This window comes from Leiobunum rupestre, chromosome 3, assembly GCF_980474605.1.
Source record: "Leiobunum rupestre chromosome 3, qqLeiRupe1.1.hap1, whole genome shotgun sequence".
Taxonomy (NCBI): domain Eukaryota; kingdom Metazoa; phylum Arthropoda; class Arachnida; order Opiliones; family Sclerosomatidae; genus Leiobunum; species Leiobunum rupestre.
The window spans coordinates 25,274,800-25,346,888 of NC_143386.1; the positions used below are offsets into that span (position 1 = coordinate 25,274,800).

At 36.9% G+C, this 72,089-nt stretch overlaps 3 protein-coding genes and 1 long non-coding RNA gene across 4 annotated transcripts; 2 read left to right on the forward strand and 2 right to left on the reverse strand.

The window, feature by feature from the left end:
• Positions 1-26,861: 26,861 nt before the first annotated feature.
• LOC149949871 (uncharacterized) lies at positions 26,862-28,314 on the reverse strand. Its single transcript, XR_016479975.1, has 3 exons — positions 28,239-28,314; positions 27,591-28,169; positions 26,862-27,405 (listed from the first exon to the last, which is right to left on the reverse strand). It is a non-coding gene; the product is annotated as an uncharacterized LOC149949871 (long non-coding RNA).
• Positions 28,315-30,446: 2,132 nt separating this feature from the next.
• LOC149949872 (uncharacterized) lies at positions 30,447-31,716 on the forward strand. Its single transcript, XM_090169327.1, has 2 exons — positions 30,447-30,784; positions 30,854-31,716. The coding sequence occupies exons 1-2, from the start codon at positions 30,766-30,768 to the stop codon at positions 31,558-31,560; spliced, it is 726 nt and encodes a 241-aa protein (XP_090025453.1). The 5' UTR covers positions 30,447-30,765; the 3' UTR covers positions 31,561-31,716.
• A 363-nt stretch (positions 31,717-32,079) lies between these two features.
• Positions 32,080-33,346, reverse strand: LOC149949873 (uncharacterized). The gene is made up of 2 exons (XM_090169328.1): positions 33,010-33,346; positions 32,080-32,940 (listed from the first exon to the last, which is right to left on the reverse strand). The coding sequence occupies exons 1-2, from the start codon at positions 33,026-33,028 to the stop codon at positions 32,234-32,236; spliced, it is 726 nt and encodes a 241-aa protein (XP_090025454.1). The 5' UTR covers positions 33,029-33,346; the 3' UTR covers positions 32,080-32,233.
• Positions 33,347-39,425: 6,079 nt separating this feature from the next.
• Positions 39,426-40,699, forward strand: LOC149949874 (uncharacterized). The gene is made up of 2 exons (XM_090169329.1): positions 39,426-39,767; positions 39,837-40,699. The coding sequence occupies exons 1-2, from the start codon at positions 39,749-39,751 to the stop codon at positions 40,541-40,543; spliced, it is 726 nt and encodes a 241-aa protein (XP_090025455.1). The 5' UTR covers positions 39,426-39,748; the 3' UTR covers positions 40,544-40,699.
• The last annotated feature ends 31,390 nt before the right edge of the window (positions 40,700-72,089 follow it).

Consider the following 72,089-nt stretch of genomic DNA (forward strand, 5'->3'; position numbering starts at 1 on the left):
TAACCGATGGGCCGTGAATCCTTTTAACAAATAAACTATACTAAGTTTTGTCCACTTTTGACCAGTGATACTGGCTAGAGAAATATGGAAATGGACAATTTCACTCATTTGATCAAGCTTAACAACATGTTTCAATTTGAAAAAAATCTGTCGAAAGCCAAATCCCATAGAAGAAGTGCGATGTCCTTTATATTTGTAACTTCAATTATAAGTAATTAACATTTATGTCAATTCTTTAAAAAAAACTTTAAGAGTTATTAAATCCTTATGACACTTAATACTTGATAGTTAATGACATCAGCTATGGTCACTATTGTTTCACCATTAAAAATCTAATGACTACTAAATTGAAGCAATTGTAAGTATTCGCAAATATCATTTCGCGTATTTTACGTTAACAAGAATCATTCCGTGTCTTCAACAGTAAAAGTAGCATTTCGATTCCTAATTAACACTCGTATTTCTAGCGCGCTTTTCAAAACATGAAGCATTATCCCGGCATCCCACGTGAAAAATACTTGGAATTGGCATTCGCCTCGTACAAGTTGCTTATTTATAAAATTTCTGACCATGTTTAATAGTGTCGATTAATCTTGATTCTTTTAAATAATGGAAATTGGCATTAATAAAATCATTGTAGGATTTAACATACTTCTGCTAGTTCAATTATGAACCTTTGGCATTTTCTATTTTTGTTTGTCGCTTTACCCTTAAAGGGAATATAACCTCTCGTATTTCTGTCGCCCTCCGAGGGTTCCAATATTGTCCGCTGCCTCCCATGGCTTTTCACACCTGCGGCGCTGATAATCGCTGATTGTGAAGGGAATAAAGGAAATTGATGGGGTCTTCCATAAAGAACGTGTTGGAGGTTCTATTCCCTTTAAAAACCAATTAATAATAAATAGAAACAATTGGGTTCAAGGCAAAATACCGAGCTTCACATTACTGGCTATTTCGTTGTTTTGGCGCCCGGTTTTTGTTGGCCTAAAACTTTGAAACTAAGCATTTTAGGACCCTTGTTTGCATTCAACAAAATAGTCTGGCGGCTATAAATGCGTTGTTGAAATTTTAAGTTCAGAAATTCCGCATTCAGCAAAATAGTCAAAAAGTTCAGGTAATAGGATTTATAGAAGGTTTCCTTCTAAATTCAGCAGTTCAGACAGTTCAGAAATTTAGCAAAATAGTCAATCCCCCTATTCAGCTTTGCGTTGCTGGGCAACGCGTTTTGAAATGTTTGGTACTGATAAGCTCCAACTAGGGCGAAACCGGTGTACCGCTAGAAATTCTGGCTATTTTAATTCCTGTATTATTTGTTTTTGTCTCGAATATCATGTTTTAATTTTAGTCTCGAAGACCTATTCGTCCCAGCAAAAGTGACATAAGACCCAAAAGTGTGTCAGGACGGTGTAATGTTTAATGAGAGCTTGTCGCGAAGTAAAAAGAGGGAGTGGGAGAGAGGGTTGAAAATACGTCATCAAATTTTAAATTTCCTCCACTTCAATGCCGCCGAGTGAGGCGTTTTAGAACGTATGTCTACGGGAGGATAAATCGAAGAGATAAAATCGCGCCAGACCATAGACTAAATATAAAGTTGCTAGTACTATTCCAACTAGTAGGTTAAGTAGTCTATTGTGAGACTAGCTCTCAGTAAATCTTGTAACGGGCGAAAAGGTAGAGTTGACACACTTTTGGGTCTTGTCTCAGTATTTCGTAAGTTTTATCATAACTTTTAATTTGTTAGGGTTAAGCTTTTTGGACTCCTTTGCCCATAATATTTTGTCAGACACAGGCAGACAGTCCTAGGGATTGAACTTCTTCTCACGTTCATTCTTACTTGGCTCTTCTATTGATCATCTTAAATAAATAGTCATCAGCTCATCAATCTAACTTCTCGAAAAATGTTTACAATACTGCCTCTCTATAAAATAATATTCAGCCGATGTACCATGATTTACAAAATAGAAGTACTTTGATCATGAATCCCGAGTTGTATTCAAACGTCAACGTTTTCTCGATATTATGGTGGACGAAATCTGATTCCAAAATTATATCAAATATTGGGTAGATCCATATGGATTCTTATTGAAAATAACAATACAAAATGTGCTTTATTTGTTGCAATACGTATTTGATAGAAATTGTTTAATACAAACTGAATTATATTCAAACTGGATACATTGTCTTGATTCCATGGACCGATTTATTATTTCAAATATATCTTTGAAAAGGATTGACAGCCTTTTTTGATGGCGCAAATGAAGCGACTATTTCAAACAAATCACTCTGCTTTTAAATGAAAGTAAAAAACAAAGCTGCAGCACGAAAATGAACAGTAGTCTACGTTCAATCAAGTATCAGGCGGAAAGTTATTGGCTAAATATAGAAGTGAGAATTGTAAACTTTCAATGTTCGAATAGTTATCAAATAAAATTAAACGTTCTACTCTCAAAAGGGAAAACCCAAAGAATTGCAAATAGATCCCGTCCGCGTAAAAGGAGTGGACATGCAAATGCCGCCTCGAGCGAGCATCTTGCAATACGTCATTCAGAACTTTCAAAACGTCACGTAAGTAAATTAACCACTTTGACAAAGCACTTCAAACTGTATTCATATCAATTGGAAATAACAACCTCTACAATTGAATTTTAGAAAAAGCGCTTTTTCAACGACTAGCATAGTAGCAATTAAATTAATCGATATATCTATTAACCGTTCTTTAATGTGACTGATGGTTATCAGAGGCGTGCGCACGACCAAAAATGTATCTAAGGTACGAACAAATCGATAAAATTAAAGCGCCTAAAAAAGAAAGGGGGGCACAGAAATCACTGAATAAAAATACAGGGGTCATTAAATAATATGTTTGCTCGACCTGACTTAAAAGGCTGCACAGGCCTAAGATGCTTAAAAGGAATATTCAATATTGCCTAGACTGACCGAATATTATAGCTTCCGCCGTGGTTGACATGGTTTTAAATGAATTCGATATGCACATGGCTTAAATCCAATAGAATTGCTAACGATCTTCTATGGTAGATCAAAGAAGTTATGGTTTTTCCCACTAATGTACTACTGATTTTTTCATTTCTACCAGCTTCTGGAAAATTGGAACTGATGCCTTTTTTGATAGCTTAGTGGAAGATGATTGATTCAAGAAAATTAAATAAATAAATAATAATCAGCTAAGCTAATAGCGAAGGTACCACCATAGGCCTAAGTCAACTGGCGAGTGGCGACTTGTAAGGCCAATTACCGGTGGGTGGGTTACAATGAGTAGGACAAAATAAGTCTCATTACAAAACTGTGTAATTTGGATCAGTGTTTGGGGTTTTAAATTAAATTACTAACCACTGTTTTCGAAACACTTTCTAGTCCCAAAAAGAAAAACTTTTAAGTTTATTTGAATAGCAGGTTAACAAATATTTGGAGGAATAGCTCATCTGTTATACCTTCTTCCGTTGGTTTTGTTTTCAGAGTTTTAAGATGGAAAAACCGCAACCCACTCAATTTATTTAAAGGCGTAAGTTGACTAATTCCTCTTTTTAATAGAAAAGAGATAATAGTTAAATTAGCTAAATATTGTCGGTGCAAATACACGAATGCAGGATATGGATATCTTCGCCGGCCTTAGTTCAAGCGATTTCTTGAAAACAGTGAACGCTTCGGTTCGAGTGACGCTTCCTTTTTCATCAAACGGATACCGGATATACTCCTGCTTGGACGGACAGGGTGAAATTTTGACGGTGCTCTTACCAGACAAGGCCCTGGGAGTGCGCATTTGCCTTACTCTGCTGCTCTTCTTCGTACTTCTCTCCCTTTTCACCGCTGTAATTCTCAGCGGAAGACCAGCCAATGGAAAATACGAAACACGCAGCAGTTTGAGTCATTTTGTCAACAGCTTGTTTTTCTACTTCTCGCATATTCTACTTAACCGTAAGTTAAGTCACAATGTTGTCCGGTCCATGTTGTCCATGTTACTGAACAATATCGTATCGAGAGCAGACTTTCTGTTAATTTCTTGATCATAATTTGGAGGCTTAAAATGTTCCATTTAAACCAAGGAATACCTCTGGTTTAAGTGAAACTTCTAATTGTATTAATTCCTGCGTAATAACCAAAATAAATAATCATTGTTAAGATGTTATCTCACCTAAAGTGGGACGTTTCTTAATTTCTACACTTCCATCAATATTGTTTGTAGTCTTGATGTTGAAAATAATAACAACTTACTTTAAACTTTAACGAGTTTATTTAAACATTGTAACAACAAGAGAGCAGGAACAACAACTAGCGGACCTTGCTACAGACGCTGGATTTTATCACAGATAATAAAGAATGACGTACCTCAGATTGACTTCCGACACGTTACCACCAAAAAATCGCCCTCTATCGTTTGCTGTAGGAAGCTATCTATAGTTGGTTACCATAAAAACTATGAAGCTGATTTCTTCCGGCAGGAAGTGGGTAAATGCTTTTGACTACGCGCCAGGCAGTGATTTTAAGTCTAGGCTACGAGGTCTATATTATCTTTGATTTTCTACAAATGATAATGCACTATGGCGACACCAGTTGGCGTTGTTAGAACTAATTCATATCAACAGGTCCGGATACAAGCGCTATCAGTACACCATCCAACGATAAAATGTGTTTCTAACGAAAAAATATTCTACATATACGATTAAAACACTCTCTATCTCTGGAAAATATTAACACTATGAAACAAAAAACATCTAAATTCAGAACCAAAATTGTCTCCATTCGGATATAAAAATAGCTTCCACTGAAAAAATGGTATTCATTCTGGAATATCTGGGGAACAAATATATGTATTCAGAGACAAAATTGCTAACATTCAAGTTTTCATCCAGTTATAAACTTAAGTCTATTTAATGAAACCGATATATTTAGAAAGAAACACAATTACCTCCATTCAGTGATAAAAAGTATTTCTAGGGAAAAAATTAGCTTTCATCCAGAAATAAAATTTACTTTATTTTGGGTGGTATTAAGTCTATTGAACAAAAAATTATCTCTATTTAGAAAAGACAAACTTATTTTCCAGTAATGAAAGTGTTTTCAGAGTTAAAATTATATTCATTGAAAAGTTTGTCTCAAGATAGAAACTTGAGATACATTTGTCTTCAGAGAAAATAATTAGTTTCGTAGATGGACCAAATTGTCTCTATACCTAAACGAAATTGTCTCTAAAGATGAATTTGTAGTGTAAGATCTTTAACTAGTTCGAAATTTACTAACTAATTAGATGAATAAGGGGAATTGAAATATTTTTTATTTATCGTGGGGTTTTTTGTTCTTCTTTACAAACGAATTTTATTGATGAAGCTGGGAACGAATTGGACTGTCGCTCGTCATCGAGGCTAATATTGGCGGGTTGGATTTTTGGAACAGTGCTGATTTTGAACAAGCACTTTCAGGCCAACATGAAGGGCGAGTTGGCTTTGGCCAAAGTGGTTTACATTGACAGCATGGCGGACGTACTCACCATGACCAATTTGCAAATATACAAGGACTTTAGAGGATACTTTGACTACTTGGTAAGATCAAACTTTTTTCAATTGACATTCGCGTTCAATGAAATAAATCGTGAAATCTGCCTAAAAGCTTAACTGGAAATGCAAAGTTCAAAATTCAACCTATAACAAAAACCAATAGAAAGTCTTAAACTGTTCGCATAATATAGATTCCATTGTGGATAACAAATAAACTCATGTTACCCCCTGTTGACGATATCCCAGATTCCACGGAGAAACATTTTAACTTTTCATATTTGAGCGGTGTCCCAATGATAACCCATAAAAAATATTCCTCAAAAAACGTTTTCAATGTGACCCAGAAATGGGATAAAATATATAACTCAATTTTCTATCACCACTTTAATGGACGGTTTGAGTCTATTTGATCGATTCCCAAATGATCGAACGGGTCCCATTTGATCGAATTTCCATTTGATCGAATGACATTTGATCGAACGAAATTTGATCGAAAGCTACTGTAGGGTAAAACTACTAGTTTTTGGGAGTAAATCGAAAAGGCAACATCTAGTCAGAATGAGATACAGTAGACTCTATGAATAATAATTACATACAACGGTGCATACGCGCCTACGGCGCGCGTACATCAACCTAACCTAACCTAACCTAACCTAACCTGACCCTATTTATATAAATCAAAAACAAAGGGCCGTTATCGTCGATGTCATAAAAAATTCCATCATATAGTGTATAAAGTAAAAATCTCTTCATCTTTGTGGCTTAATACAGTTAAAGCAATGAATTATTCCATCATTATTCCTTCTGCACTTAAGCAATGAATTATTCCATCATTATTCCTTCTGCACTTAAGCAATGAATTATTCCATCATTATTCCTTCTGCACTTAAGCAATGAGTTATTCCATCATTATTCCTTCTGCACTTAAGCAATGAGTTATTCCATCATTATTCCTTCTGCACTTCATATTGACATTCGGTAAAATAAAAACATACCAACTGGTACTATAAATACTTTTGAATTCGATCAAATAGTATTCGATCATTTGAAGGTTCGTTCTTATGAAACAAATGACAAATGAGATTCGATCAAATTTAATTTCGATCAATTGCAACGTATAATGATCGACTGTCGATCACATATTTTTCGATCAAATGGACCAACACCAAATGGACAGTGTTTTACTTATTTTCATTATATTCACAGCGCATATATTTTTCATTACAAAAGATTAAGAACCTCTTCATCTCAATTATTCTCATTGATGTGGTATCCAAGTGTATTTGTATGTTGAAAGTGTTTATTCGTTTTCTGTCAGTGCTTTTACCGATGGGTTTATATTTATTGTGTTACGTATGATTAATCTTTACAGATTGGAAATGTCAAAAGCTTAATTAAAAGTGATATAATTAATAGTACCGGTTTTATTAACTAAACCCCTTCTGTTAATCTGACCCTATGGATATTTGAAATCCCTAAAATCCCCTTCAAATCAATAATAAAGTTAAAGCTATTAAATATACCGGGTATTTACATTCAATATCAAAGTTAAGTATTTATCCAGCTATAAGGCTTAGTTAAAGATACCCTTCCTTTTCACACCTCCCCCGAATCCTGCTATTGGCGGCAGCGAAAGAAAGAGAAACGTCGAGAAAAACCATTTTGATGGTCGATTTCACCACGAAACTCTACCCCAGCGCACCTAGAAACCTGGTCACCGAAGGAAGAATTCCCCAAAATCACCCTTTTGATGGAAACTATACTGTCTCTGCAGCTTTTCTCATACGAGCCAAAACTCATACGATTAATGAATTTTCCGATGGTGATCCACGCACCCGAGATAAAAGAGAAACTGCGAAGCGCAAGAGTCTTTGTCACTTGAACGGATTGAAATCACCTCCAGCCAATCAAAAACTTGGTTGCATTTTCGCGGCATCCCAAAGCCCAAGCTTCAGGCACCCTCCATTTGAGCCCTTCCCAAATAGAAGGAGAACAAAACCAAGAGAGCGAGGAGAAATGTAACAATTCTGGCTGAACAAAGCCGACATGAAAGGAAAGAACCTTCTCCGGGAATTTTAAAGTCGGACACAAATGCCAATCCCTATAAGATGAAATATTGCACATCGAAACGTTTTCCGATCTAGTGAAAGCCGAGTTATGGAACTTTTCGTGTAAGACTGCCCGAGAGAGATAATGTGAATTAAAGTGAAGAGATTCCCCCTTGAATCAACCAAATCGTCAGCGTTTAGATAACACTTTATATGGCACCGTCCTGTAGGAAGTCGTTTGAGATACCCAGATCTTTAAGACACCGAAGTGACGGAATTCCCCGAAGAAAACAATCCCTCGAAGTCATTCGGAACGAAGAAATTTTCCTTAAAATCCTTATTCTCCTGGGTTGAAGAATTTCTCTGATAGCCTTTTAAAGATTGAGTCTCTATCCCTAGAAATCATGTAAAGAGAAAGAAAAACCCTAACTCTCTCTTTTTTAGGTTGAAGTGTCGCGTAAATATCCTTACCCCTACCTAGTAAATAAAAGTGTATGTTTAACCTCCTCAAATGATAGCCAATCCTTATTGGTTTAAGTGTTAATATTATTGATAATTATTTTGTGGATGTCAATAAAGAGTTGTTTGGAATCCTAATCATTGAAGTTTTTAATAGCAACACTGAGCAGAGCGCAGATAACGAAATTAATCCAGTGACTTCAGTTAAAAGTAATGAACGATTTATTTACAACTTGGTTAAAAGATATATACATTACAATTAATGAATAGATGGTAGTACAACATAAAACTGACTAGTAAGAACGGACTATACTCGAAATCACTGTTACCTGGGGCAGTAAATTGGTCGGCATTTAACAATAATACTCATACGCGGAACTTCATTAACTGATCAGTAGATGGCGTTAATCGTCCACCGTGGTTTTAGCGGTGCTACTTATAAATAATCGCACCGACGCAACAACGAGCTTATGGACTTTGCACTCAAGCTCGTACAGGAAAATCAACGTGTTAATTTACATAGAAAAGTCCAATGTTTTCTGTCCAATCGCTAGTCTTTGGTTATGTATTATTTTAAAACAGTGTTGCCAGGTCCTTTTTAGCGAAGAAACCGTTGTTACGACCAATGACAATGGTCGAGATAGTGAGGTCATCGTGTTACTTTAAATTTGAATTTTAGGTAAAAAAATGTATTTATTTAAATAGTAAATATTTTACAAGCTCTTTTACGTTTGCAGTTTATTTTGGTGTCAATCAATATTTCAAACTTTCCTCTCAGCAAAAATTTCTAAAGAGTAATCGCTATCTTTGGGGGATTATATTTCCGGAGGACGTAGAAAAATCCCTGCCTTTAGTAGTGTACCCAGGTAACAGTGATTTCGAGTATAGTATTATTGAGTGGCGGTAACAGCTATACGCATGTTAGTTTTATATAGGGGAAGTCTTATCTCTTAAAAGATAACGGAAAGATAAGACTTGTTACAAAAAATATCTTCATTGTTTTTTATTTCTTCAACACTCGCCCTCAATGAAGATATCGCAGGAGTGGTAAAGACTCAGGTTCTGGCGGTGTTGTTTGAAGGTTTGATCAGGTAGTGGCTTGGTTGTAGTATCGGACCATCTTCGTTGAAGCTTCAACGGTTCCCAATGACCTTTCTTCCCGTGAGGTAAGTTGACCTTTACGAGACTAGATCGTGCCTCTACTGTCGTCTTCGGAAGTACATCGCAGATAAGGAAGACCTTGTCGACTGGATTGCATATGCAGCAAGTGTCTTTTCTTGACCTTAGTGTCGATCGATCTCGAAGGACAGGACCTGTGACTTCGGTCGGCGTTCCGATGAGTGTGTGTGCGCACGTCTCGGGATGCATCGACGGATCTGGATGTCTCGTCTCTCGGGATGTCAACGGCTCTGGATGGCTCGTCTTGGAATACCTCATCCGATCTGACTTTCCCATCTTGGCTGCTGGACACCGTAATCTGCTCCCCCTGTCTGGTGACATCATCATGAGCAGGGATAGGAGTTTCAAAGGAACATCGCTCAGGATCAGATTTTACATCTCGGGACCGAGGAACTTTGTATCGCTTGTTCTTTGAAACGGCGGCAAGATGGACAGGGTTTGAAGGTTGGACCACCTGCATATCCACACGGTATAAAGACTCACTTTTCCTGGAAGACGTAGTCGACGCTTGCCGTTATACTTCTCGTACAGTCCGCAGGCCGTTGCTAGAAACTCCAACTTAGGGTTCCGCTTCATGGCGCTCCTGAGGGAGATAACATTGTAGGCGAAGTCTCTGATGTACCACACATTGTGGATAACTATGTGTTCAACTGCCTTGAAGATTTTGACGCGGACTTTAACATCCCCTTCCCCATTTGCAGTCATTCGAGCTTTATTTCCAACTTGTAACGTGGCCGGACTGTCGAAAGTGCGAAAACTGGTGAAATTCGAGGCTTCGTTCGTCAAGTGCTGACTTGCGCCGGAGTCAAAATACCAGAGCCCCTTTGCAGATGAATCAACCACGAAGCCGTTCGCAGCGAGGAGATCTGTCGGGATTTCATCGTCGGGGCCTTTGCTTCTAGGCGTTCTTTTAGCGTTTCTGCAGTCTTGGGTCAGATGCCCATATCGTTTGCAGTAGGAACACCTAGGGTGTTGCTTTCGGGAACTCTGTGTTGACGAGGATTGAATGCTACTGTTGCCTTCTCGTCTAGCTACCAGCCCGGTTGATTCCGTGAAAGCATCTCCGTCTCGGAACGCACGGCCGATCAGTAGTCGTTGCAGTTCATCGACAGTTTGCTTTTCTTGGGGAAGCGTGTCCCACAGCATACTGAACTCTCGATATTCATCATTCGGCAAGGACTTGAAGATACAAGCAACCTGGATGCAGTCATCAAAAGAGATATTTTTCTCTCTTTTAGCGGTAGTCAGTACGTCAGCCCATAAGGAACGTAATTGGGCGAGATGGGTTGCCATGTCCACGTCAGAGGACTTTGTGGCTGGCATTAACTGAGCGAAAAGCTTCCTGAGCCGGTTCGATGACTTCTGTTCAAAAATCTCGAGGAGCTTATCCCACATCTCTTTGGGCGTCTCGCAGTCGGCAATCATGTTCTGGACTTTGACGGAAAGTGCTGACCAAATGATGGTGCGGGCGGTACTGAACGCTACTTGATACTTCTTGAAAGCAGCTGGGAATGCCGTTTCTGATGTCGTGGTTCTCATAGGTTCTGTCCAGTCTCCCGTGATAATCTCATGAATGTCCCGAATGACCAGTACATCGTTGATCTGCCTCTTCCAGCTCCGCCAATTCTCAGGACCAGACAGTTTGTCTATGTCATGGCGAAGGAGTCCATCCATTTTTCAGGATACAGTGGGTCAGAATCAGATTGTTGAGTATATCCGGAACTAGAATACTGGAACCAGTTAAGAAAAGACCATCAGTGGATCATCGGCATCAGAGTGGCGCAGTGGAAGCGTGCCCGGCCAATAACCTGTTGAAGTTTATACCGAAATGAATCCAGTGACTTCAGTTAAAAGTAATGAACGGTTTATTTACAACTTGGTTAAAATATATATACATCACAAATTAATGAATAGATGGTAGTACAACATCAAACTGACTAGTAAGAACGGACTAGTATTGTTGAGTGGCGGTAACAGCTATACGCATATTAGTTTTATATAGGGGAAGTCTTATCTCTTAAAAGATAACGGAAAGATAAGACTTGTTACAAAAAATATCTTCATTGCTTTTATTTTAATTATTTTGTGGATGTCAATAAAGAGTTGTTTGGAATCCTAATCACTGTCAATCAACGCTCGTCCGTTCTCCTTTATTGCGGAGATCCCCGAGCAGTAATACTCGACAACACTTCCACTCAAAGACGCAATAGAATTGCCGCAAAAGAGTGCCCTTTCCTAAACACTAAGCTCTTTTGGAGGTTTCTGAGTTAATATTTGAGGCTTTTTAACGATACGGGATAAGCAAATAACGTACTTTAGTTATTTTCCATTAAACCCGGATAAATATTTGAGAAAATTATAGATTGAAATTTTGTAACAACTTTTAAGTTAAGGTTTTCCTTAATTAAAGCAAAAAAAACCCGAATATTTTGTTACCGAAGCTGAGTGCAGGTCAAAAGATAAAAGAAAAATTCTAGATTAATAATATAATTATTGTTCCTTAAACCACTTACAGAATGAACCCAATCCGGAGATTGCAAGGTTCATGAAAAAGGCGCAAACGGCTAAATTTTCCAATAAAATGAGTTGGATTAGCAAAACGACTGTTTGCATCACGTACGAGGAGGAATTTTCTCGCCTGCTCAAAATCAGCAATTCCTGCAAAAACATCCACGAGGGTAGAGAGGAATACTTCCGGAGGACGTGGCACTTGTTTCTTTCAACCAACCTACAACCGAAGATTTTAGAGCGAGCTGGTTTTCTGTGAGTATAGTTCAAGCACCTTTCATATGAAATAGGAACTCAATTTGAAATACGGCGATCGAATAGTGCCAGAGAAAAATACTTAATTTGAAGCTCCTCGTCGAATGACCTTCCCCAAAAATATCATTGGAAGGCCATCCGGAGAAACTAATCTTTAAAGTGCATAAACTACAGTTTGTAATTTAAAGATACCAAATCGGTAGTTTAAATAGCTTAAAAATATCCAACATCCATAGTTGAAATTGCTTAAAAATTTAAAAACTTGATAGTTAAAATAGCTTAAAGAATTTCTAAAACTTATAGATGTAACACAGAATAGAATCTGAAAGGTAAAAATTAAATAATTTTAACAATCTAAAATTTATAGTAGCTTAAAGAAAAATTAAATAATTTTGACAGGATGTTTTTATAAGTATTTCATAAACTCTATGACGTGTTCTGTGGGTCCAAATGAGTAGCAAATGCCTAATGAACATGGGTCTTAATGTGCTTCGTTTCAGAGATATGGGCCTCCAATTAACTACCCCAAAAATCGGTACGCAGCCTTAAAACTGTCGAATGATATTTAACCATGAAAAAAATTGTTTGTATAAAATCATCAATAGTTTTTTTCAGTGAAGCGAGAAAATGAAAAACAAGTGACTTAAGTTAATTAATGAGCTTTTAGCAATAGGATATATTTCACAAAGAATACAAGCTATTTCCAATTAATACTGATACAAATAAAGTTAAAATGAAATTTTTGTCAGATATTCGTCAAAAATGTTTCTAATTATTAAAATAAAAGACAATGACATTTCTTAGTTCACACTTCAACAATAATGGTTCAAAATGACCCCTACTGGCTCTACAACAGTATCAATAACTTGAAATAGCTTGTATTTATTTTCGGACTTATCTTACTTCTAAAAGCTTATTAATGAACTTTTGTCGCTTTACTCGCTTGACCGATAAAAAACAACTGATGGTTTCAAACAAATAATTTGATTCAAGGAAGAATATCTTTCATCAGTTTTAAGGCTGTTGAGGTAGATATTTTGGGAGCCCATATCTCTGAAACGATGTGCTTAACCGTTTTTTACTCATTAGGACCAATAGAACATGCCCTAGATTTTTGGACATACTTATAGGAAACAAGATGTATATCTAATAGAAATAGTTCTTTAAATGAATGGAATTTATTTGATTTTTCCGGTTATATTTTTCGAGATCAAAAATAATTTAAGGCTACTCACTAAGCATTAGTTATTATCCCTCTAAGCGAAATCCTAAATTTAGAAACATTATATTTAATGAAATCAATCTGAAAGTTTCCTTATTTATTTTTTCCTAAAGAAAAAAGAACAATGTTATAATTGTTAGCACTTGCTTTGTACATAATTTAAAACGTAAATAAGTGTAAAATTATACGTAGTGCATTCTGAAGCGAAGATAGCAAGACACTTAGAATTAAACCCTTCTCACTTTCGAACAAATAATTTTAGTTTTTTTTTAAGAAAGTTATTTATTTTTAAAAATCTTAACCGGAAATTTTAGAAAAATAAATAAATATGGAATAATGTATATTTTGTTCTATTGTTTCAGCGTATCTCGGTACGTTGAGACCAGCCAGGTTCGTCCATATTTAATTTACAGAAGATTCCTTCTTCGGCGTGAGCCTTTGGACCCCAGGATTACACCGGAAAAAACCAATTTGTCTTTTTTATGTCCGATTTTCAAAGTATGGTTGTATGGAATTACAATTGCACCTATCGTCATTTTTAGCGAAATTGCATTCTAAAAATTACTGTGCAACAAAAAAAGGACCAAAACAAGACGGTTTAAACCGAACAGTCAATACTCGTTGAACTCTATTTTTTACGACAGGAAATAAATTGAAGGGACTAATTATTTCATTAATGTTATCGAAATTCATTCGTTTGTCTTTCACGTTTCATTTATCGCCGAAGTACCGATATGTTTATAAATAAAAACCTTAGTTTGCCAAAAACTTAAAAGGCCTGATAAATTTTGCGACTACGATTTATTTATGATTGGAGGAAAGCAGCTGTATTCTTGAGGCGAAAAGTGCCCCCGAAGAGTGGCTGCGATTGGTTAAGTATTGTACCCATGATTATCACTTTAACGTGGGCCTAGGATCGAAGCGTTCTCCCAAAATATTTTTTTGAGGTGCACGTGCTTATTAAGGCTGAGAAGTGATTTGATTTTGTAGAGCATAATTTTGTCAATTTAATTAATTATTTATCATGGAAAAAATCGGATTTTTTAGTATTAAATCAAGATTATACTTATTCCAAAGCTTTCATAGTGATCCAGAAATCCAAAGGTAAATAATCTATACATTTTTTTATCCAAAGGCTAAATCCTACATTTCTGCGGTTTTAGAATAGCATGTTCATTATTTATTATTTTGTGATGTGAAGGTTCAAACAGGTACAAAATGAACAGCTGTAAATCCTAGTCAAGTTTTACAAACATCGCACTTTCACGAAAATATCCATGGTTTTATTATTGAAAAATACCGTAAAAAAATGGCAACCGTTGTCACAGAGTGTGTTAGTGAAGAATTCAAAGTAAGTTTTAAAATATTTAAGGCACATTGATTTGTTATTAACCAACTGTTTGATATTTATAGAGTAGCGCAAATGAAATCATAGTTTCCTGAAAAAGTGGTATTCATGTAAGAAATTTAGTTTTCTTAATACGTCCACGTACATTAATCACATTCACAGATTAATGAGCAACGACGATTTTACTATAGCAATGGAGGTAGTGTTTAAAGATTTAAATGTAAGTTACAAACTAAATGTAGCAATAATAGGATTAATACTAAGTAATATAATAAATAATAATAATAAATAGCTTTATTAAGATATCCAACTCAGTTTTTTTAACTGCTTTCCTGTTGGGTCCTCATGAACAACAATACATTTAAAATATATACAGAGATAATTTTAAATAAACAAGAACAAAAAATAATTAAACTATTGGAGTGTCGTGTCCAGAGTAAATTTAGTATAGAAGTACGAAACTGATATAAAGTAGCTGATTTTGTAGCAGCAATATTTTGTCTTTTAAACAGTGAACGAAGCAAAGTGATACCAATTGATCCAATGTTACAATAGAAGATTTTACAATGAAGCTTTAGTTAATAAAGTAGAATTAGAAAGCTCACTAGTAGAAAAGAAGGCTAAATTAGTCCGGCCTTGCCCACTTATGTCAATTAAAGAAGCCCTTCAAAAGGAGGAAAATGTAGTACACCATATAGGAGGCTACATAGTTAATACTCGAATAGGGAAAAGAGGCTCGTACATTAATTAAAAGTTTAATTAAAAAATTTTCTGATGTTATTGAAGATTATGCGAAATGGACGGAGGAGTTAAGCAATGGTCGTTTAATAAAATTTAAACAAAAGGCCTTTGAATATTTGATGAAGATGAATGATATCTCAAAAGTTCATTTTTCAGACTGTAAATATTAAGATGAAAGATAGATTAATTAAAGCTCTCAATGATTTGAAAAATGACAATTAAAAAAAGACTTAGATAGAGCTGTGGGGAGATGAGTAGTTTTTGAAGCAGCAAAGAAAAAGGCATGTTAATTTTTTTCGAGAAGGGATAAGTAGGTAAAATTAAAACAAACGTACAAATTCCAAAAAGGGCTTCTTTGCAGTCTATTGGCTTGAGAAAAGAGATGAAAAGTCCAAAGCCATGCACTAAATGGAAGGACGTGCCGAAAGAAAGCAAATTAAAGTTCCTAGAGTTAAAACAATACTGAAAGGGTTGTTATGAGAAGTGTTTAAGTTCCGGGAGTTTTATTTAAGCTTTCTAAAATTTGTGATAAATTAAATGGTTGATCTACTGGTTGGTTCAAATTTTAAAATAATTAAATGTGAAATCTTTACAGAGAAAGATACTTTTCTCGTTACTAACATTTGGAAAACCTTTTCTCATGCATTTTATATTTGGGATATTTTGTTGATAAGACGGTTCATTGGGATTACCATTGCATCCCGATGCCGCTCTTTGTTTATCCTTGGTTAAATCTTTCGGTAAAAACCAAATCGGCTCCCTGTTTTAGTACGCTTTGCGTTAATTCAATAGCTCTTTATATAAAATACGAGAGGTCACGTGATTACGTTAGATTCATTGTGCAGTTAAAGTTGGAGAGCGCGCGCTTTTTTTGGTTTTTGTTGAGCTGGCGCGAATACGCTCGGGCCTCGGGACCCTCTACACGGAAATATTAGGAAGCGCGCGCTCCAAAAAATCACACTTTTTACACATGTATGCGTATATAGGCAGAGCTTTTATTGAATTAACTAACCAGAAAAAAGTGTAGTTATCGATTTAGCCTTTAATATATAAAATTTTAGGTAAAATTATATTACCTGTAAAGGTTATATCATCTTTAGTGGTCACGGCTTAAAAACATTTTCGATTTATAAAAGCCTTTGGGCACAATTAGATTATCCACCTCCGCTTGCCATTCTTCAAAGTATCCCAAAAATGTTTTTTTAAGCCAGTAGATAAAATATTAAATAAAAATTTAGCCTACATGTATTGGTGATTGTTTGTTCTAGGTGAAATATTTACTTTAAAAGGGTCTTGGAAGCTGTTTCCGTGATGTTTTCCATCAGTTAGATTCACGGCATCGAAGAAGTTGTTAACTATTTCAATATACATAATCGTCTCAGATGCACTATCTCCTAAGCATTTTCATAGCACTTGCCTTTGTCTTACTTTAAACCTGTGCTGCGTAGTTTACTTTCATTCTTGAAAACGAGATCAAGTATATATGGTCATATTTAATCTTTGACGCTTTTTAATCCAGATTCCAGTTCACAGTCTTATTTGAAGACGTCTTCAACATGCGACCACAGTAAATGTTTACCATTTTTCATGAGCAACCGAGTATTTTTGCAATTTACACTGGATTTTAATCAATTCCAAATAGTTTTAACCAGATGAGGCAAAGAGATTCTTGGTTTTATACCCAAATTTTGGTAAGATTTTCTCGTCGCTACAACACATTTTTATAAGTTTCTGGTTAACTCCAGCCTTGTCACAAACGACAGTAAGTAATTTGAAGCCCCGAGTTGGAAATTTTCTACCACCTCCCACAAAATTCTATAAAGTTCATTAGCTTTCATTTTGTCGCACTGAAAATAAGCGTATGGATACTTAAAACTAGTAGTTAGACACCTGATCATGATTTGTATCAGATGAGTCGCCAGTTCGGGATTTTCTTCCGCGTTATCTTCAACTTTCTTCATTAAGTTATTAATCTTATTCTGGCTATTATTAAAATTAGTAAGACCAACCATTTCTAAGGTGCTAACATGGTAGTTTAAACCTTTCAGCTAGTAAATCCTTAGAATAGTTACATAGTGTTCTTCGGGTTGGCAATATGAAAACTTGTCGTAGAGCTTCATAAGTTGTTGAAGATTTGCTTTTCAAACATAAACACCAGTCGATGATGGCTGGTTGCCATTTTTGTGGTCGGCTGGCTTTTGAAATTATTAGTTTCAATTGCGGTTGTAGAAAAAATATTTGATATTTGCTTAGTGATTCAAAGTGATTTTACCTTTTTAACTTTTTTCTAATATCTTCACTTTCTTCCGATGTTAACTCAATACCATTTATTTGTATTTGGTTATCTAGCCTTTGTTTAAAGTCTTATCTGCTCGAAGAAGGGCCTTTCTTTTCTGTTTTGTGGCTGATAGTCTTCGTCTAATTTCTTGAGATTGGTGATTTTAGGATTAACAACTTTTATTTATTTCCCTTCTTATTCGTTTAAAGGGAATATAACCTCAAGTCTTTTTTAAGGTTTTTTATGTTAACAATTTAGGCGGGGAATCACTAAACAGCGGCAAAAATATCTGAAGCCATAGGAGGGAGCGGGAAATGGTCGAAGTGTTGGTGTTCCACACCAAAAAACCTGAGGTTATATTCCCTTTAAGAAGGCTTTGTCGAACTTAAAAGCATTTTGAACACCAATCGAGAGATTTCTTATTCAGGTATTGATAACTATTAGGGCGTAAGCTATTTGATTCTGGGAAATAAGACGCAGATTTATGTTTCTCGTGAAAATAGGGTTCAATGTTTCTTCCAGAAACACCACCACACGCGATTCTTTCTTTCTTCTAAACTTGTTAATAAACCATCAAATGTTTTGACGCAAGTGCTTTGGTTAAAGGGAATATAACCTGCAAAGCAATCTCTATGGAAGACCCCTTCAATTTTCCAAATTTCCCTGTACAGTGGCGCCAAATACCTGAGGTTATATTCCCTTTACTAAAAACCACATGAGTTAAACCAATTTCCTTCTTAAACACGAAGAGACTTAGAGCCATTGTATTATCAATTTCCACTCTAGCTGATAGTGTGAGTTTGTTGCGCTTTGATAAAATAACTTTATCCACTTCTACAAAAATTGACCGTTCAAAAGCGTTATTTCTTTCTAGGTGGGTTTAATTTTTTTTCTTTAGTTCTTCAAGAGTTATAATAATAAAAATAATAATAATAATAATAATAATAATAATAATAATAATCAGCTAGACTAATAACCAAGGCACCACCTTAGGTCTAAGTCATCAAGCGACTTTTTTTAAAGCGATTAATTCAGGTGGCCGGGTTACGATACGTAGGAGGATAGTGGCAAGCCCTTCAAGCCACGCGAGCCAACAGCATAGTCCATATCGGGAGATAAAGAGGATTCCTGTACTTCATTAGTTAACATTTTCTCCACTGTTATTGTGGTTGGGGATACTGGCTGGTTTGGTTTGAAATTCGTTACACCTGATGGGGTTTGGCGTTCCATCTCAACAAATTAGCCGTTGTTTCAGTTTCGAAAACTTGCATATTCAGGCTTGTACGCTCTATTATTTTCTCCTAGAAGATTAAACAATTAAATAATTATTCTTGATTGAATAAGTTAAAATTAGAAAGATTACCTCACATTGTTTTTCACCATTTGATCTGTTTTTCTTGAGTAGATATTGTTTTCGGTTTTATTTAATTTTAATTCATTTAAGGGCTCGCGAGCATTTACAATAAAAGTTGACGAAGTAGATGGATAGGCATTTTCCAATGATGTACCGTGACCGTCAGCCAAATGCAGATTACACACACGACGATGTGCTTTAAAAATAAATATCTACAGTTATGTCTTTACGATTAATTGATATTAACCATTTACTACAGTTTTCAAAATAACGAGATTCCTACCAGGTTTTGTTACTGGATAACAACACTATATTTGTGATATCTAGAATCACTGTTACCGTTTATAAACAACAATACTTCATAATTAAAAAAAACCGTCTCGTTCTTAATTAAAATAAAATATTAACTCATCCGTTAGCAGACGGTTCAAATTTTAAACTACGTTACACTTGGTTTTTTCGAAGGATGATAAAACTAGCGAATAAGTAGTTTAGTCCATTATGAAAAGGGATAATAATGCTAAACCCTAAACAAATTTGAAAAAAATTAAAAACTTACAAATAGCTCGTACCGATAGGTCTTCGACCAAGCAAAAAGACGCGAAACTCGGGCCAAATAGATCTTCGAGTGTTAAACTATATTAAATAAAATAGCCAGAAATTTCAACGGTAGACCGGTTTCGTCCTATTTGGGACTCGTCAGTACCGTGCACGAAATCTGGCTTGAGACTATAAACACCGAAAAGAAAAACTAAGCCTAAATATTAAAAATTTCAAAACGCGTTGCATAGCAACGGAAAGCCGAATAGTGGGAGTTTTTTTGGTTTTAAATATACTAGCTATATTACCGTAAATGCTTAAGTTACAAGTTTACAAGTTTTAGAGATTAAAGCTATATTTACAAGTGTTTTATATATAGCTATAAAGAAAAATAAATAAATAAATAGAGAAATGAAAAATATAATAATAATAATAATAATCAGCTAGGCTAATACCCAAGGCACCACCTTAGGCCTAAGTCATCAAGCGACTTTTGAAGCCATTAATTCAGGTGGCCGGGTTACAATGCGTAGGAGGGTGGTGGCAAGCCCTGCATGCCACGAGATCGAGCCAACAGCTCCCTACACTAACTATTACCGTTAACCTCGACAAGTTTTTATGGAAGGGGAACTTAAAACCACTGGGGTTCACGATTAATGCCCCATAGGGCGTTAAAGGCATCCAAAGTTTCACCTGTTACAGCGGTGTACTCGATCTACGTAATCGCCAAAAGCGTTAGTTGAGAGAGAGATTTTGGAGAGCTCGCCGTACATTTCAGCCAAAGCGGCTTTGAATAACGCGAAAGCGAAATTATAGATGTTATGGTGGTCGCCACTCGCTAACGTCCAAACGTTTGTCAACGAGTGCTGATGGCCGGTTGAAAGAAAAACGCTCTCCAAAACCCTCTCACCAACGCTCCTGGTGAAGGGGCAGTCGAAGTAACAATGGCTAACCGTGCCCTTCGCTGGACAGAAAGGGCAAAAATGAGAATCCAAACTTTCCACAATATGGAAGAGTCGGGCCGGAGAGGGAAGCGCGAGATGCAGAGCTCTCTATTGAAAATAGAGCTGATCGACGAAAGTTTTTTTCCAAGCCAGGAAACACGTTAAACTAGAGTGGGGTCACACGCTGGAACAGCGGGCGGCCTACCAAGAAAGGAGCAGCTGACGCGACATAGATAGATTTCGCGGGTAGAAGGGTTATCGGTAAGCAAAAAACGGCTGATCTTGGGACCGGTACGATATTCCGTTGAGATTGATAAAATGTCATCATTGCGAAACTCCGCGCTGTCCTTAATGCCGGTAGCGTCGAAAGTTTTGGGGAAATTACGAATCAAAGTTTTAATTATTTTGCCACGCTGCTGAACGAAAAGGCGAGATGGCGAGCGAATTGGAGAGAGAGAGTGTTGGGGAAGCCAACGTCCTCTGGTATCGAGAAAGGCGGATAATCGTTTAAGGCCAACGTTCGCGAGGCATCACACCGTCGAGAGTTTTGAGAAAAGGTGAATTTACGAATGGAACATTTAAGAATTTGGAACGGGAAGAGAGGGTGGGTTGAATACGAAGCGGCATTCGAAACCCAGACGAAAGGGTTCGATGACTAAGGCCTAAAGTGGTGCTTTGGGTATTAGCCTAGCTGATTATTATTTATTTTGGTCCAGTATCTGTGACCAAAATTGTATAAAATTTAGCGTAGTATTTTTGTTAAAAAAAAAGTATATTGGTTCAGGTTGACTGTCGTATTATTAACTTTTCCATATTTAAAATCCAAACTACATTACTTAATTTTCAGTCATTTAATCGAAAAATGTGGCATTTATTTGTCAATATCTATAAATATAAGTCTTAAAGTTTGTCCTTTTATTTATTTATTTTATGTCATGTTCCTTAAAACTCGAGAACGGTTAGCTCAGTCTTGGGCCCGGTGCTATTTGTTATTTTCATCAACGATCTGCCCAAGGCTGTGAAACATTCATCTCTTCAGCTGTTTGCAGACGACAACAAAGTAGGAAGCCGCATTCGTACTCAAGTGGATTGCCGCACACTTCAGAAGGATCTCTCTGCCGTGGAGGCCTGGGCCAGCAACAATTCCATGAGCTTCAACGCTACTAAGTCTACGGTCTTGCACCTCTGTAAAACTAATCCACGCTTTACCTACCACTCGTCCGGTCAGCCTTTGGTCCGTGATTTGGGTATTCAAGTCTCGAGTCTTATAGGCCCCACCGTCCACGTTCGTGCGGCAGTGGCAAGGGCGTCCCGTCTTCTCTACCTACTAAGGCGCTCTTTTTCTCGTCTCGATGAGAAATCTGTCAAGATTCTATACAACACGTATGTGCGCCCGGACCTAGAATACTGTTCCAGTATATGGAGTCCGAATTTGATTAAGGACATGGAGTGTCTGGAACGTGTGCAACGTAAAGCTACCAAGATGGTTCCTCACCTTCGCCAGTGCTCGTACGAAGAACGCTTGAAAAGGCTCGGAATGCAATCGCTAGCAACCAGACGTTTGCGGATTGATTTAGTTAAGACTTTTAAACTCTTGCGTGGGCTATATGATCTGCCCACAGATAAATTCTTTAAAGTGGTTTGGAGTGGTAGAAATGCTACAAAAATTCTTGGAACTCTCTCCCGTCTGCTGTGAAATCGCGTTCTTCAGTCGGTGCTTTTAAAAATAGATTGGACAAATGTATGGGATGGACCTAATCCATTCCTATTTTTCGTTTTTTTTTGTCTCTCTTTTGATGGTTTTTGTAAACGATGCTGACCTAATAAACGCTTGCGCTTTTTATGTAACTCAGTTTAATTTCTAACTAAACGCGCCCGTCCCGACCTTTAAACTTTTTTAACAAGCTAGTGTGAAATTCGTAAGAAGGGGAGTTAGTGGAAAGAAAGGGACTTCGTAGAAGCAAGGATCATAGACAATAAACAGAAGGACCAGAAGGCGTAGCTTTCGTAGTGCATTTCTCTACGCCACGCTTTTGCGTGGGGGGAGGGGGAGGGGCGCACTCCAAACTTCTGCAGCTCACTTCCGTTTTCGCCGAGAACGGCCTCTGAAGCTCATCGTCTGCTCGTTTATCGCACCATGGTCTCTCCGAGGCCTAAAAATGTTATTATGATTTTGATGAAATGAAGTCGAAGAAAATACGAATTTAACTGTTTCTATAAGTAAGAATAACCAATATTTGTGAATATTAATAATTCTTTGAATGATACGCAGGGCCGGATTAAGGGGGGGCAGAGGGGGCAATTGCCCCCGGGCGCCATCCAAATAAGGGCGCTGAAGAAATCTTGTTATACCCATAGCGAATTCGGAAAACACTAAAACATCTAAAAACTAAATTTACCCGTTTGAAATTTGAATAATGGCATTGTTACACACTTTATTTTCGCGCGATAAAGTCTTTTTTTTAATTTAGTTTTTGTGACTGAGAGGGAAGAACGTAGTCCCGTTTTGATTATAAGATTAATCTCGCGTTGAGGCGATAATGTTCCGACACCCAGCACCATCCACGGCAATCGTGTCTCTCATCGGGTTATACTTCCTTACTGTTAGCATATGTAACATAATTACTCATAAGTATGCCACTATACCTTTATTCCATTCAAAATCTTCACTAACGGTTTGTTTCACCACGAACCAGTAAAAAGATGGACTACGTTCGATTTTAACCTTTTTATTCATCCTAGTAATTTTGGGAGTCACATTATTGACCTTTAAATTGAGAAAGATTTTTTTGCGTCGGAATTTTAGTCAGCCCAATGTAGCTTTATTGAAATTTATAAACTCGGCACTCGCTCGGTTTGTGCGGATAAAGTTAAATAATGAGTAGTTTAGAAAAATAAAAGGTTGGGAAAAATGACAAGTAAGTGATCGCTTTCCGAAAATGGAACAAGTCGTCGAAGTGGGATATTCTACCAGCGTTATTAAAACCCATATCAAGCTTAGAAGAGTTAGGCCTAGGCTCAAAAGAATCTGCTAAGACTCCAACCTTGTAAATGCGCCAGAAAAGCTCAACCTGAATTTCAACTATTTTTTCCAATAAACCTGCTTCTTTTATTTGACAATGCAAATTTATTTTAGAACGTGAGTCTCCGAGAACTTCATTAATTTGCAAATTAATTACATTAACAGAACTTGACAGTATATTGTAGTTCATTTTAGCTCCTAAGCCTTGGTTGTTCAAACCAGTTTGCTTACTAAAATAATGGCCAGACGTAGAGCTAATTGGGCCACGGCATTATCGGCATTTGAGATTCGATGACGTCAAATATGACATCAAATATGACGTCAAATATTACGTAGGGTACGGATGATGAAATATCTGTGAAACAAACCGTTAGTGAAGAAATTGAGCTAGTAGCATACTTATGAGCAATTATGTTACATATGCTGTTAGTGACGTAATCTGGGAATCGCCTACTCGTCGCTGTAAATGTTAGCCCTTGTTGTATTTTGATTGTTTTTATTAAACTTTTTATAACAGTTAATGCTATAATATAGACGGTAATTGTTGGTTATTTGGATTTGGATTTGCAAATGTTAGTAAACTTTAAATCATAATTTAAAAAGGTTTATTTTATTCCGAGCTCAACCTAAACTTTTTAATGTAATTTAAAATATATCGCGTGTTAAATAGGCATTCAATATTTATTAGGTAATTGTTAAGTTAATTACGCTTATTGGACATTAAAATCGGTAAAAAGTAATACAGTTTCAGTGAGTCAACAGACAACAGTCAGATTAGGGGCTCCTAAGTGTTATACACAAAATAAATATCAATGTATTTTTATTGTCAAAAATATATTATCTTTATTATACAAAGAAATATTTTTAGGAAATAATGAGAGACATTCTACGGTTTTCTACTTTTGCCTTTTTACCGAATTCTTCGACTACTAGAATTGGATTTTCTCTGAGCTTATTGCAATATTTTCCGTGATAGAAATAATATTTATGTTAACGTAAAGCGCATCGAAAAATCATTTCCTGACATTTTGAAATCAACCTTGTAGGGTTTGGATTAAGATATAAGTGTTTGGTATTTTGAAACCCGAACTCCAAAAAGCACCTTAGGTTTCCAATTGTGCCCAATTCAACTCAAGGTACCCAACCTAATCCTTTGCGCGGGAAATTATTATAAATAATTATTGGGGGGGTCCCCCCTGGTCGCCCCAATGGTACGCGTCAAACACGCTACTTTAATTGGTATCCAAGCGGTTTCACTCAGAACATAAACGAAATGCTAAGTTTGGCACCCCCCCCCCCTTCGCTCCTCGGGTTCCAGTGGGCGAAAGTCGGCTTAATCCGGCCCTGATGATACGTTCCAATGAATTTATGTTTAAATCTTCAGCTACCAATTACCATATGATAGTTTGGTAAACCTGACGTTAGTTGTGAACTTGTGATACTCTTCTTTGGTTTCTTCAAGTAGTAAGTAAAAATGTATTTCTTTATTTATCCTATTGGTTAGCTTATAATTATCATCTTAGGCAATGGGTTATTCGCCAAAAATTTGTTGTTACGGATCTTGCTCATCAAGACAAAATGCTCGAACTACAACTGTACCAGGAGCCCCAGGAATATTCTTCATTAAATTTCCGTCACCAACTGAAACTGAGAAGTACTCACGCTGGGTGAATGCTTGCCAACTGTGACGGGCTGACGGCGTTATAAAAATTAAAAAAAAAGATGTAACCACTGCACTAAGTACCGCTCTAGTTTAAGAAAACTTAGGTATAAGAACAATTCAAAAGTGACTGCTAAAGCGAAGACCTACCCAGAGAATTGGGAAAGTCAAGTTTATAACAGGCCTGGAAAATTCTCAAAAACTGAAAGAGATTCCATGCTGCTTAGCAGAAAGACAATTGATGGTCTCAAGATAATGGGTAATTTTGTGAAATTATCTTACTGTAAATTAAATAGTGTAAATTATTTGGTTTTTTTAAGCCTTTTCAACAGTGGAAGTAGTCGAGTTTATACTGAATAAAGGGGCAAAGTACTAACGGAACACCTTATTTGGAAGGCAACGGGTAGCGAATGGCAGAAACAGTAACCCTAAATTTCGATAAAGAATTGTCAAATTCGAATCATAAAACACATTTGTAATGAAAATAAAAATTGCATTTAATTGTTAATTGTCAATTAGGAACATTTCAAGTATACTAGTTTGTTAATTTGGAATATTTTGGTTGAGATGTGTAAATCATTTCAGGTACGTAACTAAAAAATATCACATTAGAAAATATCACGTTAGTATTAAAGATATTGCAAAAAAATTTCAGGATCGTCCTCCAAAAAACTCTGATATAAATTTTCCTTTACGATTTAAGTTATTAGTGTTGTTCAGAAATATTTTTTGAGTTTGAAAAGGCACGGCAAGTGACGCTGGAAAAAATATGGGCATAGAACCTCCTAGGTGATTTGTTTTTAGTTCTCTTGACTTTAATTTGGGTTGCTTTATGATTGAATTTCGTTACATTAGGGGCTTTCGTTCTAATTATGTTTATGTTCTAATTTACTAAATTGGCTTACAAAGTCTCGGCCCACTCCGCCCCCGCTCGAGCAAAGGCTCTAAATATTCAACAAGTCATGCTTTGACATAAACTCAACAATCAATTTATGCTTACTTCACAAATTTTTTCATAAGAATCTGGTTCTGGGCTTTTCGGACTTTTTTCCCTTGACTCCGGTTCTCGAACCAGGGGTCACTCTCTCAAACTAGTCAAACCCCGGGCGAGAACCACTCGCTGGTTACATTTTTTTTCCCACTCAGTTGTTAGTGACTGGAATGCTCTCCCACAATCTATTGTTTCGATTACCGACTATTCGCTTTAAGTGACCATTTACAAACCTCTTCGTGAACCCCCCCCCCTTTACGTTAACCTCTATTACGTACAAATCAGATCTATTTAATTAATACTAAGACCCCGGGCGAAGCCGGGTATAAAAGCTAGTTTTCCATAAGAAATGGTAGAGAAAAGGGATGTCCTTCTGGTGAATGAGAATTTCATTCTCAATCACCGGAAGGACACAAAGAGCTTGGCTCCCGCCGTTCACCCGCGCCTATCCCGTTCCTCCCCCACCCGCGCCTCTCCTCCCTTGATCACCAGAATTTCCAATCACCAGAATTTCTAATCACCAGAATTTCTATTCACCAGATTCTCCCGTTCACGGGTTGCTTTCCCCCCAACCCCCATTCACTGGATACTTTATCTCTCGTTCACCAGCTCCTTTCCCCCATTGCTTTCACCCCTTCTAATCACCAGTTGCTTTCCCCCATCCCCATTCTCCAGAATTTGTTTTCCTCGCGCAGATATCTGGAGATTAGATTTTTACCCCGTTTGCTTATCGCTTCAGACCTCCTTAATTTCTAATCTCTAGGCAATAATAACAAGTTATTTTCAATTTAATTAATTTCCAATTTTATTTTACTTTTAATTACATGATTGCGTAAAACAGGTTCTAATATTAGACCGACATTATAAATAACGCGTTTAAATCGCATTTTATCAATATAAAAAAAATTAACTCGATCTTCGTAAGGAATATGTACAATTTCATTTAATGGGCTGAAACGAACTACCTTCTGCAAGTGCGGATTGTATAAATAATTTTAATAAAAGTTCTACCTCACCACGTCTGACCGGAATAGATATGAAATCGTCATCCTCCAGTGCCGCTGCCCTTGGTGGTGCCGGGATCTCCCATTCTTGCGAAAGGTACTTTTTTTCCGATGGTGAATTATCCCTCGACGGACAGTGTGGAAAGAATCTAGCATGTTCCCATTCTGGTACGTCTCCTGATTCCCATCCTTCTAATACGCCATGGCACTTGTAACATCGTACTTCATCGCCCCGCTGAATATAGTAGAATCCAGCCTTCGCTAGTTGTTCCTTAGTAACGTGGGGGTTTCTCCAGTGACGAAAAGTTTCAAGTCGATACGCTTCGATGTCCATACTGTAAACTGATAGTTTCTATAAGCTATTGTCAACATTCTTAAGCCTAATTGGTTAAGCCTAAATTTCAATAAATGTTTTTTCTATTTATTTTGGTTAGACTCTAAGACTATTTGACTAGAATCTAAGTCTATTTACTTCAATTTAAACAAGGCCTAATTTCCCTCTACAGTAAAATAATAAAGTCACTTACTTTTACGGAAATCCTTAAGCCTTTGCCAGTAAATAGAGTCGAGAAGGCGGGAACGGAGCGCGAAAATCTACGTGTCTCTTCTCGATGAGGTCCAGGAACTAAAAGAACGCTGAGTCGTATATCTAGAGATCAAATAACACTCGAAACTTCAAGTAAATCCTGATTTCTCATTGGTTGAAACCAATTGATGTCACGGGAGAATGTAAAATGTAACCAAAAATAGAGGTTACTGCTCATCGGTTAGCGATAAAAAATTCGTCACGTGTTAAATTAGGCAGATTAGAATAGCTGAAAATACATTGCGCTTAGAGACTATTAACTCGGTAGAATACACTATTTTAGCAATTGCAATTGCATATAATCCTTGTTATTGTAATGTTTGATATATACTGAAATGATTATTGTTGGATAGGAAAATAAAAGAATCGTGATAAAAGTTAATTTTTTTATTCCATATTAATAGGTATGGATAGTAGAACCATACTACTATGTATGGAGCTCCTATCATCCCAGTATAGCTGATGTTCTACAAATTGTAGGAACATCCGATTTCCTGCTACATCTTCTCTCTCCTCAATCCTAACAGAACAATACATAAAATTTTAACTTTAGTACAGCATATATAATTCGTGAAATTTAATTTATTACCTTAATCTAAGCTCATATTTTATACTATCGTCATTTCGGCTCGTCCATAAAATTCTATTTATAATCTCTTCAATTCTACATGAAGAAAATTAAAATCTTTAATTTTTTTGTCCATCGGCTCTCTCTCTCTGAGATAACAGTTCTAGACCCTCGAAATTAAACCGTCCCGTGCTCGAAACTGCCTCTAATTATTCCCATTGACGTCACATATTAATCCACTTGGAAGAAGAAAAAAACCCATTGTAGTTTCCTCTCGAGAGCTTGTGATGCAATCATATCCTAGAAAACAATACAATTAATAGAAATTAACATAAAATTAGTATACTTTTAATACCATTTTGTGAACTACAGTGAAAAAAGTTACAATTTTACGGTAGAAACGTTTTCAAAATACCACAAAATGAACTCAAATAAGAAAATTGTAATTAAAATAATCACTACGGCTATAATTTTAGAAGGTTGATTCAGGACGGTGATTATGGCTGATGTTTGTACTTCAGTGTCCATATCGGAAATGAAGTTAAATGGAATATTTTGCGTAAATAAGTATAAATTTTAGCATAACCCTAATATATTCTCGAGAACTGAACAAGTTCTTTGGGAATAAGAGATAAGCTTACTATCTTCCCCTAGGCCCTATATAAGGGGGTGCCTGAACCGGGGGAACGTCACTCTATTGTTGTTCTTTGTGCGTCTAGTACCAGGATTTTTTTTTGAAGCGCGCCCTCTCTCTCTACGTAAGTTTATTTTGATTTTTTTTATAGTAATTTTTTGAATAAGGTTTAAGTAAATTGGCATAAAAATGAAAGGTGTACAATACCCAGAAATTAATTTAGTTGATACCCCGGAAATGATTATAATCGACTCCCCAGAATTGATTGATATAACTGATAACGAGCTCCCGGAAGTACCCATAGTAACTTTACCCGATTCTCCAGAAATGGAAATAATAGATTTAACTGATACCCAAGATCCTACCCTTTCCTTAACTACAGTAACTGATTCGCAATTGGAACGTTTAAAAGAAATGACAATGGTACGAGATTATCTTAGAGAATATCAACTAACCCATCAAATTTGTTCACCCCCTATCGTTAATTTACCTTCACCCCTTTTAAGACCTAGTTCTATCACACCTGACGAAGTACGTTATTCGCCCTCGTATACGCCTATGGATACTCCCTCACCCTTTCTAGAATCAGATGACACGTGCCACTCTTTATCTTTGGAAGATAATTTTATTACGTCGCCCCCCAGTACGGACAAGAGATAAAGAGTGGCACGTGTCATCTGATTCTAGAAAGGGTGAGGGAGTATCCATAGGCGTATACGAGGGCGAATAACGTACTTCGTCAGGTGTGATAGAACTAGGTCTTAAAAGGGGTGAAGGTAAATTAACGATAGGGGGCGAACAAATTTGATGGGTTAGTTGATATTCTCTAAGATAATCTCGTACCATTGTCATTTCTTTTAAACGTTCCAATTGCGAATCAGTTACTGTAGTTAAGGAAAGGGTAGGATCTTGGGTATCAGTTAAATCTATTATTTCCATTTCTGGAGAATCGGGTAAAGTTACTATGGGTACTTCCGGGAGCTCGTTATCAGTTATATCAATCAATTCTGGGGAGTCGATTATAATCATTTCCGGGGTATCAACTAAATTAATTTCTGGGTATTGTACACCTTTCATTTTTATGCCAATTTACTTAAACCTTATTCAAAAAATTACTATAAAAAAAATCAAAATAAACTTACGTAGAGAGAGAGGGCGCGCTTCAAAAAAAAATCCTGGTACTAGACGCACAAAGAACAACAATAGAGTGACGTTCCCCCGGTTCAGGCACCCCCTTATATAGGGCCTAGGGGAAGATAGTAAGCTTATCTCTTATTCCCAAAGAACTTGTTCAGTTCTCGAGAATATATTAGGGTTATGCTAAAATTTATACTTATTTACGCAAAATATTCCATTTAACTTCATTTCCGATATGGACACTGAAGTACAAACATCAGCCATAATCACCGTCCTGAATCAACCTTCTAAAATTATAGCCGTAGTGATTATTTTAATTACAATTTTCTTATTTGAGTTCATTTTGTGGTATTTTGAAAACGTTTCTACCGTAAAATTGTAACTTTTTTCACTGTAGTTCACAAAATGGTATTAAAAGTATACTAATTTTATGTTAATTTCTATTAATTGTATTGTTTTCTAGGATATGATTGCATCACAAGCTCTCGAGAGGAAACTACAATGGGTTTTTTTCTTCTTCCAAGTGGATTAATATGTGACGTCAATGGGAATAATTAGAGGCAGTTTCGAGCACGGGACGGTTTAATTTCGAGGGTCTAGAACTGTTATCTCAGAGAGAGAGAGCCGATAGAATTTGAGGGTTATTTGAAGTTTAGATCACGTGATGAATTAATCTCAACAAGATAGGAACTGATTAATCTCCCATGCGTCATTTCTCTCTGAGACGCTGAACTGAAAAGAAGTGCATCCGCTTTGCTCTCGTCATCTACCGTAAACATGGAAAAACGATCTATTGGTAAGCATTATTTTATTAATACTATTACTATTTCAATAGACAAAGGCTTAACATTTTCATTTACTATAGCCGAGACGCATACCGTATCCAAACGCAGGGGCAAAGAAAGACGTATCAACATAAAAATCACGTTAGGAGGATCAGTCTACATTTCTTTTGGTTTCGACGGATCAAAATTACAAGTTCTCTTCTTCAAAAAATCGAACGAAAATATTCTGTTCCTGACCTCCGAAGCTTTCACCAATCTACTCTCTCTTTGGGGAGATCTTTTCACCGCTACGCAAACCGGAGCATCCTCTCTAACCCACAACATCATCGACTATCACGACAACAACGTATCCGTCGTCGCCACGAGCAACAACATCAAATTGAACTCTGCCTACGGTCATGTTCTGGATCTGGGAGCTCGCGAAATCGGTGAGTTCCAAAAAAAAATTGATTTTATTCGGTTTCAAATAAATCTTTTAAACGAACATAAAAATGTTATCGAATGCATGTACTTAGCTATTGTTAAAAACCTTAAAAAAATTCACGAATTATTATATGGAAAACCTTTCGAGGGTTTATTTTTGTACCCAGATCAATTTAATTCGTACCATCAAGTAAAATCTTATTTTGGCTGTTTTAAAGCACCCTCGGAAGTACTACAAGATTTTACTAATTTACTCGTAGATAATCAATTAACCTGTAAACTTAGCTACTTTAATTTGTTTTCATTGTGTAATGCACAAGATAACCATCTAATGGAATATCTGATAGTACCTACTAACATGTAAACAAAGTTCTAAAATAAAAAATTAAATGTAAATAACTTGTTTTTATTGCCTAGAGATTAGAAATTAAGGGGTTCGAAAGCGATAAGCAAACGGGTAAAAATCTAATGCGATTTAAACGCGTTATTTATATTGTCGGTCTAATATTAGAACCTGTTTTACGCAATCATGTAATTAAAAGTAAAATAAAATTGGAAATGTATATTTCTTGTTTTTATTACCTAGAGATTAGAAATTAAGGGGTTCAGAAGTGATAAGCAAACGGGTAAAAATCTAATCTCCAGATATCTGCACGAGGAAAACTAATTCTGGAGAATGGGGATGGGGGAAAGCAACTGGTGATTAGAAGGGGTGAAAGCAATAGGGGAAAGGAGCTGGTGAACGAGAGATAAAGTATCCAGTGAATGGGGGTTGGGGGAAAGCAACTGGTGATTAGAAGGGGTGAAAGCAATGGGGGAAAGGAGCTGGTGAACGAGAGATAAAGTATCCAGTGAATGGGGGTTGGGGGGATGATTGCGTAAAACAGGTTCTAATATTAGACCGACAATATAAATAACGCGTTTAAATCGCATTAGATTTTTACCCGTTTGCTTATCGCTTTCGAACCCCTTAATTTCTAATCTCTAGGCAATAAAAACAAGTTATTTACATTTAATTTTTTATTTTAGAACTTTGTTTACATGTTAGTAGGTACTATCAGATATTCCATTAGATGGTTATCTTGTGCATTACACAATGAAAACAAATTAAAGTAGCTAAGTTTACAGGTTAATTGATTATCTACGAGTAAATTAGTAAAATCTTGTAGTACTTCCGAGGGTGCTTTAAAACAGCCAAAATAAGATTTTACTTGATGGTACGAATTAAATTGATCTGGGTACAAAAATAAACCCTCGAAAGGTTTTCCATATAATAATTCGTGAATTTTTTTAAGGTTTTTAACAATAGCTAAGTACATGCATTCGATAACATTTTTATGTTCGTTTAAAAGATTTATTTGAAACCGAATAAAATCAATTTTTTTTTGGAACTCACCGATTTCGCGAGCTCCCAGATCCAGAACATGACCGTAGGCAGAGTTCAATTTGATGTTGTTGCTCGTGGCGACGACGGATACGTTGTTGTCGTGATAGTCGATGATGTTGTGGGTTAGAGAGGATGCTCCGGTTTGCGTAGCGGTGAAAAGATCTCCCCAAAGAGAGAGTAGATTGGTGAAAGCTTCGGAGGTCAGGAACAGAATATTTTCGTTCGATTTTTTGAAGAAGAGAACTTGTAATTTTGATCCGTCGAAACCAAAAGAAATGTAGACTGATCCTCCTAACGTGATTTTTATGTTGATACGTCTTTCTTTGCCCCTGCGTTTGGATACGGTATGCGTCTCGGCTATAGTAAATGAAAATGTTAAGCCTTTGTCTATTGAAATAGTAATAGTATTAATAAAATAATGCTTACCAATAGATCGTTTTTCCATGTTTACGGTAGATGACGAGAGCAAAGCGGATGCACTTCTTTTCAGTTCAGCGTCTCAGAGAGAAATGACGCATGGGAGATTAATCAGTTCCTATCTTGTTGAGATTAATTCATCACGTGATCTAAACTTCAAATAACCCTCAAATTCTATCGGCTCTCTCTCTCTGAGATAACAGTTCTAGACCCTCGAAATTAAACCGTCCCGTGCTCGAAACTGCCTCTAATTATTCCCATTGACGTCACATATTAATCCACTTGGAAGAAGAAAAAAACCCATTGTAGTTTCCTCTCGAGAGCTTGTGATGCAATCATATCCTAGAAAACAATACAATTAATAGAAATTAACATAAAATTAGTATACTTTTAATACCATTTTGTGAACTACAGTGAAAAAAGTTACAATTTTACGGTAGAAACGTTTTCAAAATACCACAAAATGAACTCAAATAAGAAAATTGTAATTAAAATAATCACTACGGCTATAATTTTAGAAGGTTGATTCAGGACGGTGATTATGGCTGATGTTTGTACTTCAGTGTCCATATCGGAAATGAAGTTAAATGGAATATTTTGCGTAAATAAGTATAAATTTTAGCATAACCCTAATATATTCTCGAGAACTGAACAAGTTCTTTGGGAATAAGAGATAAGCTTACTATCTTCCCCTAGGCCCTATATAAGGGGGTGCCTGAACCGGGGGAACGTCACTCTATTGTTGTTCTTTGTGCGTCTAGTACCAGGATTTTTTTTTGAAGCGCGCCCTCTCTCTCTACGTAAGTTTATTTTGATTTTTTTTATAGTAATTTTTTGAATAAGGTTTAAGTAAATTGGCATAAAAATGAAAGGTGTACAATACCCAGAAATTAATTTAGTTGATACCCCGGAAATGATTATAATCGACTCCCCAGAATTGATTGATATAACTGATAACGAGCTCCCGGAAGTACCCATAGTAACTTTACCCGATTCTCCAGAAATGGAAATAATAGATTTAACTGATACCCAAGATCCTACCCTTTCCTTAACTACAGTAACTGATTCGCAATTGGAACGTTTAAAAGAAATGACAATGGTACGAGATTATCTTAGAGAATATCAACTAACCCATCAAATTTGTTCGCCCCCTATCGTTAATTTACCTTCACCCCTTTTAAGACCTAGTTCTATCACACCTGACGAAGTACGTTATTCGCCCTCGTATACGCCTATGGATACTCCCTCACCCTTTCTAGAATCAGATGACACGTGCCACTCTTTATCTTTGGAAGATAATTTTATTACGTCGCCCCCCAGTACGGACAGCATTCAGCGTTTAGCTGAGAACGTACAAGTCGCCCGACGGGACGCGGAGGAACTTGCAGCCGCAGCAGCAAGAGCAGCCGAAATGTTCGAGGAAGCTAAAGCGTTGTTAGCTGCTCGTACGGCTAGTAGTAGCAGGCCACATCATAATATTTCCCCTCAGCGAAATAATGACCCTATAGTGGTCGCTGGCCCCTCACGAGCTCCGCAGTATTCACCTCCACCGTCTCAGACTGCTGAGAAAAACGCGAACTCCGAGAACGCAAATTTGGCTGCCCCCACTTCGTCTCCTCCTCAAGTTGGAGGTGGGCTGGTTAACGTTCCAATAACGCCTCCATCCTTTCCTAATTTACCAGGTTCTATTAAAATATTAAATAATAATATCCAAAATTTCCCAAATTTCGGACTAACGGGACGAACTTTAAATGTCAGACTAGAAGATAATATAGAAAACGGTATTTATATATTGATGGAAACCCTATTGGAGGACTGTTTGCCTTCAGATATGGTTTCGGTTTCATTCGTGAACGTCACTAACCACGGCTTTCAAATTCACGTCAGTTTCAGGCGTCGGGACCAATTAGACTTGCAATGGTTGATGATGTATATCGAAGAAAAAAGCTATAGATCCGAGAACGATGGTAGTTTTTTTGAAGGAATAGTTACGGTTACGTTTAATCGAGTCAGATTACCGCAAGGAGGAACTAGATCAGTTGGGTTAGGAATTTCCCTTGAAAAAGAGTTTTCTTTTTATAAAAAATGCACCATAACGATAAATAACCCTGATAAAATTTGTTTAGCACGCGCTCTTGTAGTAGCCATAGCTCATAGAGAATACATGGATAATAAAAATGATGTAGAACTTAAAAGAAAATATACTACTATAAGACAGTGTAGAGGAAAAAATATTGAAACGCAATTACAGACCCGCGAAGCTAGGAACCTTTTGGTATATTCTGCATTAACAGACGAAGAATGCGCTGGTCCGGACGCTTTAACTCGCTTCCAAGAAATCTTGCCTGAATACAGTATTATCGTTTTTCGATTACACGATCCCGTACCCTTAGTTATTTTCGGCGACATCGAAGAAGAGAGGGAACTAGAAGGGCCTCTCCGCAAACGTCTTTATCTTCTAAATATTGACAGACATTTCAACGTAATTACTAACCCCAAACCCCTTTTCGCGTTTAATTACTTTTGTGAAAAATGTTTAGTAGGTTTTAATAATCTCAGTGAGCATAAATGCATTCTTTTCTGTCACGCTTGTTGTAGAAAACAAGATTGCAGGAAGGATGTAGATAAAATAACTTGCCAAACATGTTTAAGAGTTTTCCCTAATAAAAATTGTTACGATTACCATTTATCAGGACCTGAGCCCTTATGTAATAAAATTTACGTTTGTAATCTTTGCGGAAAATTTATCAGTATGTTTAAGCGTAAGGCAGTACACGTTTGTGGAGAGACCTATTGTCTTTCGTGTAGTGAGTTTAACCCCGCAGGTCATCTATGTTACATGCAACCTTTAAAGACCGTCCGTAAAGATTCTGCCGATAAAACTACTCGTTCTCGAATAAATAGCAATAATAAACGGGTCCACGACTCCGACAATGAACAATCACCACTGACCAAGAGAAGTACTCCAAAAACGGAAGTCTTTGTTTTTTATGACTTGGAATGTAAACAAACAAATCGTACTGACGCCAATGCTTTGATTCACGAACCAATTTTATGCGTTTCGCAAAAAGCGTGTAAATTCTGTTTCGAAGAAAAAGATAGTCAGTACGCATGCGCTAAATGCGGTAGTGGTCCTCGGGAGAAAATATTTCTCTCAAAAGACCCCGTCGGCGACTTTCTAGAGTATCTTCGTACGCTTAACAGAGTGGCTGATAAGATAATATGTATTGCCCATAATGCTAAAGGTTACGACGCGCAATTTATAGTACGTAAAATGATCGATTTAAAGTGGACCCCTAAAGTCTTGACAGACGGGACCAAATTCATGTATGTACAGTATAAAAAATTAAAATTCTTAGATTCCTTAAATTTTATGCCCTTTGCCCTTTCTCAATTCGTTTCCACATTTGGTTTAGATAATAATTTAAATAAGGGACATTTTCCGCATTTACTGTTTAATACCGTAGACCATGAATTTGATCCAGCCCGTTCGACCGAAACCAATTACGTACTACATAATGACATGCCTCCGATGGACGCGTACGACCCTAATCGTTTAAGCGGTAAGGCCTACGATGAATTTATCCAGTGGTATAACGATTCCCGGTCCGAAGCTTGCGGTAATTCGGACCCCAACTTTAATTATTTTGATTATAAAAGAGATTTAATCCGGTACTGTCGCCAGGACGTAAACATTCTTTTGCAAGGCTGTTTATCATATCGTTCTATTTTCATGGAAAAATTCGAAATAGACCCGTTCTTAACTGCGATAACGATTGCTGGAGTATGCAGTTTTATCTTTAGGAAACACTTTTTACAGTCCGATACGATTGGTGTAGTGCCCCCTTTCGGCTATCGTATGAACTGCAACCAGAGTTTTGTAGCGATCGAATGGCTTGAATGGATGTCTCACTTACGAGGGAAGGAAATTCAGTCTACTTTTAATGGATTTGAACCTAGAATTCTTAACATTAACGTGGACGGACTTCTCGATAACGAAGTGTTTCAATATCACGGATGTTATTTTCACGGGTGTAAAAAGTGTTTTCCTATCAATAGAAACTTAGCGTTATACGGCGACCACACTCAGACCCATAATTCGCGATACGCGTCAACCATTGCTACCACTAACCGCTTGAAACAATTGGGATACACTGTCCATGAAAAATGGGGATGTACCTTCAAAGCTGAAAGGAGTACTAACCCCGCCATCAACGCATATCTTTCTACCGAAAATTTAAAATTAAAAATTAAAGAACCAATCCGCCCCCGCGAAGCCTTTTTCGGAGGACGTACGTCAGCCTTGAAATTACATCACAAGTGTAAAGAGGGGGAGGAAATTAAATACATTGATATTTGTTCACTCTATCCGTGGTGTAACAAGTATTGCAAGTTACCCGTGGGACACCCTAAAATACATGTAAAAGCTCCTTTCCCTGACATTTCTACCGTAAACGGATTAATAAAAGCCACAATGTTACCGCCTCAAGCTCTCTACCATCCCGTTTTACCCCAAAGAATAGGATCGAAACTAGTGTTTGCCAACTGCCAAAAATGTAGTGAGTCTCGAAACCAGCAGGATTGTCCCCACGAAGACTCAGAGCGACAAATAACAGGTACTTGGGTTGCAGACGAGGTACAGTTGGCAATCGAAATGGGTTACAAGGTCATTTCTATTCACGAAATTTGGGAATACGAGGTAGTAAAATACGACCCGATATCGAAAGAGGGCGGTCTTTTCTCCGAGTACGTCAACGCGTTTCTTAAACTCAAACAGGAATCCAGCGGCTTACCCGTGGGAATAGAGACCGATGACGAGATTAAGAAATACGTTGACGAATATTACGAAAAGGAAGGAGTAAAACTTGATCCTACCAATATTAAAAAGAACCCTGGTCTTCGTACCATCGCGAAGCTTTGTCTTAACTCTTTTTGGGGTCGTTTTGGTTTAAACCCTCGCAAAGACCAATCGGCTATTATTAGCGATCCCAAAAAGTTTTTCGATTTATTCTTAGACCCTGACATAGAAGTTAAATCGGTTATTCCCTTAAGTCAAACGCATTGCGTGATCAAGTGGGCGTTTTTGAAAGATATTGATCTTGTTTACCCAAACACGAACGTAGTAATTGCAGCCTATACGACCGCAATGGCTAGGATCAAGTTATACTCTTATTTAAGGAGATTAGGCCAGCTTACGTATTATTATGATACGGATAGTTGCATTTATCTAAAAGAACGAGATGGAATAGAGATTGATACGGGCAACTATCTCGGAGACATGACCAATGAGTTGGCAAAGTACGGAAAAGGCTCGTACATCCAAGAATTGGCAACAGGTGGCGCAAAAAATTACGCCTTTAAAGTACTGAACCCTACGACCGGTAAAGTCTCCTACGAAATGAAAGTCAAAGGGTTCCGTATAAATCAAGGCATTAAAGATTTGGTTAATATGGACACGCTTAAAAGATTAATAGGTGTCGACGGAGAAACGAACGAGCCAGTAACCGTACCCCAGCCGAGGCAGATTTTGCGTCTACCTGATCATACGGTCGTTTCCGTCGACCGTACTAAAATCTATAGACCCGTCGTAGACAAGGTACGGTTACTGGACGACTTCACTACGGTACCCTACGGCTATAAAGCGAATCTAATTGCTCCTGAGGACGGGGACGTAGAGCCCTCCAATCGCTAATTCTCGTTTAAAATGCGAATCAGTTACTGTAGTTAAGGAAAGGGTAGGATCTTGGGTATCAGTTAAATCTATTATTTCCATTTCTGGAGAATCGGGTAAAGTTACTATGGGTACTTCCGGGAGCTCGTTATCAGTTATATCAATCAATTCTGGGGAGTCGATTATAATCATTTCCGGGGTATCAACTAAATTAATTTCTGGGTATTGTACACCTTTCATTTTTATGCCAATTTACTTAAACCTTATTCAAAAAATTACTATAAAAAAAATCAAAATAAACTTACGTAGAGAGAGAGGGCGCGCTTCAAAAAAAAATCCTGGTACTAGACGCACAAAGAACAACAATAGAGTGACGTTCCCCCGGTTCAGGCACCCCCTTATATAGGGCCTAGGGGAAGATAGTAAGCTTATCTCTTATTCCCAAAGAACTTGTTCAGTTCTCGAGAATATATTAGGGTTATGCTAAAATTTATACTTATTTACGCAAAATATTCCATTTAACTTCATTTCCGATATGGACACTGAAGTACAAACATCAGCCATAATCACCGTCCTGAATCAACCTTCTAAAATTATAGCCGTAGTGATTATTTTAATTACAATTTTCTTATTTGAGTTCATTTTGTGGTATTTTGAAAACGTTTCTACCGTAAAATTGTAACTTTTTTCACTGTAGTTCACAAAATGGTATTAAAAGTATACTAATTTTATGTTAATTTCTATTAATTGTATTGTTTTCTAGGATATGATTGCATCACAAGCTCTCGAGAGGAAACTACAATGGGTTTTTTTCTTCTTCCAAGTGGATTAATATGTGACGTCAATGGGAATAATTAGAGGCAGTTTCGAGCACGGGACGGTTTAATTTCGAGGGTCTAGAACTGTTATCTCAGAGAGAGAGAGCCGATAGAATTTGAGGGTTATTTGAAGTTTAGATCACGTGATGAATTAATCTCAACAAGATAGGAACTGATTAATCTCCCATGCGTCATTTCTCTCTGAGACGCTGAACTGAAAAGAAGTGCATCCGCTTTGCTCTCGTCATCTACCGTAAACATGGAAAAACGATCTATTGGTAAGCATTATTTTATTAATACTATTACTATTTCAATAGACAAAGGCTTAACATTTTCATTTACTATAGCCGAGACGCATACCGTATCCAAACGCAGGGGCAAAGAAAGACGTATCAACATAAAAATCACGTTAGGAGGATCAGTCTACATTTCTTTTGGTTTCGACGGATCAAAATTACAAGTTCTCTTCTTCAAAAAATCGAACGAAAATATTCTGTTCCTGACCTCCGAAGCTTTCACCAATCTACTCTCTCTTTGGGGAGATCTTTTCACCGCTACGCAAACCGGAGCATCCTCTCTAACCCACAACATCATCGACTATCACGACAACAACGTATCCGTCGTCGCCACGAGCAACAACATCAAATTGAACTCTGCCTACGGTCATGTTCTGGATCTGGGAGCTCGCGAAATCGGTGAGTTCCAAAAAAAAATTGATTTTATTCGGTTTCAAATAAATCTTTTAAACGAACATAAAAATGTTATCGAATGCATGTACTTAGCTATTGTTAAAAACCTTAAAAAAATTCACGAATTATTATATGGAAAACCTTTCGAGGGTTTATTTTTGTACCCAGATCAATTTAATTCGTACCATCAAGTAAAATCTTATTTTGGCTGTTTTAAAGCACCCTCGGAAGTACTACAAGATTTTACTAATTTACTCGTAGATAATCAATTAACCTGTAAACTTAGCTACTTTAATTTGTTTTCATTGTGTAATGCACAAGATAACCATCTAATGGAATATCTGATAGTACCTACTAACATGTAAACAAAGTTCTAAAATAAAAAATTAAATGTAAATAACTTGTTTTTATTGCCTAGAGATTAGAAATTAAGGGGTTCGAAAGCGATAAGCAAACGGGTAAAAATCTAATGCGATTTAAACGCGTTATTTATATTGTCGGTCTAATATTAGAACCTGTTTTACGCAATCATGTAATTAAAAGTAAAATAAAATTGGAAATGTATATTTCTTGTTTTTATTACCTAGAGATTAGAAATTAAGGGGTTCAGAAGTGATAAGCAAACGGGTAAAAATCTAATCTCCAGATATCTGCACGAGGAAAACTAATTCTGGAGAATGGGGATGGGGGAAAGCAACTGGTGATTAGAAGGGGTGAAAGCAATAGGGGAAAGGAGCTGGTGAACGAGAGATAAAGTATCCAGTGAATGGGGGTTGGGGGAAAGCAACTGGTGATTAGAAGGGGTGAAAGCAATGGGGGAAAGGAGCTGGTGAACGAGAGATAAAGTATCCAGTGAATGGGGGTTGGGGGGAAAGCAACCCGTGAACGGGAGAATCTGGTGAATAGAAATTCTGGTGATTAGAAATTCTGGTGATTAGAAATTCTGGTGATCAAGGGAGGAGAGGCGCGGGTGGGGGAGGAACGGGATAGGCGCGGGTGAACGGCGGGAGCCAAGCTCTTTGTGTCCTTCCGGTGATTGAGAATGAAATTCTCATTCACCAGAAGGACATCCCTTCTCTCTAATGGTTTATTAAAGAAGTAATAAATAATTAATAAATCAGAACATGTGTGATAAATGGACACCGTTTCGGAAACACACTGATTTACATTGATCACCCATATTCCTATTTCTTTATTTATTATTTCTTACTTATTATATTTTCTTTACTAAACCATTTCTTATTGAAAATATTGACAAATAATTCCACGTATGAAAATTCATCGAATAATAAGATAATGAAAAATAAGTATCGTAGTTTGGATTTTAAATACGGAAAAGTTAATAATAATAATACGACAGTCAACTTGAACCCGCGACGCTTTCCAAATTTAGTTTATACTAACTTTATGTATGCATAGCAAGAGGGTTTTTTCTACTTACTTTATTATTTCAACATTGTGAATAGTCATTTTTAATAAGTAATTCTGTGATAAACATTGTTTTTGTAAACAAGCATTCCCTTTTCATTATTAATTTGAAATAATAAGCTAATTGTTTCATTGTTATTTAATATTAACTTAATCGGCCAGTTGAACTACAGTCATCTTTAATAATATTTATAATCTATTTAGGCATGTTGTGATAAATGTAATTGTCATTTAAAAGTAAAATTAACTTATTTATTGTAAAGCCTAGTCAAATTTAACGAATATAAAATTTTATTAAAACATATTTGATATTGTTATTTATTTAGAAAAGAAAATGGTTTAATTATTTTTTCTAATTCTCGAGACATGTTTTGCTAGTAATTCTGATTTCCCAGGATGATGATAGGTACTAGACATTGTGGGTGGTGCCATTTTGGGTTCAAATTCAAGTAGCTCTTCGGCAGCTTTGTATGATGGGGCTAGTCTCCTCCTTTCCAAAACCATTTGGAGTAATTCATTTACATACTCTGTTCAAACCAACTAATATACACTGAGAGAAAAAATCCCTGTTCAAATTAAGCAGGGGATGCCAAGACGTTTCTGTAAATATAACAGCTTATTCCGTTTTTAAATATTACAAGTATTTCTATGTGAATTTAACATGATGAAATAGCTGTAAATAACACAGTAATAAAGTCTGTCAAATCAACATGAATAACAGTCTGGAGTACGTGAACCTTATACGTAATTTTATTGGCATATTAAAGTTGGGTTTACACATCCGTCGGTAGAAAATACTTTTTACATCTCCGTAAATTCGATAAGTAGCAAATAATTAATTCAACAAACAATATTGTAGAAAATACACTAACACGTTGGGTCAAATTTACAAATATTAAACTGAATTTTTGACTTGGTAGCTAGAGAAAAAACAGCTAATATGCAAGGCCGATCTCACATTTTTCAATAAAATATAATTACAAGGTTATCCGAAAACACAATTCGATAAAATCCAGGGCTAAAAGGGTAAAATACCTCAGAGAGACCCAATAATGCACAGCTAGTTCGTTGGTTTTTAAGAATTAGGTTATGTTTAATCCGTTTTGGTTAGTAGATTTAAAAGTTTCACGCGTAAGGTTGATTTCTGGTACATAGCTAAGGTAGCCTACGTAAAGAGACTATATTCCAAAATATAGCACGTTAATAAATTACATGTTTAAGAAATTACTGATACACAGCTATTTCACTAGTAAAAATGATTTTGTTTAAAAAATTACAATAAAATCAGAAGATTTTTTAACAAAAATTTACATGTTTTACGAGGCAACTGGTTTTTCAGGTTTGCCAGATAGATACAAATATAATTGTGAGCCTCTCTGGTTCAAGAGAAATCGGGCCAAGCCTTTTGCCTCTCTATAATCCAAAGTAAATAATCACGTAAGTAGTATTTTACCGAATTGTTTATTGCTGTAAATCAATTCGGCAAACGACTAAATATTAAAACGTTCGCTCTTTTCTGAAAGAAACACTCGCTTAAGTTGTATCAAATATCTCACGGTTTTTATAGTTATTCATTTTTCTTATTTATTTCGTTCAATTTGTATAACGTTTTAATTAATATTTAATTAAAACCATTTGAGGTCGATAATGGCTATAACCACAAAACATATCATGACTCTATCATTAATAGATTTCAAAATATGAAGTCAAAATTTAGTGAATCCCTGCAGAGATAAGTGAGTGTGTATACCTATAAGGGGGCACCTGCGGGCGGGGGAAACGGGGGTGAAACAGGCCCCTGTAGGGCCCCATTTTGCCTACATTTTCGGCAGGTCAAAAGGTTAGCTGATTTACGAGGTTAGATGATTTACGATGTTAGGTCAATAGGTTATCTGCCCCTAAGGCGGTGTGGACAACGATGTTATGCAAACAGCCGTTAAATAGGGGAAACGTGGGTGAAACAGGCCCCTGTAGGGGCCCCCATTTTGCGTACATTTTCGGCAGGTCAAAAGGTTAGGCCAAAAGGTTAGCTGATTTACGAGGTTATACCACCTCATAAAACCTGGGTCAATAGGTTATCTGCCCCTATGGCGGTGTGGACTGACACGATGTTATGTAAACAGCCGTTAAATAGTTTCCGGGCAAAACCGGTGAATGTCGGGCCTAGGGCACAATTCGAGTTGGTTGGTTTTCGCCGACAAACACTTTTCCACCCATTATTTTCCATCTTATATAGGGCCCCCCTAAGGGTACCGTAAAATAGCGGGGCGGTCATCGGTAAAAGTGTTTTGGAAAAAAAAGAGAAGAGTGTATACAAATTATAAGGTTTTATTTATACATTCAAAGTTACAGTTAAGCGGATGAAAACGCTTAAAGATAAAACAATTTATTTTTAATAAATTTATGGTTTGTAGATACCATAGTAAACAAATTGTAAAAGTTAAATACACAAAACAAATTTTGGTTGGCCACTGTTTCTTTAAAATCGTCAATAATTTTAAATGCTGTTACGTAATTGGACGCATAGCGGACAACGGTATCATACCTTTCATGTTCATCCGATAGAAATAAATTGTTGGGTGCACATGGTTCTTTATACAATATTTCGTAAATTTTACGATAATTATCGGTTATAACGTAACCCATTAATTCAAAGAGTTTTTGGTTCACTTTAAGGAGTTGAATGTGCGAATTAATGAAATATTTGAGTCTGTCCAATTCTCGAGTTTCCGGCGCTTTGATTACGACCGACGCTTCGGATATCGTACTTTGCAAGGTTAATTCTTTTTGGTCAGACATGGCGGCGGTCACTAGCGCATCAGATAGTGGGAACGGTGATCGAAAGGGCAACCGTTGGGGGTCATTTATTTGTTCCCAGTGGCCGTATAAATCATCCCAGGCGCTCGAAGACATTTCAAAGACCTGGTGTATGATTTTATTGCATAGAGCTACAGATATATCGAGTTCAGACGTGAACCCCATAGTAACGAAAAGCTCGGATGAAAGTGAATACCGAGGGTTAACTTTCCGCTGAGTCGGGTCAAATTTAGACATTTTAGTAGGCGCTGGAACGTTATCTACACAGCTTCGTTTAGACATGATGCTCGAGAAACGGGTTGTAGTGTACTGCCGATGGATGACGGGGATGAATCCCTTATATAGCGATAATAATTTGATGACGTAATCAGGATGACGTTATGGGTTGACTCAATGACTCACGCGATTAGTCAAATTTTGCGGTGTTATGTGTATAGCGACGGCCATATTGGTAAACCAAAGAGATAGAAATTCTACAAGTCCCATTAAAAGTAAAATCAACGCGATTAGTAATGCGTTTTTAGTATTGTTCGCGATGAGGCGGGATCGTCCCTATTCTGTAGGGCTGGTGGAATCATCTGACATGATGTTATGCAAACAGCCAGTAGCTATAAACCCGAGTAATTGGCCCCCTACGGCATCTGTCAAACACTTTTCTCCACGTGCGAGTGGTGTTATGAAATAAATCCAAATAGTTCAATGGGTCGAGCCTTTTGTGTATCTATTCATAACTATTTTCACCGACAAACACTTTCCCCGTGTAACATTATTTTCAAACACTTTTACGATGCGCAAAGCTATCCGTCTTACGGAATATCGGCCCTAAGGGGTAAAGGGTAGATAGAGGATGGCCCTTTCCCCCAGCGCGTAAAATAGACACAGCGGGTGTCCCCTCTCGCTAGCTAAAAGTGTCGTTTTTACATCAGGTGTGGATTCTTCGCGCTAAAATGGTTATAACAAACGATTGTTCCCACCAAAAATGTAAAATCCATCTCCGCTGTTCTCGGATGAGGACGTAGCCATTTAAGTTTTTATCAATTTTTATATTTTTAGCTTGGTGATGTATTCCAAAATTAAATGGTAACCACGTATGCGTAACAATTTCAAGATGCAAGATACTCGAGAAGGGTAAAATAGTCTATATTTAAAGTTAAAATGCGAAAACTATATTTGTATAGTCGAAATTTATTTTAACGTATTAAAATAAAAATTCATCTTTCTGACAAGAGTCTTACCCATAATACATACACCATCTAATCTGGAATCTATGTTTAACAATTGGAGGAATTCGTGTTTACGATATGCTCTTTTTTAACGTAACTTAGTACATTAATTGAGTATTTTGAAATATTTTAATATCGGAATTTTTTTTGATGTATTAAAAGTAGAGTTAAGATGCCTTTATAGTATTTTCTATGTATTAGCATATCTGAACTTGCGGTTCAATTTTGGGTACATGGACCACTTACACGCTAATGATATTAAAATGAAGTTTAAAAATATTTCCATTTGAACGAGTCCCTCTTTTTATATCCGCAAAGTACTGAACGATTCTATCTTATGGATTTAAATAGTTCTAACAATAGTACAACTACAACATTTGAGAAAGACACATTTCCCATTGTGAAAGTGGAATACAAAATAAGAATCACTTCAATTTAAAACGCAGTTTAAATTTAAGTATAGACTATTTTACCATTCTCGAGTAACTCTTTTTTTTCTTTAAAAGCTGAAGAAATATTAGAAACGACATCAGTGATCAATTAATTGTTTCCGAGTATGACAGACGATTTTTGATATTAAAGAGTCATTTTTCAAAAGTAAGATTGTTTTCGGTTATTTTTTTTAAAGCTAGCTTAGAAATCACATTATTTTTATATATAATTATTTAGTTGTAATGTTAATTCTTAATTACTGGTAGCCTTCACTAGAAACTATTATAAGAATTATATATGAATTTATAACCAAGCGTGTATTTACCACTAGTGAATGCAATATCAGTCGAAGAATTGAAGAAAGACGGAATCACGTCATTATTAAGAACTGGTGACTACTTCTGTATATATTGTGACGGTTCAGTTTTTCATGTTCCAACTGTCGGAGGGCTAGCATGGTACTGTGACGGATACTCAATCTGTTTGAAGTACCGTAAAGCTGTTTATTTCCAATCAAAAAGAATTCTAAGTATAAAAATTCCTCCAGGTGTATTAAAAGCGTTACCACGCATATATTTGTGTTTAAATTGTGATATGTTAGGGACAAAGAGAGCAGCCAGTTCGTCATATTGCGAAGTAACTGGTGGATGTTGTGTATTTCCAAAAATTAAAAAATAATAATAGTATGTGTGTGTTTTTCTATTATTTTTCCACCTATATTTGGCGTATTGAAAGCTATTTTAACGTATTGAACGTAGAGTCAGGGGTTTTTATAGTATTTTACTACCTATATTTACATTTTGGAAAGCTATTTAAACGTATTGAGCGTACAGAGTATTTTGCATTATTTATGGTAATAAAAGGTAATTATTGTAGAAAATAAAAGATATTTTAATTAAAACATTTCGGTGATCTATTTCAAAATTAAATGGTAACCCCGTATGCGTAACAATTTCAATATGCAAGATACTCGAGAATGGTAAAATAGTCTATATTTAAAGTTAAAATGCGAAAACTATATTTGTAGTGTTCAATTTTAAAAAAAAATACTTCAGCTTTTAAATAAGATTTTTTTCTGTATCTACCCTATATCATTTACATATTATTTTTATTCTAATTTAACCATAACTTTAAAAACGTTGCACGTCTGAATAGCTGTGTAGAGTACTATTAACAGAGATAAATATTTCTGGGTTCAGTTAATGTGATGATTCGAGTGAAAAATTTGCATATGTTAAAGTTATTGAATTGAAGGAAACTTCAGTGTTTTCAGAGTGATAATTAAGGGAAGTTGCCGTACAATATAGTTGAAAATTATCTTTTTAAGTCTGTGTCCACCCATTGATTATGTTAGGAAGTGAAAAAATTTCATTTAGCAAGCTTTTCTTAAATTTCGGTATCCACCCTGTATCATTTAAAAGCTCAAGCATTGTTTTTATCAAGTTAATTTAAAAAATATCTTAAAACAAGCTTCCCTAAGTCTGACTAGCTCTGTAGGGTAATAATAAAATAGCTAAATATTTTTAGGGTTTAATAATTGTGATGCTTAGTGAAAATTTTCCATATATTACAGTATTAGGTTGGCTAATTATTTTTTTCACCTGCTACCATTCTCAACGGGTGAACATAGAATAACAAAGATAATTGTCCAATATATTTAAAGCCAACTTTCCTTACATTTCACTATGAAAACACTGAACCTTCTTTCAATGCGATAACTTTATTACAAGCATTTTTTTCCTCCAGAATTACAATTATTGAATCGAAAAAAAATATGGAACCACCCTAGAATTAACCAACACAGGTATTCAGAAGAGATGGTGTTCAATTTAAAAAAAATTACTTTTTTTGGATCCACCCTATATCAGTTATATAAAACCTGAAATTATTTATTTTTTTGAATTCTAATTTAACCATCACTTTAATAACGGTAACTTCCCTTAAATTTCAAACTGAAAGCACTAAAGTTTCATGCAATCCAATAACTTTGACTTTTGAAAATTTTTCACTCAGAATCATCACATTAAATGGGAGCCACTCTGTATCGTAAAATTAAAAGCTCAAGCAATTTTTTTTTCCAAATTAATTTTTAACTTATCTTACAACACGCTTCCCTAAGTCTGACTAGCTCTGTAGGTTAATAATAAAATAGCTAAATATTTTTTTGATTCAATAATTTTGATTCTGAGTGAAATATTTGCATATATTACAGTATTAGTTTGACTAATTAATTTTTTTTCATCTGCTACCATACTCAATGGGTGAACATAGAATAATAAAGGTAATTTTCCACTATATTTAAAGCCAACTTCCCTTACATTTCACTATGAAAACATTAAGCTTCTTTCAATGCGATAACTTTATTACATGCATTTTTTTCCAAGAATTACGATTATTGAATCGAAAAAAAATATGTGACCACCTTAGAATTACCCAACACAGGTATTCAGAAGATATGGTGTTTAATTTAAAAAAATTACTTTTTTTTGGATCCACCCTATATCAGTTATATAAAACCTGAAATTATTTATTTTTTTCAATTCTAATTTAACCATCACTTTAATAACGGTAACTTCCCTTAAATTTCAAACTGAAAACACTAAAGTTTCATGCAATCCAATAACTTTGACTTTTGAAAATTTTTCACTCAGAATCATCACATTAAATGGGAGCCACTCTGTATCGTAAAATTAAAAACTCAAGCATTGTTTTTATCAAGTTAATTTTAAACATATCTTAAAAAACGCTTCCCTAAGTCTGACTAGCTCTGTAGGTTAATAATAAAATAGCTAAATATTTTTTGGGAGTCAATAATTTTGATTCTGAGTGAAATATTTGCATATATTACAGTATTAGTTTGGCTAATTAATTTTTTTTCATCTGCTACCATACTCAATGGGTGAACATAGAATAACAAGGGTAATTTTCCATTATATTTAAAACCAATTTCCCTTACATTTCACTATGAAAACACTGAAGCTTCTTTCAATGCGATAACTTAATGACATGCAATTTTTTTGCCCAGAATTACAATAATTGAATCGAAAAATTATCCAACTCGGCTTATTACGCGGATAATACAGAAATATAAATTATGTGATCAAAACGTTTTACGAATAATTTTGAGAGATTTATCTATTGAATAAAAGTTAACCATCCCCAACCTCAAAGGTGGTATCGCGCTTAGATAGAAGACCCGATATGTTCGCGAATTCCGACAACGAACATAATTTCAAACTATGTTTTTTATATTTTTTATTTATTTCTTTTGTTTTGTTTAATTATATATATTTAAAATTGAAGCTGAAACAAATTTTAAAATGACTTTGGTTTCCCATAAGATATGCTACCCTCCCCACCTCGCAGTCTTGCGCGCGTGCGCTGATTTCCCCTGGGGGGGACGCGGTCTGGGGCGCGGATTTCTCGGGGGGGGCGCGATCTGGGGGCGCGTCGCGGTTAATTTAAAAATCAAATGAAAACATAGATTTAAGTGTTTTGCGCGGTTAATTTGAATTTGAAACATGGATTTGAGTGTTTTGACTTCATAGAATATTCGTTGTTAAAGTAACGTAGAATGGAAATATTTTTAAACTTTATTTTAATATCATTGTAGTACTTAAATATGCTTGGCACTTGACCCTATATCACGAGTATTTCTTAAAACGACTATACATCTAAACTCTACTTTTAACGCGGCAAAATACAATTCCGATATTCAAATATTTAAAAATACTTAATGAAAAGAGACTTTAACCGTTTTTAAAATTCACAATATATTTATTTAAAAAATCGCGGAGACCCCCCCGAAATTGTCGTGAAGGAACTAGCTATATCAACAGTATCGACCCCTCCAGCCGTTCAAGCTTGGACTTTCGAACAACCCTATCCAGTACAACAACTTCCGAACGCCATTAAAAGACAAAACGGCTGGGTGTCTAGGAACCTTCACGGTATTTGCTGGACCGCGGGGTATCTCCCCTATTATAAACTACCCGCCTGCCTTATATCAGCTGTATCGAGTGCTGATATGATTTTTACAAAAGGAGACGTAAAGTGTAAATTTTTAGCCGATTATATTGATACCACCATATACGATTTGGAAACTTTTGACTGTCCCCGAGCTGCGACTTTTGATACGCCCCCGCCAGTGAAATGTCTATTCAGACATCAAACTCTAAACACCCGACAACCGTGTTCTTTGGAACGAAGTCTACTTTTCGCCGACTGGATTACCCAGAACCGCGCTGAAATAGACAACCAAATACGATGTCCATTTTAATTTTTTTTGTATCACACTATAATATTTTTTTTGACTCGTAAAAGAAAAATAATTTTTGTAATATATCATCTTATAAAATTTTTTTGTAAAAATAAATATTTTTTATTATCTAATAAATCCGACTCGTTATTTCTCATTGCTCGCGTCATTTTTTAGATTACGTAATTAATAGTTCATTGTGTCCATTCATTCGCCCACGTTGGAAAAATATTATAAACGTATTTTAGAATAAACAAATATTGTGGAACTGTCCTGTACATTTAAAATTTTAAAGAAATGAATAAAAACCACTATTGCACAGTAAAATAGTTTTGTTTATTAAAACGTTTTAATAAACAAAACTATTTTACTGTGCAATAGTGGTTTTTATTCATTTCTTTAAAAAAAAAAAAAGTATTTTAGAATTTTAAAAATATTAAGTGTCAATTTACCCAAATGTAAAATTTACTTTATACGGTCACCTTTAAATATAACAATGTATTCAATATAAAAACGTTTATTCACATTTTCTTTACAGCGGTTTTAATATTATGAATTTTATTAGTTTTACAATATTCTTGAAAATAAATCAGAGCAGCCATTTCCTTTTCAGTCGGCATTTTTAATTCGGCTGGCAGGTTAGATGTAGTTGACTCGGTTGATTCCATTGTGGCACCGCGCTTTTTACATTCCCCAATAAGTTCGTTAAGATAATCGATAATTTTATCATCTGACATTTCCTCGGCCTCCGTGTAATGGAGAGATTCACTCGCATCACAATCACACGCCAGATCCGAATCTTCTTTCATTGTATTACACGATAAATGAGTCATTAAATGTTGTTTGAAACCTCTCACGGACCGGTATATTTCCGCGCATATCCAGCATTTCTTGGGTACCCTAAGCGGAGACATCTTCCTCTTTCCCATAGCGGCTGGCTTATGAAAACCACAACGCATCTACGTAATCGTTACGTTTCATGGTGTAGATTACGTCATCTTTAGTGAGTCATTTTTAAATTACTTCATTTTTATAGATAACGTCATTTTTATAGATTACGTCATTTTGGGGGGTTTAAACCCAGAAATATTATTCCGTAGCTCAAAGAGAATCGGGATGGCATAAATATATTGTAAATTTTAAAAACGGTTAAGTATTTTTAAATATTTGAATATCGGAATTGTATTTTGCCGCGTTAAAAGTAGAGTTTAGATGTATAGTCGTTTTAAGAAATACTCGTGATATAGGGTCAAGTGCCAAGCATATTTAAGTACTACAATGATATTAAAATAAAGTTTAAAAATATTTCCATTCTACGTTACTTTAACAACGAATATTCTATGACGTCAAAACACTCAAATCCATGTTTCAAATTCAAATTAACCGCGCAAAACACTTAAATCTATGTTTTCATTTGATTTTTAAATTAACCGCGACGCGCCCCCAGACCGCCCCCCCCCCCCCCCCAAGAAATCCGCGCCCCAGACCGCGTCCCCTCAGGGGAAATCAGCGCACGCGCGCAAGACTGCGAGGTGGGGAGGGTAGCATGTCTTATGGGAAACCAAAGTTATTTTAAAATTTGTTTCAGCTTCAATTTTAAATATATATAATTAAACAAAACAAAAGAAATAAATAAAAAATATAAAAAACATAGTTTGAAATTATGTTCGTTGTCGGAATTCGAGAACATATCGGGTCTTCTATCTAAGCGCGATACCACCTTTGAGGTTGGGGATGGTTAACTTTTATTCAATAGATAAATCTCTCAAAATTATTCGTAAAACGTTTTGATCAAGTAATTTATATTTCTGTATTATCCGCGTAATAAGCCGAGTTGGAAAATTTTTCGATTCAATTATTGTAATTCTGGGCAAAAAAAATTGCATGTCATTAAGTTATCGCATTGAAAGAAGCTTCAGTGTTTTCATAGTGAAATGTAAGGGAAATTGGTTTTAAATATAATGGAAAATTACCCTTGTTATTCTATGTTCACCCATTGAGTATGGTAGCAGATGAAAAAAAATTAATTAGCCAAACTAATACTGTACTATATGCAAATATTTCACTTAGAATCAAAATTATTGACTCCCAAAAAATATTTAGCTATTTTATTATTAACCTACAGAGCTAGTCAGACTTAGGGAAGCGTGTTTTAAGATATGTTTAAAATTAACTTGATAAAAACAATGCTTGAGTTTTTAATTTTACGATACAGAGTGGCTCCCATTTAATGTGATGATTCTGAGTGAAAAAATTTCAAAAGTCAAAGTTATTGGATTGCATGAAACTTTAATGTTTTCAGTTTGAAATTTAAGGGAAGTTACCGTTATTAAAGTGATGGTTAAATTAGAATTGAAAAAAATAAATAATTTCAGTTTTTATATAACTGATATAGGGTGGATCAAAAAAAAAGTAATTTTTTTAAATTGAACACCATCTCTTCTGAATACCTGTGTTGGGTAATTCTAAGGTGGTCACATATTTTTTTTCGATTCAATAATCGTAATTCTGGAGAAAAAAATGCATGTAATAAAGTTATCGCATTGAAAGAAGCTTCAGTGTTTTCATAGTGAAATGTAAGGAAAGTTGGCTTTAAATATATTGGACAATTATCTTTGTTATTCTATGTTCACCCGTTGAGAATGGTAGCAGGTGAAAAAAATAATTAGCCAACCTAATACTGTAATATATGGAAAATTTTCACTAAGCATCACAATTATTAAACCCAAAAAATATTTAGCTATTTTATTATTACCCTACAGAGCTAGTCAGACTTAGGGAAGCTTGTTTTAAGATATTTTTTAAATTAACTTGATAAAAACAATGCTTGAGCTTTTAAATGATACAGGGTGGATACCGAAATTTAAGAAAAGCTTGCTAAATGAAATTTTTTCACTTCCTAACATAATCAATGGGTGGACACAGACTTAAAAAGATAATTTTTAACTATATTGTACGGCAACTTCCCTTAATTATCACTCTGAAAACACTGAAGGTTCCTTCAATTCAATAACTTTAACATATGCAAATTTTTCACTCGAATCATCACATTAACTGAACCCAGAAATATTTATCTCTGTTAATAGTACTCTACACAGCTATTCAGACGTGCAACGTTTTTAAAGTTATGGTTAAATTAGAATAAAAATAATATGTAAATGATATAGGGTAGATACAGAAAAAAATCTTATTTAAAAGCTGAAGTAATTTTTTTTTAAATTGAACACTACAAATATAGTTTTCGCATTTTAACTTTAAATATAGACTATTTTACCATTCTCGAGTATCTTGCATATTGAAATTGTTACGCATACGGGGTTACCATTTAATTTTGAAATAGATCACCGAAATGTTTTAATTAAAATATCTTTTATTTTCTACAATAATTACCTTTTATTACCATAAATAATGCAAAATACTCTGTACGCTCAATACGTTTAAATAGCTTTCCAAAATGTAAATATAGGTAGTAAAATACTATAAAAACCCCTGACTCTACGTTCAATACGTTAAAATAGCTTTCAATACGCCAAATATAGGTGGAAAAATAATAGAAAAACACACACATACTATTATTATTTTTTAATTTTTGGAAATACACAACATCCACCAGTTACTTCGCAAATATGACGAACTGGCTGCTCTCTTTGTCCCTAACATATCACAATTTAAACACAAATATATGCGTGGTAACGCTTTTAATACACCTGGAGGAATTTTTATACTTAGAATTCTTTTTGATTGGAAATAAACAGCTTTACGGTACTTCAAACAGATTGAGTATCCGTCACAGTACCATGCTAGCCCTCCGACAGTTGGAACATGAAAAACTGAACCGTCACAATATATACAGAAGTAGTCACCAGTTCTTAATAATGACGTGATTCCGTCTTTCTTCAATTCTTCGACTGATATTGCATTCACTAGTGGTAAATACACGCTTGGTTATAAATTCATATATAATTCTTATAATAGTTTCTAGTGAAGGCTACCAGTAATTAAGAATTAACATTACAACTAAATAATTATATATAAAAATAATGTGATTTCTAAGCTAGCTTTAAAAAAAATAACCGAAAACAATCTTACTTTTGAAAAATGACTCTTTAATATCAAAAATCGTCTGTCATACTCGGAAACAATTAATTGATCACTGATGTCGTTTCTAATATTTCTTCAGCTTTTAAAGAAAAAAAAGAGTTACTCGAGAATGGTAAAATAGTCTATACTTAAATTTAAAGTGCGTTTTAAATTGAAGTGATTCTTATTTTGTATTCCACTTTCACAATGGGAAAAGTGTCTTTCTCAAATGTTGTAGTTGTACTATTGTTAGAACTATTTAAATCCATAAGATAGAATCGTTCAGTACTTTGCGGATATAAAAAGAGGGACTCGTTCAAATGGAAATATTTTTAAACTTCATTTTAATATCATTAGCGTGTAAGTGGTCCATGTACCCAAAATTGAACCGCAAGTTCAGATATGCTAATACATAGAAAATACTATAAAAGCATCTTAACTCTACTTTTAATACATCAAAAAAAATTCCGATATTAAAATATTTCAAAATACTCAATTAATGTACTAAGTTACGTTAAAAAAGAGCCTATCGTAAACACGAATTCCTCCAATTGTTAAACATAGATTCCAGATTAGATGGTGTATGTATGATGGGTAAGACTCTTGTCAGAAAGATGAATTTTTATTTTAATACGTTAAAATAAATTTCGACTATACAAATATAGTTTTCGCATTTTAACTTTAAATATAGACTATTTTACCCTTCTCGAGTATCTTGCATCTTGAAATTGTTACGCATACGTGGTTACCATTTAATTTTGGAATACATCACCAAGCTAAAAATATAAAAATTGATAAAAACTTAAATGGCTACGTCCTCATCCGAGAACAGCGGAGATGGATTTTACATTTTTGGTGGGAACAATCGTTTGTTATAACCATTTTAGCGCGAAGAATCCACACCTGATGTAAAAACGACACTTTTAGCTAGCGAGAGGGGACACCCGCTGTGTCTATTTTACGCGCTGGGGGAAAGGGCCATCCTCTATCTACCCTTTACCCCTTAGGGCCGATATTCCGTAAGACGGATAGCTTTGCGCATCGTAAAAGTGTTTGAAAATAATGTTACACGGGGAAAGTGTTTGTCGGTGAAAATAGTTATGAATAGATACACAAAAGGCTCGACCCATTGAACTATTTGGATTTCACCCACGTTTCCCCTATTTAACGGCTGTTTGCATAACATCGTTGTCCACACCGCCTTAGGGGCAGATAACCTATTGACCTAACATCGTAAATCATCTAACCTCGTAAATCAGCTAACCTTTTGACCTGCCGAAAATGTACGCAAAATGGGGCCCCTACAGGGGCCTGTTTCACCCCCGTTTCCCCCGCCCGCAGGTGCCCCCTTATCGGTATACACACTCACTTATCTCTCCCTGCCTTGGGCAGTGCACCCGAAAATATAATTTTGGACAATGTCGGTTTCGAAAACATTTCCATATCACTTCTTGGTCTGTAGGGTGAAGGATTATCAAAGAAATTACCATGCATTATGCATAATGCAATTTACGTGGTTCAGGTGCCATAAATTAAGTAGATTAAGGGTGGTCATACGGGGGGCGCCCCCAAAGCATTAAAACAATAAATAAAACTGTTTAAAACATTTTAATAAAACTGTTTAAAACATTTGTGTACTGAAATAACCAGTTTTTCAAAAAATATTGGCTCTCCGAGGAATTATACGTTTGAAGTTTGTAAATTGGAATTAATGGATTCCAGTATATCTACAGTGTCAGATATGCTAAATGTTTTTAAAGAACTTCTATGTTAATCTTACTGAAGCTAGCCATTTAAGTAAATATCTGTTACTCAAGTAAACTTTACATAATGAACTGTTAATTTTACACTCTCGATGTGTGTAATAAATTCAGCTGCAAATATTCCTGAACATTTTTACAATGTCCTTCTGTACATTTTTCAAGACCAACCCATTTTTATAGAATACAGGCCATTTATGTTCTTATGTTCCTGTATAAAATAAAGGATACGTGTAATTTGTACAGGATCATTCTGTTCAAGTTGTACACACACGTTTCATGTAAATATCTTCTGTTAAATTAAAGGATAACAGTAATAATCACAGGAATATTCTGTGCAAGTCATATACAGACGGTTCCTGTAAAATTATCCTGTTAAAACTTGGGTTTTTTCTCTCAGTGTAATTAGTAAAGTAAATCAGTGTATCATAAATTAATAGACAGTTTCAGAAAACTCATTAACACTAATTAACTTCCCTGTTGCGTTTTTTGGCATTCTTTCCAAACTCGTGAAAGTCATAGACGTACGCTTTCAAAAGATTTTGCTGGAACTGCAGAAAAATGCCATATGTAGCATAATGGACTAACAAAACGTAAGGACGGTTCGCAGGCGGCTATCTCCTTTAGAAAGGCTCGTCAGAGTTTCGTTAAAAGTCAACCCCCTTTTTACCCCTCCGCGACTGAAGGTAGCCGAGTCAAAACGGAAAAAGGTACTGCCATCTTTCCGCGGCAAAAATACTTTTTTTAAGTAGAGACAAATAGACGAGTTCTAACTTCTAACGGTTTTTCCTTTTACAAACTTTACAAAGCGAACTAAGCATTGGTTTAAACATTCACTTACAATTATCAGAGTCAGTTACTTCATCGTTTTTACTCTTCTTTTTTTCCGGGGATATCGATAATAAAGCTTCAAATGTATTCGACGAAAAATTCATTATTTCAAAAAAATATTTGAATAACGGCAGCTTAATTAAGGTATGGGCCATCATGGACAGACAAAACGTTTAAACACGTTGTGACGTTTCTCAACTTTTTTTCCTCCCCTTCCAACGATTTCATCCCCTTGGCTCAGTTTGTCAGTTATGCCAAGAAACGCCGCCAGAGCGCACATTTAACGATCGTAAGCCGCAAAATTTGCTCTGCGAACCGTCCTTACTTTTTGTTAGTCCATGGTAGCATCCTCCTTTATTATTGATACCACACATTCCTCTTTCTTGGCCTTCGGAAAGCGCACTCTAAACTGTGGGTTGCCATCTGTGGTTTCTTTTTCTACCCGTTTACAGTTTTCGTTAGTGTGAAGGGCCGCGAGACTTAATCTAGAATAAAAAAGGGTTAAATTAGTAAGTCTTCCTACTTTGGTGTAGAAGTATTTCAATATTACCTGCATTACATTCCTTCATAAAAAAATTGTCATTTTTTGGGGCCTTTTTCAATAGTTGCGAGTGATATTCTTCCAGGCTACTACTCTGGCCTTCACTGGATACCATTTTTATGTCATTGCACAGTCGTGTGTTTCGGACTATCTTGGAGAGCCAATGAACCTAGTTGTATTGAGTTGTATTTTAAGTAATTGAGCTAGATTATTATGAATTGGATTTATTTCAAATTACCTTTTTCCTTTTATTTTCATCAATTGGTTGATGCGGGAAATTTTTAAAATAAGGCAAAGAATGGTTTTCATGCTTATTTGAAACATGATTGAGCAAACTTAACTACTTGTCCCTCTTTTCAAGTGGTCTTCCGGGACTAGAACAGGCTGACGAGTGTAGATGATTCTGGATGCTTTGATTACACTTTTCAATAAGGTAACAGTCAGTGTATTTTCACGCTTGTATCAACTTTTTGTCAATAGCTTTCGTTATATGCTTTAGTCAAATTGATGCTCTATCTCAGGGTAATTATCTCTCAAATATTTTCGAACTTGTACGTGTCTATCTGTAACAAGTGTTTCTAGGTAAACCTCTTGTTCTTCCAAGACCTTCATACACCTTTTGAGTCCTTCAAATTCCATTGCATTCGATGATTTTACTTCATTACACTGCACTCGTTGAAATGTTACTATCTCTCCAGTTTTTAGGTCCATTAACGTGTATGATTCATATTGACCTAGACAAAGGACAATAATTATTGTTACTATCATGTCAGACAACCAGAAATTCAAATTAACTTACCGGGACTGTCCATTCTCGCGTCGCCTCCAAATTAATGCATGTCCCCACTCAATTTACATTTTGATTCAATTTTGATTTCCTCTTCTTTCCAAAGCAAAATAATGTTCGAAGTGAAATGACTGGTATTTGGATAAATTTAAACATGTTTATCACAGTAGTTGAGAGACTTCCAGAAAATAATATGGAAGCCGCAGGAAATAAATCTCCGAAAGGCATTAGTCCACTCATATGTTGGCTGTTCCAATTTCTTATATGACGTTCAAAGCAAAAAGACTCCACGATAACCATAGTTCCTACTGTACGTTTAACTTTAGCCATGCAAGTGAGGTTGGAAATTAAACAAGCTGAAAAAAGAGCCAACAAGCAGCTTTTAAACACAATATATTTGCGCTCAATGGGTTGTGGCAGCACTTCGTTGTCCGATTCTGATTAAGACCTATAAAAAACATGGTTATTAAAATGAAAAGGTTTTTAGACATTCTAAAAAATTTCTTACTCAGAAAATGTATCAGGTACAAAGTCTAGGTCATGATCAGTTTTAGGTTCTGGTATAGTTTCATCATTACTCTCAGTTTCAGAAAATGTATCTCTTTTTCGAAGTCTAAATTATCATCAAGTGAGGTTGGAAATTAAACAAGCTGAAAAAAGAGCCAACAAGCAGCTTTTAAACACAATATATTTGCGCTCAATGGGTTGTGGCAGCACTTCGTTGTCCGATTCTGATTAAGACCTATAAAAAACATGGTTATTAAAATGAAAAGGTTTTTAGACATTCTAAAAAATTTCTTACTCAGAAAATGTATCAGGTACAAAGTCTAGGTCATGATCAGTTTTAGGTTCTGGTATAGTTTCATCATTACTCTCAGTTTCAGAAAATGTATCTCTCTTTCGAAGTCTAAATTATCATCAGAAATTACAATATGGCATTGGGTTGCTATGGCTGCGGCAACTTCATAATCAGTTAGAATACCTGCATAATCATTAAAAGCCAATTGTAATTCAGAGTTACAAAACTGATAGATTTTAATATTTTTTTTGACTCTTCTTTGTTTGTTAATAAGTAGATTTAAATGTTTTCTTTCCTGGAATTTTAAGCGTGGTTTTAAGTTCGATATTCAATGGGTCAGTTTGACTTGCAGTATGTGCTCTTGAGTTTTGTATTACTGTGCCAGGATAATTAATTCCAAAGTAGTAGTATAGAAGTAGTTCCGGATAAGTTTTCATCGTGGCAACTAACATCTGTCTCATTGGTCACTACTTGTTCAATCAGTAACTGATTAACAACCTCTTTTCTTATACTTTTTTCCGCCGCAGGTCTTTTGAATGTCTCTCGCTCAGGTTGATTATATACAAAAATTGTGGGCACAGCATCTGGTTTTAGCTTCAGAAGAATGTTACCTGTAAATCCAATGATTGACAAAATTTAGCGCTACTAATTGGTTCAAAACATTCCTTTTCAAAATGTAATTGGCATGCTCGTGAAGACGCGGTAGGCACGAAGTTCTTTCGTTTAATTTTAGCCATCCATTTCTTGAATAACACTGAAGGGGAAAGCGAAAAAAACTATTTCCCGGCGTCGAGCTTGAAGATGTACAGGCATAGGAAGAACAATAACCCATTTCATATAATAAAGCGAAGCTTATGCTTAAGTTTAGATTTAAAAATCACCGTTTAGACGAAAATGTAGACAGATGTAGTGGTAAAATCAAGGTTAATAACTAGTAATGTAAATAACTTTAAAATAAAAATATATAAATATAGAATTATAAGTTTATAACACAAATAAAACCAACATCGTATAGCGATAGCATTTTTTAAGCGGGAAATACCGAGAGACTTCGCAACGGTGACGTCACACGAATAACATGTGCGCGTAGCCTAACCGGATATAATCAAGGACGCCTCTGCTTTGCAGGGAAGCATCGTCGGTATAGCGGGCTATGTCGTGAACTTTAATGCTTCACGAACGCATCCATACCGCCGAAAAGCCTTACATTTGCAACCATTGCCAACTTGAATTTCCTCGAGTCCCTAATTTGGCACGGCACTGCAAAGTGCATTCGCAAGAAAAACCTTATCGGTGCGATCAAAGCAAAAAAGCTTTTCGCGTACAGACACCTTAATAAGACACAAATTTACTAATTCCAGTGAAAAGGCCTTCGCCTATAACCTCGGAAATATAGTTTAGAAATTAACCTATACGTTATGTTTATCGCGGTATACCCCATTTGTTAAACCAGAATCTGTTGAAGTGTAGTACTTGTAGTTTCAGTACCACGTTCAAATGTAACTTTAAATGTCATTTAAGAATTCATAGCGGTGATATTCTGGATTAAAGTTCCGGCATTGAAGTGGAAATTCCAGAAACTTATGGATATTTAAAGTGGATTTCTGCCATTTAAATATATTGCAATTTTTTGCTAAATTTCAGGAAAATTGTATTTCATTGAATTGACAAATTTAAGGGTTTGTAAATGAAGTACAGTTATTGCACCTTTAACTTACATAAGAAAATCGATCGTTTTTTTGTCCAATTGTAGAAAAGGTACCAGGAATCCACACCTTGACCTAGGAAGGCTTACCATATCCCCTGAGGTAAGATCTCGCGGACCGTTTTCGTCCCTCTTCTCAGCCATGCCTTACTGCTACCTCGTGTACTGCTGTTGTCATCTCGGGTAGCCCGACCCATTAGTAGTAGGTGGGGTTTATTATTTGCAACTCGCAGCAAGAGGAGCCGGATTTGATCCCAGCTTGTGGTATTGGTTGAAAACTCGGACCGACTCTTTCTGCGTTGAGTTTGCTAGTTCTTTACCCACTGGTTTAAAGGGTTTTCCCTTGAGCTCTTCGGTTGCCCCTTCAATAAAAACTTGTTGAGTAATAGTTAGTGTAGGGAGATTTTGGCTCGCATGACATGAAGTTCTTGCCACCACCCTCCTACTCATTGTAACCCAGTCACCGGAATTGATGACTTTAAAAGTTGCTTGATGACTTAGACCTAAGGTGGTGCCTTGATTGTTAGCCTAGATGATTATTATTATAATTATTCCTCAGGTAAGGTGCCCTAGAGCATTCCGAATTCTCTAAAATCGTCTTAAGGCAATGACTGAAAAATACAGGTCACTACGATGCATTCGGCAAATGACACACCCTGTTCCTTTCGTGCTGTCATGAGCATGTCAGCACACAGTGGCTGCATCCACGATAGGTGCGTGGCCACTTCTGGTTCATTAGTCGTTCGCATCAGCTGGGCCAGGAGTTTTCGCAGTCTCTGGGAATATCTCTTGCAGTTTGTCCCACATCTCCTTCAGTTCGTCGCCATTGATGATCATGTTTTGTACCTTCTACAGGTCGGGGATGGTTAACTTTTATTCAATAGATAAAGCTCTCAAAATTATTCGTAAAACGTTTTGATCAAATAATTGATATTTCTGTATTATTCGATTAATTTTTTGATAAATTTGTAAAATTAATCGGAAAAACGCCAAAAGCTCAAATTTTACGAATAATACATGTTTTTTAATCATTTTCCGAAATATTAACCGGTAAATTTCCTTGTTTACAATCTTTTCGCGAAAAAATCCATTTAATCATGGATAATGATTAACCGTCCCCGACCTCTAGTACCTTCCTTGACAGTGATGACTAGCTGAGGCTTCAAGTAGTACAAGAGGCCACTTATTGCTAGCGGCGTAGGTGAGTATTGTTGCATCTTTCCATAGAGACGGAACTGACGGTTCCACATGGTCCCCCCAGTGACGACGTCGAAGACATCGAAGATCGTGAGAATGTCAATGACCGGCAGTTTCCAGTTCTCGGGTTCAGTCAGTTTCTCAATGTCGTGCGGATGAAGACATCCATCGTGAACAGGAATGGTCAGACACTTATTGCTTTCCGGATACTCACTCAGTCGTTTCCATGGTTTGGACGGTAATATCAGTTGCGCAGTGGAAGCTTGCTAGGCCCATAACCTATTCCAGTTTTAAACTTATAGCAAATTGAATGAAGTAAACCAAGCAATAAATTAAACCAAAGTATTATTTATTTTAAACGACATAAGTTAGGAGTAAAAAAGTATTTGGGAACCAAACTGCCTACTGTACTCAATTCTACGGAACGTAACAGAACTCGAACAGATATGGGTTAAAACCGGTTCGATACATAAACAATATATTAAAAAAGAAACAAGGTTATTATCATTAAAACGTTATCTAGGTTACAAACACCTTACTTACATAAACAAACAGTAACGCCAAATTAAACACAGTATTGTATATTTTAAATAGCAGTTTTTGTTTGTTTAAATAAAAACAATTTTGACAGGCTAAAACTAATATCGAAATTTCATACCAGAAATAGTATACCAGAAGATCACAAGAAAGAAATAATTCCATTTAAGAACTCCAAAACTTAAGCCGTCGTGTAAACAATTGTTAAACTATTGCGACCCACAAAAATTGAATGTAAATGTATTTTTTGATGGACAGTATAGGGTGAGCTTCTAATCGGACACGAACAACTATATTTATTCCGAACGTTACTTTCGTCTGATGTCTAACAAAATGAATGGTCGTTCAAATAATGTCTCTCAGCGAATATGAAGCCAGACAAATATATTGAACTGATACACGTACCAAATTATGTTTACGTTCTCAAATTTGGACACAATTTAAATTTCATTTGAACGTTGTAATTATTTTCGTATTCGTATATGCAGTTGTTATATCTTGTTGGTGTGCAACAAGAAAATCAGCCAATAGAGCGACACGAAGAACGTCATAATAATCGGGAACATGATACGAGAAAGGCGATCAATGTCAAAAGGAGTCTGAATTTTCGGCCATAATTTCTTCGCGATGCTCTGCAGTATGGTCTTTCCCTTGCTCGTCGAATTGGCTATTTTTATTTCCTTTGGGAATTCTTTCAGATGGTCGTTCTTTGTGTCCACACCTTTTGGAAAGGGAGTTATTTTACTCTGGAAAGATAAAGGTCTTATAAATAACAGTCCTAATGATGTTTGAAGAAGAAACTTTGTTGTATTATAAGTTTTTAATTTCGGAGGCTATACACGAGGAAACCTTCTCGTAAACTAAGTATTTTACCGATAAGAGTTTTTTTGTGATATAGGCATGGGTGGAGAATCCGTTAATAATTATAAACGCTCTACAAATATAGCTAATTTGATATAACGTCCAACTTAAAAAATGGAAAACGGTTGGCTAGACTAACAATTAGAGTCACATTACTCTCCTCCCAGGTCTCTACCTCAATTCCTTCAATGGAGTGAAAGTCCAATAACATAAAAAAAACCCTTTTCTCTATTTCAAAAACAACTTTCTAGAGCTTTCTAAAAATCAGTTTCTATGATCTCTTGAAATCCAATTAAATAGGGTTCGGTGGACACGGTCGACAATCTGTCCAGGAAATACCAATTAGCAGCTCCAATTCAAGCGAAAATATCAATATCTTCTTTATTTGGCCACCATAAAAATATGACCGTACCGAATCTCATAGTTTATCCCCTTCATGAGCGCCGGGGGGGGGCAATTTTCATACATTTATTAGAGCTTTCATAGCCCATCAAATGGAGAGTTTGGATACAGCCGCACCCTTGCGGGTGCCTATGAACGTCTTCAAACGTTCTTTTTGTTAAATAACAGAAGTAGTATTTTTAAAATACTATACTATATGCAAATATTTAATAGCTACCATGTTAAATCTGGCTCGAGTGTGGGCTGTGGTAAACTCAACAAGGGATGCGAAAACCAGAACTAAGCATCCGAAGAGCCAGATGTCAAGTGCAGTCATGTAATTGACCGAAGGCAACATGTTTCTGGCGGAGACGATCTGGGTCGAAAGGGTGAGTAGAGCGGTGACTCCCAGCGTAATGCGCCCCGGAATGGCATTGACGTCCAACCAAAATGACACGAACGACAGGCAAACGGTGAGAAAACTAGGAATGTAAGTATTGAGCAAAGTTGATGTCAGGTAGCGAACAAAAACCAATTTGCATCTCAGGTCAGTGGTGTTGCCTGCAAACAATCAAGTTCTACATTAATCAACCATATGCTTGCTAAGGCATGTGAAATGTGGCATGGGGGGGCGGGTAAAACAAGAGAACCCAGGAAGACAGTGCACTCCAATCCAAAAGCTGCGAAAGATTGGTATGTAGAATTTTTAAATAACCAATTTATTCAATTGTTTAACGATATTTTGTTGATTTGTGTAATATTCCATTTATAATATTACTGTAAATTGAAATATACTTTCTTCGTGAACGTTACGTTTGCCATGTAATAAAAATTAAGTGGGGAAATACAGAAAGAAACAGTTGATGTAGCAACAAAACACTTGTACCATGCCTTATTTAAAAAGCCTGATTTATACGGGAACATCTTTCAATATTTTCGTTTTCTCGCATTTTCCGTGTTGCATTTCGACAATGCTTTCAACTTTTGCGATGCTATCATAAAGGTTAAAACGAGATTTCAAATGTTAAAAATGTATTTAAAACAATGCATTTTAAACATTTTAAGATAATTTTTCGAAAATTGTTTTATTGAAACGGTTTTTACGCAAAATAAAATAACACGAAGAGCTTAAAACACTTCGAATTTAGTTTTATTATTATTCGTATTAAGTTTGATTTCAAAACAGTTTGAACCAATTTGCAGTTAATTAACTAACAAAAAACCTGATTTTCAAATAAAATAAAAAAAGCGGTTAAAAACCATTTAAAAACCACTGTTGTCAACCTGAAGAGTGGAAACACCATAAAAACAGATAAAATGATAACCGTGTAAAGTGGGTTTCGGTTAAAAGTAGCAACTGACCTGATGGGTAAATGATGTGTTCCACTTCAGGAATGGGGGTTTCCATAAAGAACTGAGAATTCTGGACGAACGATCTGACTATGATACTTGGGATCTTTTTCCCACCTTTCGCTTCTCCCATCCAACGCAATTTTGCATCGTTGTCTCTGCTGTACACTAAAAACACAATCAAATCGATTTATCATCATTTCGGATATTTAAAACCCAGTTCGATCACTCTATTACAAGGTGTCCTAATAATTGAATTTAAAAATTGATTCATAATTTTCATTTTAACCATATGTATTTTTTTTTTCGTCTACAAAGAAAGTAGACTATTTTATCGCTTCAGTATCCCACTAAATAATGCCAAAGTCACGAAAATATAAAAAAACAACGAACATAATAAATAATTATACTTACAGAATTCCATACTCACTGGGCAAGTTTGGGTGTCCATAGGGTAAGCTCGGAAATCCATGTGACAGTTGACAGTTATTTGATACCTTTAGTAATATGGGGATAATTAAAACAGGTGTATTGTATTTAACCCAATAGTGAACGTTGAAAAAACTCAACAGCATAGGTGATACTAGGCATTACATTTCCTAAATGGGTCATCCAACGTTTAATCATGGAGTGACTAGGGGTCGGCTGATTTTAATGAAAATTTCCACAGGTGTTTAGAACGTCATTTTAACAAGTGTTTGTGGAAAGCTTACGTCGAGGGTTTTTAGAAAATATACATTTAAATATTTATATTGGAATTTATACGGACGTTGTTGTTAAAAGTAATGAATCTAACTAATACCAAGAAAAAACATTTTTGTGTATTTGTCATAGACTGCCGCAACATATGGTCCGATGTCGAGGTCTTCTAGAGTGAGTGTTTCTTCCGAAAATTTGGTTACCTTTACTGTGGTGCTGAAATTAACAGCAGAAATACGATACATTTTAAGTTGGTTTTTTGAAATGGGAACAAAACGGTGGGGGCTACGGGACCCGAGAACAGTACTTGCATTTGACATTATGACGCTTTGATTTACTTTAGCATTTTTAATGTCGTCTTTGGAAACATATATCGTAAATTGGCGTTTTGAATTGTTAATTCACCATATTATGGTTAAATAAAACACCTTTGACTTAAATATAGTTGAAAATCCAATCATACCAAAAACATAAATAAACACGGGTAACTACAAATATTTCATTTCACGTATTTTATTTTCACGCCTGAACATATTGAAACAAGTCGTTTGGTTCCAAAGCCAAAGGTTTTTATTCAAGTCTATTTACAGGTTAAATGTCGCGATAATTTGGGCGCACGGTTCGGGGCCGAAGACTGTAGCGGGCAGGTCGAACGGGTTGATCGGCTGGCAGCTGTACGTCTGGATCGGTGGTCGGCTGTACGTCTGGGTCGGTGGTCGGCTGTACGTCTGGGTCGGCGGGCGGCTGTCCGTCTGGGTCGGCGGGCGGCTGTCCGTCTGGGTCGGCAGGCGGCTGTACGTCTGGGTCGGCGGGCTGCTGTACGTCTGGGTCGGCGGGCGGCTGTACGTCTTGATCGGTGGGCGGCTGCGTAGAGCAGTCAAGTAGTTCTGGTCGTTGACTTAGAGCGGCTCCGTGAGCGACGCGACTAGGTCTGAGACTGGAGTGCGTCTGCCCACTCTCGGCTGCAGCCCCTCTACTTATATTCGGAGCGCGGACCTCAGAGAGAGGAGTGTCGCACAATCCTCTCTCTGTTTGAGGTAATCTGTGCATACTAGAATATACGTGTTCCCCTGGCGTGACCGACTCTGTCAAACGGTCTCTCTGGGCATGCGAGTGACTGAAATTTCCCCAGAGGTCCAGTAGTGGGGGTCTTCCTGCTTTGGCATAAGGAGCACGTCCGGATATATTTCTCGACGGATTTCTGCCAGTTCGGCCAAAAATACCGTTCGGATAGGCGGCGAAACGTTTTGAAGAATCCCATGTGGCCTGCGGCAGGGTGGTCGTGAGCAGCTCGTAGCACGTTGGAGCGTAGGGAGATAGGAATGGCGAGTAGGGGTCGTTTTTGGGTTTTGCGATAGAGAATACCGTCGGTCATGAGATACTTCGAAGCTCGGCGTTGGGTCGTTATCGTGGCTGGTAGAGTCGGGTTGTCCAAATAAGTGACGATGGGACCGTATGCTGGATCGGCTTTCTGCAAGGTTGCCACATCGGGGAGGTCGACCAGAGCGGTAATCGGACCAGCGTCAGTAACGCTGTCGCTGTCAGCATCGGGAATAAGGCGGCTAAGGCAGTCGGCGTTTGAATGTTTTCTGCCGCTTCTGTGAATAATCTCCATGTCGTGATCTTGCACTTGGAGGGACCATCGAGCTAAACGGCCATGCGGATCTTTGAGCGTTTGTAGCCAACAGAGAGCGTGATGATCGGTAATAACGAGGACATGACGACAATAGATGTAGGGGCGGAATTGTTTTAAAGCCCAGACTAGTGCTAAACACTCTTTCTCGGTGGTACAATAGTTGATTTCGGGTTTCGACAAAGAGCGGCTGGCGTACGCTATAACTTGTTCGACGCCATATCTTCTCTGCGACAAGACTGCTCCGATGCCCTTGTTAGAAGCGTCGGGGTGAATTTCTGTGGGTAGCTGAGGATCGAAATGGCGAAGTATTGGTGGTCGGGTTAGGAGCGATTTCAGCGTGGTCAAAGCCTTGGCTTGAGCGGGTCCCCATTGATAAGTGGCCTGCGGACTTGTCAATTCGGTTAACGGCCGAGCTATTTTCGAAAAACCCTTGACGAATCGTCGGTAATATGAACATAGGCCCAAGAAAGACAGTAGATCCTTGCGATTGGACGGGGATGGAAAATCTTCGACTGCTTTGGTCTTCGCAGGATCCGGAGAAACGCCGTCTTTAGAGATTATGTGACCCAGGTACTTCATGGAGCGGCCAGCAAATCGGCATTTTTCGGCGTTGAGGGAAAGGACGGCGTCGCTGATACGACCCAGGACTTGTCGGAGGCGGACAATGTGCGTCTCAAGCGTCTCGGAGAAGATTACGATGTCATCGAGATACACAAGGCATGTGTTCCACTTCAATCCCGCAAGGACGACATCCATCGTGTGTTGAAAAGTGGCCGCAGAATTGTTCAAACCCATGGGCAGGACGTTGAATTCGATTAATCCGTCTGGAGTGCAAAAAGCGGTCTTCTCTCTGTCGGTTTCGGCGAGTGGAATCTGCCAATAACCTTTCGCAAGGTCCATCGTGCTAAAATATTGAGCTCCGTGCAGGCGATCGAGGGCGTCATCAATCCTCGGTAAGGGGTAAACATCGCGTTTCGTTAGATCATTGAGTCAGCGAAAGTCGATGCAAAAACGGGGAGATCCATCCTTTTTGGCGACGAGTCGGACATGGGAGGACCACGGACTGGAGGATGGGCGAATAATGTCATCACGCATCATTTTGCGAACTTCATCACAAATAAGTTCTCGTTCTGCAAAAGATGTACGTCGCGGTGGTAGATGTACTGGTAGATGCCCTTGCGTGTCGATCGTATGTGGCGGTAGTTGTGAGCTGCGTAGTGGATCTTCTGCTTTTTTGAAACAGTGACCGAACTCCTTCAAGACTGACTGGATGGTACTGTGTTCTGCCTCGGATAACTCGGCACTAATGTTCGAACGTTGCCAAGCTTCGGAATCGTGAATCGTCAAATGATTTATTGCGGCGGTTGCCGCGACGGAAGTTGCGAAGTTCTCTATGATGCCTATTTGCATGCCAGGTTGTATGATTTGGTCGTCGAATGAGAGGTTGCCGATGGCAGCGGCGAGATCAGACCGCATTGATAAGATCGCGTACGGGGCGGAGAGTCCCGTTTTGCGGCGGAGTTCGATACTGGGCGTAAGGAGAGCTTCAGCGTAGGCAACTGGTCGTGATAACCTGATTGGCAGGAGCGTTTCGGACCAAAGTTTAAGAGTCATCGGAGCATGAATATCGTAGAATGCGACTATCGGAGAAAGGTCCGGGTACGGCTGATATCCAGGTAAGTCGGCTAACGGGGTAGCGGCAGGGTATGTTGACTCAGGTGGTGAAGTCGGAAAATTGAGAACGTCGTCGGCACCGAAATTGAGGACTAATTTGGTGGGACGGCACCAGTCGATACCCAGTAGTACATCGGCGGGCAAATTGGGAAGAACGAGTGCCGAGAACTTGGTTCTGGTCCCTTTCAGGCGGAGATTGATGTCGACCCGACCGGATGAGAATGTAATGTGGCCGCTGGCGGATTTGATCGGCACTTGCCCAGGCTGGACAGGTAATCCATGAGACTCGACGTAAGCCAGACTAATTGCCGAAACTGCCGCGCCGGGGTCAACGAGGGTTTCAGCGGGAGATCCGTTGATGTGGCAGCGAATTAAAGTAGCGTTGGGCGAGGTAGGTAGTAAACATGTAGCGGTCGTAACATCGGTGTGCACGACCGCACCTAGTAGTTTTCCGGAACCGCAGAGTTGACTGGTTGGACCGGGAACGAGTTACAATATCGAGAGACGTGGCCGATACGTTGACAATTGAAACAAATGGGCCGGCCGTCGGGACTCCGCATCTGGTCGGCTCGACGGGGTGACGGCTGATGCTGGTATTGCGGCGTTGCTGGTAGAGCTAGTTGTGCCGGATTCAGTGATGGGAACGTCGGGCGGTGTGTCGGTGGCAGAAGAGCTGGCTGGTGACGAAACGTCGGACGGGAAGGTAGGTGTGGTTGAAATTGTACCATCCTGACTGGGTCGGGGCGGTTTTGCGTTGCTGGGGTTAGTCTAGCTGCGGCACGGCTACGGGCGGCGGCCTCTCTCGCAGAAGTAAGTAGCTTGACGGTAGCATCGAGGGCGGTGACGGTGACCGGAGCGGACTGTACGACGCTTTCGACGAGATCGGGCCGAAGGCCCCGGATGATGCAACGAATTTTTTCTTGATCGTTGACGGCACGGTCCAGTTGACTGCATAGGTGAAGAACATCGGCGCAATATATTTCGTAGCGTTCGGATGGGCCCTGCCGGCGTGTGAAGAGACGTTGCTCGATGGCACCGACATCGACTGGTATCCCGAAGGTTGATAAGAGCAGGGTTTTGGCGGCATCCCAATCAGCCGGAGGAGTGGTGACTAGGATGTTTTCCCAGTACGTTGACGCCACGCCTTCCAAATTCAAGGCGAGATACGTCGGCCAATCAGCGGCGGGCCAGCGGGATAGTGTAGCGATTCTGGTAAAACGTTGGAGCCATGTGTTGATATCGTCTGAGACTGGAGTGCGTCTGCCCACTCCCGGCTGCAGCCCCTCTACTTATATTCGGAGCGCGGACCTCAGAGAGAGGAGTGTCGCACAATCCTCTCTCTGTTTGAGGATTTGAATGGTCGGGCTGTGTTTCTTTGGGGGACGTTACAATATTCCTCATGGATTTTGGAAACCCGAAATTTTTTTCAACTTCCTAAACAATGCATCGCAGTTAGATTGGAAAAATATCATTATTAAATTACATTAATTCCGAAACTGAACCAGATAGGTGGTATATTCATAGTTTTTACCTCTCCGAGGGGACAAAGTCCCTTAGGAGGGGTTATACAATCACCTTGTCTGTGTGTCTGTCTGTCTGTCTGTGTGTCTGTCTGTCCTGTGAACGCGTTCGCATTTTCCGTGCAAAGCTTAATCATTGCGTACGCTGTTTCTAGAAATCTCTGCGTTCGCAGTTGCTAGGAATTAGGGAACGAAGTCGAAGGGTTGGCAAAACCATCGTGCGACGGTGAGCGTTAACGTATTAATTTGCGGTTGGGTTTTTTTTCTTTAAAGCTCGCCGTCGCGACAGTTTTAACTCAGTTTGATTGGATATTTCGTTATTGTAATGTTTATGAGTAGGGTGTGAATGTTTAGTTTGTGCTATGACGGTTGTGGGATTTGAGTTTGTTGTGTTTGTGTTATGACGGTTGTGGGTGTTGAGTCTGTTGTGTTTGTACGGGCGTTCAACTTCTTCTTATTGACTTTTGGGACGGACCGAATGCTGAGTGTTATGGCAACCTCTTAACGTCCAATGGCAGGATTCCCACCAACTGTTCACGGTATTCGTCTTAGTGTCAATTTGCGATTTATTGGCGCCGGCCGGGAATCGAACCCGGGTCTGCTGCGTGCAAGAGATTTACTCTAACCACGATCGTTAAATACCAGTAAAACCGGGATAAAAATAAATGTAATATTTGTTTGGGTGGGAAGATTATAAACACCTTACGTAGATGTTTATTTTGTTTTTGTATCTGTTACTTTAATGTTTGATATTGCATTGGGTGTAGTACAACGTTACTTCTGCGTATTTTGAATGTGTGTGACGTTGAGACAAGGCTAACTTTGTTATAAATAAAATGTTTCAATGTATTTAGCATCACATTGTTTTGTAACTTGGCCATTAGCTTGAAACTCTTTAAGCCGCAACCTGATACATTTTAGATGCACAGAGAATTGGCGCCATTTTACTAGCGCACAGCTCACGTAGGAATATCACTCTTAGCGGAAGAGTATATTAATGGTTTTTAAAGTCTACATTTTTTACGAATGAAATTTTAAAGGTCAAATCTTGTTTTAGCGCAGTCAGCAGATAAGAGGGTTAAAGGGTAGAACCTGTGGTTGATCGACTTTGTTAGTTTTTTGTTATTTATTTACGGGTTTTCTTATCGTCTTAAACATAGTTGTAATAATGCAAAGGCGTTTATTTAACGTTTATTGAAATACGAGTTGTCATTTAGCCAAGTGGCTCTATGTGCTTTGTTGATGGTAAGGGTTTTGCTTCTTGTTAATACATTTGGTGTGGATATTTGGATATCTACGATTCCTAATGTAGTCATTGATTTCCTGGGTGTGCGAGTCATTATATGATATTGGAAATTTAACGGCATTGGTATTTTTCATGCGATTTGTGTCACA